Below are 71140 nucleotides of genomic sequence, written 5' to 3'. Positions count from 1 at the left end.
TTCTTTGTTCCCTATTTCCTTCTATATCATTGTCAGCGTCGACGATAATAATCCCGTCTTCATCGTCATCTTCATACTCTTCGTCATCATACTCCATATCATCCTCTTCTTCTTCATCAGAATCTGTACCTCCACCGAGGGTGTGAAACTCGGGAGGAGGAGGGCAGTCTTCTGTGATTGCCATCCCTCTTAATCACAAGATGCCGAATGACTCTTTGATCCTTGTCTAGCATGGTCTTACAGTCATTTATCCATTTGGCTTCCATCTCAACGTTCATCAAAACCTAGTAAGCGTTCTTCACTTTCTTTATTTGGTATGCTAGTCTTCGCATTCCCCAATTGCTCACTCTCCATATCCTGGCCTTCTTCTCCGCTAGAAACTCTGCAAGTAATTCATAGATAAACTTCAATATAACTTTGTTGATATATTTCAAATGCAGCTCAAAAGGGTAAAGGGAACTTCCTGCTACAAGAATTCCGATAAGTATACGCTTCATCAGTAGAATAGAACGTTAGCAAGTTGCTATTCAAATGTTCAATCTAAGCAATACTTATAGATAGATGAAATTCTATCAATTACAAGCTCACTTGCCATGTTAGGTGGAAAAAGAAATTATAATGTTAAAAATAAAAACAAAAAAGCTATCCAACCACGTTCATGAAAAAATTTCACCACTCCCCAAATGTGACACCCTCACAGATCAACATGTAGCAGGGAAACCTGTCTGCAGACTGCACACGTTGATTGTTGTTACTGTTGTTTCCGTTGCAAGGGGCACCCCCTCGCTGAGACAGAGAAGAACCACGATTGGACGGACCACCACCACGTCTTCTTGCAGCGACATATGCATTCACTGGAGCAGTTTCAACCAAGGGAACAGTCTGCTCCACCATTCTCCTCTCAGTAGTGAGAAGAAGAGCCTCCAAAGTAGGGTACGTGATAGGAGTATCACGTGCTTGCGCAGCATTCACAGTCATTTCAAAAGCCGGTCCCAGATTATTAAGAATAATCTGAACTAACTCATCATCATCAACAGGCTTGCCAGCTAGGGCAAGGTTATCAGAAATAGAATTCATTTTGTCAAGGAAATCAGCAACAGAGAGGTCACCTTTTTTGGTTTGTAGCAGCTCATTTCGTAAGAACAAGATTCTGTTTTGTGAAGATGACGCATAGCGTTGCTCCAGAGCCTCCCAGGTTGCACGCGAAGTGCGTTTGCTTGCCACGGTGGACAGTACAGAGGCGGTGAGCGAACCATTGATCCAACTAAGGATCATTTGGTCCTGTTGCACCCAGCTAGTGTACGCGGGATTGACTGCTGTATCTCCAGCGAGATGCTTTGGAGGACAAACACAGGAGCCATCCACGTATCCCATCAAATCTCGACTCTTCAGGATAGGAAGAATCTGTGCCAACCACAAAGGATAGTTGGTTCGATCCAGCTTAATGTTAACGATGGTGGTCATTGCGGAGGAAAAGGGATTGATTGTAGGTGGTGGGGTAGGGTTAAGGTTGTTGGGATTGGTGGTGGTGTTGCTGGAGTTGGTGGCATTGGTGTTAACTTCTGACGACATGGTAGAAGGTAGTGGACAATTGGAACAACAACAACAACAACAACAAAGCCTTTTCCCACTAAGTGGGGTCGGCTATATGAATCCTAGAACGCCATTGCGCTCGGTTTTGTGTCATGTCCTCCGTTAGATCCAAGTGCTCAAATCTTTTCTTAGGGTCTTTTCCAAAGTTTTCCTAGGTCTTCCTCTACCCCTTCGGCCCTGAACCTCTGTCCCGTAGTCACATTTTCGAACCGGAGCGTCAGTAGGCCTTCTTTGCACATGTCCAAACCACTGGAACCGATTTTCTCTCATATTTCCTTCAATTTTGGCTACTCCTACTTTACCTCGGATATCCTCATTCCCAATCTTATCCTTTCTCGTGTGCCCATACATCCCACGAAGCATCCTCATCTCCGCTACACCCATTTTGTGTACGTGTTGATGCTTCACCGCCCAACATTCTGTGCCATACAACATTGCTGGCCTTATTGCCGTTCTATAAAATTTTCCCTTGAGCTTCAGTGGCCTACGACGGTCACACAACACGCCGGATGCACTCTTACACTTCATCCATCCAGCTTGTATTCTATGGTTGAGATCTCCATCTAATTCTCCGTTCTCTTGCAAGATAGATCCTAGGTAGCGAAAACGGTCACTTTTTGTGATCTTCGCTATATTGCTCCGGTCATTAGTGTGGATAAGTATATAAATGGATAAAAATAGGAAAGCAAACACAAGATGTACGTGGTTCACCCAGATTGGCTACGTCCACGGAATAGAAGAGTTCTCATTAATTGTGAAGGGTTTACACAAGTACATAGGTTCAAGCTCTCCTTTAGTGAGTACAAGTGAATGATTTAGTACAAATGACATTAGGAAATATTGTGGGAGAATGATCTCGTAACCACGAAACTTCTAAGTACCGGAGTGTGGTATCGTCTTGACTTGCCTTATCTGTCTCATAGGTAGATGTGGCATCTTCTCTGGAAGTACTCTTTCTCCATCCAGGGGTGGTATCTGTAATTGGTGGAGATGCACAAGGTAATGTATCAATTTCACTTGAAGCTTACTTGTAGTTTCAGGCTTGGTCAAGCGCGATACAAACCATGTAGTAGGAGTCCCCCAAGTCGCCGGGCTAGGGGATCTGCTGAAAGAGGTGACAGACAAGGTAAGCAATCAGAGCTCCGGCTAATTGTTCACATTCTCCCTATCTTGTAGGCAGCATGAAGGATAAAGAGAAGAAAAATGAGAAGAGATGATATGGGATACTTTTGCTTTTGAAGAAGTAACTTTCCACAGGCTTATTCTTGAACCGGGCTGGAGGGTTTTCTGGTTTCCTCCAGAGTATAAGGTCGACTGAAGAATTTGAGGGTCAAAACAAGTCCATCAAATCTAGAGTACGTTCGACCCTGCTGATATGGGATACTTTTGCTTTTGACAGAGTAGTGGATGTATCGGCACGTGTGCTGTTACGCTTGTCTCCACATGCTTCCTTGTATCCTTCTCACTTGCCCTATCTGTTCCCCTCAGGCAGATGCGGTATCTTCCCTGGAAGCATAAGATGTTGAAGATGAGTACTCGAGAGTAATGCCAGGTAAGTAATCAGGTAAGGGGTTCCAGGCAGTCAGTTCCTGGCTGGAAGCTTGATTCCAAGTGCTGACTGATTGCTCTCTTTCTCCTTGTCTTGCAGGTAAGAACAAGGCCAAAGGAAAAGACAGGGAAAAAGCATGATATGGGATACTCTTGCTTTTAACCCTGATGATATGAGATATTCTTGCTCTAGTATAGCTTGTTTACAGAGGTATTATCGGGGGGAAAGAAAGCTGAATATTTCGAAAGGCTTCGTTGGGAGTGCCCTCTCAGATAAGAGAAAGGGTTGAGCATTTTTGCAGGTCTGCCTGTCCGTTAGGGATGGAGGTCGACATATATAGGAGTCTCCCTAACATCAAGTAATAATGCTATTCCTTTACCCTGCTTGGTCATAGCACGGTAGTGGGAGCTGCCAGCTTAACATGTTTTAACTCTGTCAGAGCACTTTGAAAAAGTGGTCTATGGTATCTCGAAAGCTGATGTTGCGTGTGAAGATTACAGACAAGCTTTATCCAAGGAGATCCAGCTCTTGAAGTTGGGAAAGTGGTGCCTCTTCGGTTTTCGAACAAGCAATCCTGTCGGGGATCTGGCTCTCGAGATTCGGAGAACGATGCCTCTTCGATTTTTTAGAAAGCAATCCTGCTGGGGGTCTGGCTCTCGAGATTCGGAGAGCGGTGTCTCTTCGATTTTTGAGAAAGTAATCATGTTGGGAGTCTGGCTCTCGAGATTCGGAGGGCGGTGCCTCTTCGATTTTGGAGCAAGCAATCTTGTTGGGAGTGTTTTCTCGAATGTGAGTAAAGGTTGGGCATGTTTGCTAGTCTACCTTGCCACGAAGCACAGAGGTTGACACACAGGGACTTTTCAATTATCCAGTAGTGGTACTATTCCTTTACCCTCTCTTCGATTTTTGAGAAAGTAATCATGTTGGGAGTCTGGCTCTCGAGATTCGGAGGGCGGTGCCTCTTCGATTTTGGAGCAAGCAATCTTGTTGGGAGTGTTTTCTCGAATGTGAGTAAAGGTTGGGCATGTTTGCTAGTCTACCTTGCCACGAAGCACAAAGGTTGACACACAGGGACTTTCCAATTATCCAGCAGTGGTACTGTTCCTTTACCCTCTCTTCGATTTTTGAGAAAGTAATCATGTTGGGAGTCTGGCTCTCGAGATTCGGAGGGCGGTGCCTCTTCGATTTTGGAGCAAGCAATCATGTTGGGAGTGTTTTCTCGAATGTGAGTAAAGGTTGGGCATGTTTGCTAGTCTACCTTGCCACGAAGCACAGAGGTTGACACACCGGGACTTTCCAATTATCCAGCAGTGGTACTGTTCCTTTACCCTTATGGGTAATAATATGGTAGCTAGACCTTCAAAATTTATGTGTCTAAACTTTGTTAGTGTTGTTTCTTTGCAATTCTTTTACCCTTCTTGGTCAGAGCGATGTAGCGGGAGCTGCAAGCTTCACGTGTCTCAACTTTGTCAGAGAACTTTGGCAAAGTTATCTGTGGTACCCATGAGTTACTGTTGCGTGTGGGAAGTGGGTGATTGAACAGTACGATTCATGTGCTTTCTACTTCGCCAGAAATCTTCGACATAATGCCCATAATTTCCGCAAAGCTGAGTGTGCGTGTGACAGGTGCTGACAAGGCTGGAAAAGTAGGTTCCTCTTCGATTTCTGAGATCGGCCCTCGTGGTCTCTGAGCAGCCCAGCTTTTGAGAAAGCAAGCATCTTCGATTTCTGAGATCGGCCTTCGTGGTCTTTGAGCAGCCCAGTTTTTGAGAAAGCAAACGCCTCTTCGATTTCTGAGATCGACCCTCGTGGTCTCTGAGCAGCCCAGCTTTTGAGAAAGCAAACGCCTCTTCGATTTCTGAGCAGGTGCCTCTTCGATTTCTGAAGCTTCGTCGAGTGCAGATTTTTATAGGGGCTGACATTAAGTTCCAAAGCACACTTGAATATCCACCAGTAGAAGCTCTCTTGCACTTCTAAGATCTTGATTTGTCCGACCTCTTCTCTCTTCAACACCTTTGAAAATGTCTGGCCCCTCCGACCGTCGTTTTGACTTGAACCTTGTTGAAGAGGCAGCCCCGCCTTCTCCAGACAACATATGGCGCCCATCCTTCGTTTCCCCTACTGGTCCTCTTACCGTTGGGGATTCCGTGATGAAGAATGATATGACCACTGCGGTAATGGCCAGGAACCTTCTTACTCCCAAAGATAACAGACTACTTTCCAAACGGTCTGATGAGTTGGCTATTAAGGATTCTCTGGCTCTCAGTGCTCAGTGTGCAGGTTCTGTGTCTAATATGGCCCAACGCCTATTTGCTCGAACCCACCAAGTTGAATCATTGGCGGCTGAAGTGATGAGTCTCAAACAGGAGATTAGAGGGCTCAAGCATGAGAATAAACAGTTGCACCGGCTCGCACATGACTATGCTACAAACATGAAGAGGAAGCTTGACCAGATGAAGGAATCTGATGGTCAGGTTTTACTTGATCATCAGAGATTTGTGGGTTTGTTCCAAAGGCATTTATTGCCTTCGTCTTCTGGGGCTGTACCGCGTAATGAAGCTCCAAATGATCAACCTCTGATGCCTCCTTCTTCTAGGGTTTTGTCCAGTACTGAGGCTCCGAATGATCCCCCTCCGGTGCCTTCTCTTTCTGGGGCTCTACCGACTGCTGAGACTTCTCCTAAGCAACCTTTGTGAAGGCTCCCTCTTGTTTGTTTATTTTGACTCAAGTATATGTACATATTTGTAACTTATCGGGGATATCAATAAATAAACTTTCCTTCATTTCAACGTATTGTGTTAAATACACCAAAGCCTTCTTCGCTAAGTTCTTTGAATTTTCTTTTGTTGAAGCTTGTATGTTGAAGCTTTGTGAGTGGAGCATGTAGGTTGAGGTAGTGTTCCCTTAATTTCCCGAGTGAGGAAAACTTCTCGGTTGGAGACTTGGAAAATCCAAGTCACTGAGTGGGATCGGCTATATGAATCTTAGAACGCCATTGTGTTCTGTCCTGTGTCATGTCCTCCGTTAGATCCAAGTACTCTAAGTCTTTTCTTAGGGTCTCTTCCAAAGTTTTCCTAGGTCTTCCTCTACCCCTTCGGCCCTGAACCTCTGTCCCATAGTCGCATCTTCTAATCGGAGCGTCAGTAGGCCTTCTTTGCACATGTCCAAACCACCGTAACCGATTTTCTCTCATCTTTCCTTCAATTTCGGCTACTCCTACTTTACCCCGGATATCCTCATTCCTAATCTTATCCTTTCTCGTGTGCCCACACATCCAACGAAGCATCCTCATCTCCGCTACACCCATTTTGTGTACGTGTTGATGCTTCACCGCCCAACATTTTGTGCCATACAGCATCGCTGGCCTTATTGTCGTCCTATAAAATTTTCCCTTGAGCTTCAGTGGCATACGGCGGTCACACAACACGCCGAATGCACTCTTCCACTTCATCCATCCAGCTTGTATTCTATGGTTGAGATCTCCATCTAATTCTCCGTTCTTTTGCAAGATAGATCCTAGGTAACGAAAACGGTCGCTCTTTGGTATTTCTTGATCTCTGATCCTCACCCCTAACTCGTTTTGGCCTCCATTTGCACTGAACTTGCACTCCATATATTCTGTCTTTGATCGGCTTAGGCGAAGACCTTTAGATTCCAACACTTCTCTCCAAAGGTTAAGCTTTGCATTTACCCTTTCCTGAGTTTCATCTATCAACACTATATCGTCTGCGAAAAGCATACACCAAGGAATATCATCTTGAATATGTCCTGTTAACTCATCCATTACCAACGCAAAAAGGTAAGGACTTAAGGATGAGCCTTGATGTAATCCTACAGTTATGGGAAAGCTTTCGGTTTGTCCTTCATGAGTTCTTACGGCAGTCTTTGCTCCTTCATACATATCCTGTATAGCTTGGATATATGCTACTCGTACTCCTTTCTTCTCTAAAATCCTCCAAAGAATGTCTCTTGGGACCCTATCATACGCTTTTTCCAAATCTATAAAGACCATGTGTAAATCCTTTTTCCCATCTCTATATCTTTCCATCAATCTTCGTAAGAGATAGATTGCCTCCATGGTTGAGCGCCCTGGCATGAACCCGAATTGGTTGTCCGAAACCCGTGTCTCTTGCCTCAATCTATGCTCAATGACTCTCTCCCAGAGCTTCATTGTATGACTCATTAGCTTAATACCCCTATAGTTCATGCAATTTTGTACATCGCCCTTATTCTTGTAGATAGGCACCAAAGTGCTCATTCGCCACTCATTTGGCATCTTCTTCGTTTTCAAAATCCTATTGAAAAGGTCAGTGAGCCATGTTATACCTGTCTCTCCCAAAACTTTCCACACTTCGATTGGTATATCGTCTGGGCCTACTGCTTTTCTATGCTTCATCTTCTTCAAAGCTACAACCACTTCTTCCTTCCGGATTATACGATAAAAAGAGTAGTTTCTACACTCTTCTGAGTTACTCAACTCCCCTAAAGAAGCACTCCTTTCATGTCCTTCATTGAAAAGATTATGAAAATAACCTTTCCATCTGTCTTTAACCGCGTTCTCTGTAGCAAGAACCTTTCCATCCTCATCCTTGATGCACCTCACTTGGTTTAGGTCCCTTGTCTTCTTTTCCCTTGCTCTAGCTAGTTTATAGATATCCAACTCTCTTTCTTTGGTATCTAGTCGCTTATACATATCGTCATAAGCCGCTAACTTAGCTTCTCTCACAGCTTTCTTCGCCTCTTGCTTCGCTTTTCTATACCTTTCACCATTTTCATCGGTCTTATCCTTGTATAAGGCTTTACAACATTCCTTCTTAGCCTTCACCTTTGTTTGTACCTCCTCATTCCACCACCAAGATTCCTTTTGGTGTGGGGCAAAGCCCTTGGACTCTCCTAATACCTCTTTTGCTTCTTTTCGGATACAACTAGCCATTGAATCCCACGTTGTCATTGGACTCAAAACGCTCTATGTACCGTATACAACCTTAAGAACTGCAGGTTTTGTATATTTGACAAGAGGGTTGTTTCACATCAACTTTGCATACCCAGAAAGACTTGGGTTGCGTATATTTATAGCCAATATACAGATTACATTCAGGGTTTGAAAACCCTATTTACATAAAGTCCTAAGCCTATCCAACTCCGAAGAGAGAAGTCTTGGAAACCAAATACAAGACTTCAAACAAACAGTCTTTGAAACCAAATACAAGACTTCAAACAAACTAACGACTCGGTCTAACAGGACCTATCATATTTGTTTCAGTAATAACAGATACATTACAAAGAGAGTTAGAAGAGAAAATTTTGCCTGCATCAAAGTTCATTGTGAATCTATCGAAGTTCACGGAGACATTACTAAGAGAGTTAGAAGTGAAAAACTAACCTTCAATTTTCTCTTTGACACTCCCAACCTCTTCGGCATGTTTCTCATGAATCAGATAAACCAGCTCATAGTGGCGCACTGTAACAAGGGAAACAATAAGTTATAACCAACCAACCATGGTTAAACACTAAATAATATTTTCCATTTGTTCTATGAACTATTAGAAGACAATTTCTTTCACCATTTCAATCACACAAGTCAAACCAAGAGGCAATCCGCTTAGCAAGAAAAATGAGCATGAACCGCACTTACATCGCTCCTCATTCAAATCGCTTTGCAGCTGAAGCTTCAAAAATTCATACACCTTCTCTGCATAGAAATGAAAACAAAATCAATAACTGCAAGGCCCCGAATCATTCTTCGGAAAAAAGGGCAATCGCCATTCCTTTCGAAAAGCAGCAGTCCGTTTGAATCATGATAGCTTACCTTCTTCGGCATCTGCAAACTCAGGGAGAAGGTTACCATCTTCCTGAACTTTCTTCTGCAATTCATAACAAAGTCTCATCTCAAAACCAACCACAAATAAACTTAAGCAACCCAAAAAATCTTATCTTATCCACCTTCATTTAAAATTTCAAGAAAAATAAAATCTTTCAGAACGCAAGGCTCATACGCGAATGGTGAAACACAATAATCCCAAGAAACAAAACAAAACAAAAGAAACCCCTCAGAAGCCCACACTTTGAATGTATCAGAAACAAGATTTTACTAACTTTAAATCCCAAATAACAAATTTTGAGCATTCTACAGCAGCCAAAAAGTAAAGGGTCGCACTCAAACGTCTTTGAATTTCAGAAGCCAAAGTTACAAAATAAAAAAATTCATAAATGAAAGGGAACCTGTTTAAGCAGCACAGACTCAGGGAAAGGCCCAGTGGCGTCATCCAATTTCGATGCAAAGCTGTGGTTGTCTTCCTTCTTCTTCTCCTTGTTGCTGTTCTTCTTCGCAAAAACAATCACCCACCTTCTTACTCCGACTGGGAGCTTCTGAGCTGGAAATGGCCGACGAGAAGAAAACGAAGAGAATCCATTTGAGAATTTCGAGCTTGAATTTTGGTTTTTGGAGGAGGATCCATTTGTGCAGACCAGTTTTAGAGCCGTTGGAGCGAGAGATGCTACAGAGAAGGATACGCGAGGATATGCGAGAGAGACACCCGGCGAGGATATGCGAATTGCGATACAAGGAAAAGGGGTGGTTTCGTAATTTCGGTAGTGTTATATCTTGATGGTTAAATCCTGTCCGTCTGTAGGTTGTCCTGGTCCACCGTTTGATTCATCTAGTTCTTTGGTAGATATCCAACGGTCCAGTTAATTGGTTTTCCTTCTTTATCGATTTTGTTTTAATTCTTTTACTTCTGACCTTTTAGGTTTTTTTCTTTATAAAACGGATGACTCATTATTTTAATTAACTGACATTTGTCGATAAATAAATAAGGCTATAACAATATAACAATATCGTATTAGCCAAACACTAATGACATAACTAACTTCGAGGCGGAACTTGAAATTTTCACTGAGGTGGAATATAACTTTTCCTTTTTTCTCCATTTAGGGGTGGGCATAAAAACCGTCATACCGGAAAACAAAATCGAACCGTGACAAAAAAAATAGTAAAAAACCGCGTTGACCAAAAAAGTCAAAACCAGAACAAAAATCGAACCGTAATCACCATCTTTTGCTTGATGAAAATCTTTGCAATCCTTTCAAAAGAGAAATTCCACAAAGAGGAGTACATCAGCACCAGGCGAAAAAATCTCTTAACAGCATCATCTTTAAAGATGCTAAACCCTATTTGATAGATGCAAACTAATAGAACATCATTAAACGCTTTAAAGGTAAACGAAAACCTGGCACCACCGTGCTTGAAATTTTGATTTCCTGGTGAGCACCCACACATGAAAGGATCCCCTTGGATTTTTGGGAACCGACTGACAGGCTTCACTGTCAAGCATCAACCCTTCTTACATTCCTCATGGATATGGAAGAGATTGGTCAAAAAATTTTGAACTCTAAAACCAATTACAAGAGAGCATAAAAATTAGATATATATTACCTTTTGTGAAGTAGTTTGAAATCTACGGAAAATGTTCAGCAGTTCCTCTCTCCTTAATTCGTCGTCATATGTTTTTCGCTTCAGGGAATCAAGCAAAATCCGAAAATAATTAAATTATTTAATTAATTATTTTCGGATTTAATTAATTATTTTCAATTAATTTCGAATTTAATTATTTTTTTTTTTTTATCAAAAGACTCATCCTTTCAGATGAAGTCTGAAGTGTGGTAAAAGAACGCAAAAAGCAAACACCCCTATGAGAAGATGTCTCCTAGCAGATGCATCCCTTCTCCATACCTGTTGCGAACAGGCATAATTATATTATATATACATTCATCTGCATGGCATTTAGAATACAGAAAAACATAATTCTTCTTCTACAATCCAAAGCATTCTTACTAAGAGACCACAAAGAAATTCACCAGAAATTAAGTTTTCCAGTGCTGAAATTTTAACTTGATCGTTGAATCCTGGTGAAGCAAACGTCCATGGAACTACAAGCACTGAGTAGAGTCAAAATATCTGTTTCAAGGACATTGCAGTATGCAAACCTCGATCTTTAGTTTTTTCTGTTTAATATTATTTCGTGTTCATTCTCTGTTAAGTTAGTTGTTCGCATTCATCATTTATTAGCATATATAAAATTATTATTGATTGTTGATATTATTCCAACAAATACTTGCTAATATTCTATCCAAACGATTTCGATCATTAAAAATATTACCTAAAAAAGTAAATTGTAGCAAAATTTTCAACATGAAATCGTTGTTCCCCATTCATCAGCCACGTACACCCAGCATGCATGCAAAGACAGATGTTCTCAATCTCATGAGATTTTTCTTTTTCATTTTTTTTTAAATGTGCATTAAACTCATGAGCTCATCAGAATGCTATATAAATGACCATGTCCATCCCACTGAGACACACTCAAAACCGTAACAAACATGGTTACATTTGCTTATGCCACCACAGCCACCGCCATTGCTGCCTTCCTCATCCCCCTCCCACTGTCTTGCTCATCCGAATCGATTTTGGACCACCACCACGACGATGGCTCCTCGTCTGTCACGCAATCGGACGTCGATCTTTTGGAGTTTCCTTTGAATTTAGAGTATCTGGAAGCTGAGTTCTTTTTGTACGGTGCCTTCGGGCATGGCTTGGATACAGTTGATCCGAGCTGAACCCTAGGAGGCCCAACTCCCGTCGGTGATAAAAGGGCACATTTCGACAAACCCGGCTTCTCTGCCCTCCCACTTCTCATACTCTCTCATCCAGGGGTGGAGCCATGAAGGGACTAGAATGGTCCCAGGCCTACCTTGACATCTTTTTCACACATAAACAATGAGAGATCCCTTTAATTTTCAAAGATTTTTCAAGGTATTAGAGCCCTAACAAAAATCTTTGTCTTATTCCTTTAATGGGTTCGATTTGAGGTTGGTGGCTCTTAATGCAATTAACCAGCATCACAAGCAATTATGAGGGACTCAGGTGATCAAAGGAGGTAGAGAGAGGAAGTAGGCAAGAGAGCTGATTTTTATTTTTATTTTTTATTTAATTCCTTGAAGTCTTTTAATATTGTTACTTTTGCTTCTTTTTTTTCTTCTTTTTTTTTTATCTATTCCCCTCATTCATTTCTTCTTCCACTAAGGGACTTTTATTTTGAATTTGAGTCATGATAATACAGGGTTGAGTTGAGGAAGAGGATGACAAGAACGAAATCATACTAAACCCAAATGATGGTGGTTTGTAGTTAGAACACTGCATATCCTTATTTTTCTTAAATTAGAAGAGCGTTTGAGTCAAAACTCTAGCTCCGCCCCTCCTATTTTGTACGATCACGGTTAAGCCACGTCAACATTTTATATTGATTTTTTTATAGAGATAATAAAACAAAAAGCAATAGTAATATAAAATGTTGACGTGGCTTAACCGTGACTGCACAAATAGAAGAGGATGGGAGTGTATGGGAAGTGGGAGGGCAGAGAAGCCACGTCCCATTTGGACCACTTCACTAGGGATGCCATCACGCAATTTGGATGGCAAGAAGTTGGACACTTGAGGTTAATCTTCTATTCACTTTTTTTTCTCTCTTTCTAATTTATTATTTTCGTGTAGCTTTTTCATTTCCCAACGGACTGTTCTGGCATTTAGATTGGATAAATTAAAAAGGAAAAATTAGTATCCGGTCCCTAATTTTTAATGTTCATTGATTAAGACCTTATTAGTTTTCAGATTTTGATCAAAGTCCTTATCATCATTAATATATTAATGAATTACATGTAAGTTACATAATTTTTATAATAAAAATTAGTAATTGATTTACAGTTTTAATACTCACACCCTTATTAAACTCCTAATTAATTTTCAATTCAAACATTTCTAAAATATAAATAATAAAATTAGACATAAGTGTGTGCCCATTAATTTTTTATAAAAAAATTAATATGTACCCATTCTTAAATATACCAATTTGTTATATGAAAAATGTACCTTTTTTTTAATATAAAATGTACCCATTTTTTATATAAAATTCACTCAATCTTTTCACTAATCCATTTTTAAACTTATATGATTACATTCTATTTCGTTGATTTGAGAGTATATCTATGTCAAGTTTAATAAAAGAAATTTAATAATGTTATTAAGCCTAATATCTTCTTTTTTTTGTGAAAAATGTACCCATGTTTTGGTACAATATTTTTTGGTTAGTTTTTTTATGAACGTACCCATGTGTGTGTATATACACACACAATATACTGGAGAGTATAATTTATCTCTAATTTTTTTTAATCCCATAAACTATGGGGTCTTATTTTAAATCTCATTAATATAAATAACTAAAAATTTCATTTTTAAGTTAAAAATATAATAACCTCCATAGAAATACATTATTACATTAATGTCAGAAACTTAAACTAAAAATCACAAAGATTTTAATCAAAGAACATTGGTATTTAGAGACCGCATCTAAAGTGTCCCAATTAAAAATAATCAAAGACAACAAACAGGGAGTGCATGGTCAAAAATTAAGGGGAAATTTAGAAATATAACCAAAAATTGTACTTCAAATAGAATTATAGCCATAATTTTAATTTTATGATAACTATAATCAAAAGTTAATATAAAAGTAGTACTATACCCTTAATCATTGAATACTTATATGCTATTTTTCTAAACCCACCTGTAACCAATATCCATCCAAGTCAGTTCCGACAGGGAGTTGCGATTGAAAAGCTGAGCCTTAGATCATTCACTTCACACGTGTTTTTGCCTCTCTATCTCACTCTGCCTTTTTTTCTTTCCATCTCTAGTCTTAAAAAGCTTCAACTTTTAGCTTCTAGTTATTCAAAGGAGAAGAAACATGGAGGAGGAAGAAGAAATCGATAGAATTAGAACATAGAATTATCAATTTAACTTCTCTAACTCGTATCTAAATTAAATGATCGTTGAGTTGTATTGGGTTTTCTTCTAAATTTTCAAAATTTTCCATCTGAGTTTTATCTCTGATTATCATATCTGGTATTGGATAGTTGCTGGACTTGATTCTTCATCATCATCATCTTCTTCTTCTCTCCAAACTTTTCCATTTTTTTAATTTAAAATTTTGGGTGAAAAATAATTCAAGAAAAAAGGTGTATGTAGCCACTTTTTTGGGATGGTTTTATGGGGCTTGTGGCCATTTGGAACCCATATGGTGGGGGTGGGGGGACGAAGCTATATTATGTGTTGGAGAAAAAATAGAGGAAGGTGGGGTGGGGCAGAACTACAGTGAGTGTCGAAGACAAAGAGGTCGAGCTGGCAGAACCTACATGGTGGTCATAGTAAGTAGGAAGCTCAACGTCGGTAAGGTATTAGGGAGAAGAACCGCGAGATTTAGGTAGACAAAGACTGGGCTCGACGTTGTGGTCATGGCAGCAGCCACCGTCTGTGTTCAATGACTTGTAGGTCGGCTTTGCCGACAAGTTTTTTCACAGTTAAGAGAGGAAGAGAAGTTTCTAGCTAGTAAGGATAGATTAGTAATTTTAGATCAACTTTTGGTCATAATTATCATAAACTTAGAAGTGAGGCTATAATACTATATGAGGTCCAAATTTTAGTTATTTTTTCAAATTTCCCAAAATTAAATATGCAGAAGTCATTTCTGCTTTACAAATGCTCTACATAATTAGAGCGTTTATCTAAAAAAATTACATGTTTTTATTTTTTATTTTTGTGCAGAGCTATTAAGAAATCTTTAATATGCTACCATCTACTTAAATTTAACTTATTGTTTTAAACGTTACACAAATTTATACAAAAATATTTCTCACTTCTCTGCCCCAAGTTTTCTTATTCTTCCTGTTTTTCCTACACTAGTTGTTCTACCCTACCTTCTTTCCAGTCTTCTATATCATCATTGTCATAAGCTGATTAATCCGATATATAGGAATATGTAGAAGGATGGGGATGGAGCCAAATGTGTATGCTTATAACATTCTGTTGAAGGCAATGTGTAAGAACGATGGGGTGGATGGTGCTCGCAAAGAGTGTATTTCAACGATGGGGTGTGCAAAGAGTGTAAGATTATAAGGAGGCTTTTGTTGGTTGAAATGGTGTGGATAAGGGAATAAGCGGTAACGTTATCATATACTCGAAAATTAATAATACGATCAATGATACGAGGAACGTTGAGTCTGCTCTTGCAGTTTTGGCTCAAATGTTCGTGAGAGGATGCAGCCCTAATGTTCACACTTATGCTTTCTTGATAAAGGGTTGTTTTGTGGAAGGGTGAGTGCACGAACCTCTTGACTTGTGGAAGCGGATGATTTGCGAGGGATTTAGGCCGAATATTGTTGCATATACTACTCGGATACATGATCTCTGCACTAACGGAAAAAAGGGGGATGCTGTATCTGCTTGCTATGAGATGGAGAGGAATGGCTCCCCTAGACCACATAAAGCTCTCTTATTGATGGCTTTGCAAAAGCAGGTACCCTTGTTGGCTGCCCTCCATCTGTACAACATGATGAACCATGGTTGCCGCCTTAATGAGTTTTTGGACGGTCTATTCAAGGCGAACAGATTTGAAGAAGCTTATGGAATTGTTAGGGAGATCGAGGAAATAAGGATGGGACTGAATTTGGAAACTTACAATACCACTTTGAATGGTTTTTCTTCAGGCTGGAATGCCAATTAGGCTATGCAGCTTCTTGGAAAGATGCTGGTAAGGAGAAGGAAGCCTGATACCATCACATATAATACGATTATATATGCCAATTGCAAGCAAGGTTCAATTAGCACTGCTAGAGTTTCGACATTGTTGGCGCAGAAGAGGAGTGGTAATCAGATGTAGTAGATTATACCAGTATTGTGTGGGAGATTTGTAATAGGGTAGGTTTAAATGAGGCCATGGTTTATCCACATAAGATGAAAAGTGAAGGGATCTGCCCCAACATCAGAACATGGAATGCGCTAGTGCGGTGTTTCTTTAGCAGTTTAGATCATTTGGGGCCAATCTGCATATTGGACAATATTGTTCGCAAAGCCTAGGAAATGTGAATTCGATGCTCTTATAGAGAATCATCTAATTTTATGATATGATTAGCCCAACTATTGTTAAAATGTGACAAATGCACCGGGCTAGCTTACAAAGATGCTTACAAAATAAAGCTCTCTTACCTGTGAATATCTAGAGAAGCTCTTACGCTCATTCCTTGCTTTCATAAGTCGAACACGCTGTTAATGCACTTGTACCCCCTTGGAGGCCCTGGGAGATTAGTGGCTCTGAAGGAAGCCTAGAATCCAATGCAACATGTTGTCCAGAAATTCTGCAACAGGACACTCATCTTTAACTCTTTTTCTTATGGCATACTGGCTTTGCACTCTTGTTGTAGTAGTGTGCAAGAATTTTTATCTATGTAACCCACATAGTTTCGTTCCTTTGTTTTTTCTGGTCAAAAATGTAATCCGTGTGATTTGCTCACTTATGTGTCATGTTCATGAATTCTGAATAGAAATTTTTGTCAACATATGCAAATTGCAACGTATTATAAGAGTTTTCTTACTGCATTTTCCCTGCTCTGTTAATATAATATTATGTGAACAAACTCGAAGGATCTATGCGAACAAATGAAGCGTGAAACGATTCCTTACATCAAATTAATTAAGAACATGCTTTATTCTGTCTAGAAAAGGAAAAAGAAAAAAGAAAAAAAAAACATTATGAAGAAGGTAAACTAGATGGCAACCAAACTAGTCCTATTTTTTATGTAAGTGGTGGGAAGTTTTATTTTTAAAGTTATTAACTTTTTAACACACATATCCTACCATTTATATAATAACATGTGGTGTACCACCTTGTGTGCCGGTCACACTAAAAATCTCTCCTATTCCTTTTTCAAATAAGATTTAGCAATCCGGCCGTCAGCTCCTTTGGGGTAGATACCGCCAGGTACACGTTCATTACCGCTACCATATACGATCCTTAGTATCTCCTCTGGAGTCCTGCCATATGCAAGTGAGTACTCGTCTCCAGCGAGAATGTTGCCGCTGACTTTTCCCTCAGCACCCAAGTGTTTGGGAACCACAAGGCCTTCATCTTTCAAACCTTCGTGTCCTAGTTTATTCCTTAGTTCCGAAATGCGATTTGTGAACTCAGCCACTGTAATGCCATATGGTTCCACTTTCAACTCTGCGCGCTGGTATAGCAATGCTCGAATCACTGCATCTTGGCCTGATTCCACACCCAAAAGACCTGCAACTAACTGAACATGATCCACATAATCAATGATGTTAGAGCTGTTAAATTCACAGACACTAATTGACGGATTTTTAGTTTAGTTGAAATTATGGTGAAAGTTCATGGATGATTTCCAAATTTTACTCTTCAAAATAATTGTGTTTGAAGCATAGACCAATATAAACATAAACAACTTGATTTTAGTTACAGGTTAATGTTTTCTTGTCAGACTAGTTTACCAAACAAATACAATAGAGCCATGTTTATTCTTATCATAAAATGCGATCAAGATTCACTGTTTGCAAAACATAAAAAGAATCTAATAGAATACTTTAAAATACTTACCCTTTTGGAAGTAGCACCTTGGAGCTTAGGGCTTGCACCAACATAGCCAGTGAGACCAACATAAGGAATGATATAGGATGCAAGGAGATAGTTGATTGAATTGGCATAAGGGTCAAATGGTGGATTTAAGGGACTCCCAAATGCAGAATCAAACACATGAGCAAATGATGCTGCACTTATATTCAACAATGGCCTTGGGAAACCCTTCACAGTTTTCTTAATAGCTCTGCACAAAAATTAGAAGAAAAAATAAATAATTTTGTAAGCTTTCTATGTACCATTTGTAAATCAGACATGAATTCCGCAAATCTATTTGCTGATCGAATTCATTCAATCTAAATACTAGAAACAGTCTGTACAGAAATGAAAAAGTTAGACGAAAATCATAAATTAGAAAGGAAAAAAAGATTGAACCTCAAGTGTCCAACTTCTTGCCATCCAAATTGCTCGATGACATCCCTAGTGAAGTCGTCCAAATGTGCCTTTTTGGCACCAATGGGAGAGGGACCTCCTTGGGCTAAGCTTGGATAAACTTTATCCAAACCATACCCCAAAGAGCCATACAAAAAGAACTCAGCTTCCAAATACTCTAAATTCAAAGGAAACTCCAAAAGATCGACGTCCGATTTCTGGACGGAGAAGGAGCCGCCGTGGTGATGTTGGTGCAAAAATGATTCGGAAGAGCAAGACAGCGGGAGGAGGATGAGGAAGACAATGGCGGTGGTGGTGGCATAAGCAAATGTGGCCATGGTTACAGACTTGCAGTTTTGAGAGTATGTCTGAGTAGTGGTGGACTTGTTCATATATGTAGTATGGCTGATGAGCTCCCGAGTTTAATGCACATTAAATATAAAAATTTGAAAAAAAAATCAAAAAAAAAAAAATCCCTCATGGGTTTAGTGACACGTGGCAGAAGCATACTCGGTCAAAGTTTGAATAGCCAGCTGAGTCTTTTGATCTCAATCCCTTACAATTATTTATTATTTTTTCAGGATTTTAATTTGGATTATTGAGGCAGTTACTTAGGATCCTGAATAACGTTTGTCTTTGATGCATGGTTCGGGTAGGTAGCCGATGATCGGGGGATGATTCATGATTTATAATTGTCAACAAACCATACGTTTGCACGTAGACATAGCAATTTCTTACACGATCTGTTAATACGATACGAAAATAACTGATTTTGGGTTAACATGATAATTAATCGGTTGTTATCGGGTCACACGATAATAACCCGTTAATAACAGGTCCTTAACAGGTTTACATGATAATTAACCTGTTTCGACACAATAAGAAAAAAATTATTTTGATGATTTTAATTTTTTTAACTACTAAAAAAAAACTTACTATAAAATACAATAGATATAATAAATATGTATATATTGTTTATTAATTATTGTTCTATATAAATTTTAAAATTTAAGTTTTAATTATTTATTTATTTTTATAGTATTTTATAGGCAAATATTGGGATTAAAAATCATAAAACACATTAAAAATAAAAATATCAAGTAATTTAAAAATACTAAACACATTAAAAAAATTATAATAATTAATTTACACGTGCGAAAAATATGAAAAAATATGCAAACGCTCGTAGTCACATCCTCTACGCTTTGAGGATGGGTAAATGATCGTTTGAATTTTTAAAACCATACAAACTCTCATGAATAGTATGTTTAAGGGAGTTCAAAATAAACAAAATTCATAATCATTAATGTATAAGTCTGAAAGATGTAAAAGCATAATAAATGTTCATAATTGCATCATCAACGCTTAGATGATGGTTACATGATCGTTTAGATTTTTAAAACCCTCCAAATCTCATGAACAATGTTTTTTATTTGAGTGCAAAATTAATAAAATTAATAATAATTATTGTAGAAGTGTGAAAAATGTAATCACTCATAATGAAAAGCATTCCAACTTTCATGAAGGGGTCAACTCCAAAATTTAATATGTATATGTCACGCCCCAGACCCGGGTTCGATAGTAAAAACTTGAACCCGAATCCGAAACCCGAACTAAAAACTAACTAATTAAAGTAAAACTGAAATAACGGAGTGAAAGATAAAATTCTTCTTATTTAAAATAACTCAATAATTCTTTACAAGGCTAAAATAAAGAAATACAAAATTCTATCCTCACACTTAATCCGATCTCATCCCATCTACCCTTTTTGATTGTTTAGTTCGTAAACCTACATAACAATAGAGGGGTGAGCTTCAACAGCTCAATATGAACATAACCTTATCACAGTAAATTGACAATATTAAATTAAGTGTCATAAAATCATGTAATTAAGTACCAAATCATTATCATCAACAATGCATGAGTGCGATACAATACTCTTCATCTCTACCCGTTAATTCATATAATAAAACACACGGACCTGCACGTCCCATACCGTGCATTTTACCTTTGCAGTGGTGGTTCGAATGTTCTATTATACAAATTAACCCCCTGTAACTCAATCATCCCAATTTCCCCTTTTGTTAGTCATCTTGCCTAAACTCTTCGTCGCCAATCCCGAATTACTCTTAAAAGAATCTGTGCACTGTGGGCTCACCTGAGACCTGGTACCTGCTAAGAGTTTGGCTCAACTACACAAAAGATCATTTCCATTACCCTCTTTCCAAATTCCTTTCTCACCAACAAAGTTCCAACCACTTCTAACACATGAGTGATGCACAAGTAACATTATTACATCATTCACATGTCACAATATATCTCAACGAATAACATTCTAGTAGTACTAACAAATAAACAACCAACTGAAGCAATAATCCAAACAACATCCAACCACAATAATCAACCAACACAAATATAGTACTTCACGAAATTTAATAGAATCAATATCTGTAAAGGTCTGCCGTATTTCCCCTACCTGGATTCCAAGGCATTGCTCCGAAATATTAACACAAGAAACAACAACTGTGGTAAACTCCTATTCACAAGTATAAGAAAATTACCAGATGTATGATATGAACTTTAATACGAATCAACACACTTAAGCTCATTAGTTCCACGCTACTCAATTCAAAAGTCATTTGGTTGAACTATATTAGTGTACAAAATAGTTTTGTATATAGCAAACATGTATAGTGCTTATTCAAAAGTCATTTGCCTTCAAAACCATTCAAGTAATATGTATAAATTAAACTGTACAGAAAACCATTTACCAACATGCTTCTTCATTTAATATAACTAAAACGATATATATATATATATATATATATATATATATATATATATATATATATATATACACGTATATAGTGCAAACAAGCTGAAGACTAAGTATGCTTTTGTTACAGTATGTACAAATGCAGAAAAAAGATAACTATATAAAGTTGGATAGTGCGAAACCAGCGGCAGATAGATATGTAGATATAAACTTTATCTATTCTCAATTAAATTAGCATAATACATAAGTAATAAGTAGTTTAGAAAAGGAAATTGAATTGGATTGTTAAACTAGGGTATTATCCATAGCCCTTTCATATTTTATAATTAAAACATCCAACTCAAAGAAATATACATACTTAAAGCCGAATACAATATATTTGATCGAAGTAAGCATATGCATAAACTAGCTTTGAATAACCACTCCATGGCAGATACAAAGAAGGTATAAAACAGCAATGAAAAAGGATAAACAGAGTATGGAAATTGTTACCCATAAATAGCGAGATACAGGTTGAGTAGGTTGGAGGACTAGTTTCTAGTTTCTGGTCATATTCATTGATAATATTAACGGGTTGATTTCGGGTCAGGTCATATTACCCACAGGTATTACACGACACGACCCGTTAAGCTATCCGGTATAACACAAAAATGACACGAACACGAGAAACACGACACGAATATCAGGTTTATTTGCACGTTGAAAGTTTTGTTGTAGTTGACCTTTTTGGGTAATATTTTATAATAAGAAAAATGTTAAGAAGACTCTTTTAGAGTAAAACCTCACAATTTAACATTAATTTTGGTGCGAATATTATGTTGTGTAAAAAATATGAGATGATAGAGAGTCTATGAAGAGTCCTGTTTTTAAGATCTCCTTAGTATTTCTCTTTACAATAATGCTATTGTTATCATGTATTTGTAATACAATTTTATGTCCCCCTTTAGGTGGCATCTCATGTGACGATAGATTTTTCAGTGAGCTTGGATAACAAGATAGTACATCACACGTCACTATATAAATAGTGAAATACTTATGTTAAAAAAAATAACAAGTTAAAAAATAAAACTTTCATTCTACTTATATAATGACACGTAATGTACCACTTGTGTTCCGAGCACAATGAAAGATTTTTCCAACCACATTAGTTTCAATTAAAAATAATTTAAAAACCATTTAATTAAACAATTTATGATGATTATTGGAGTTTAGGACCTTCCTTCCCATTCATTTCTGCTCCTTCCGTCCTCTTTCTTTTTCACGCCAGTTCGTCTCGACCATATAATCTAAACTGATTCTCATACGGCATGTTGAATCCTCAATCGGTCCCCTACTTGGATTGTTGGTAAGCATTTATCATTAGTTTTCATTGAATTCCTTTTTTTTAATCTTTTTTTTTTAAATGAAAAATAAAGACAGATGCTTAACAACAATCCAAGTAGGGGATCGCCGATGAATCATGCTGTATGAGAATTGATTTAGATTGTGGTGGCCCGTGGAAGGAAGGAGCAAACTCCTCGTAAACGCCTCGTAAACTTTTATTTGATCCCATCTTTAATCTGATCATGCCATATGAGAATAAAGTATGAGAATGACAGAATTGATTATATTACTGATTCTCAACTAAAAGTTAAGATGACTAGTAAATGACATGGCAATGGCTTCAAATAAAGTATTTTGATAAAGGAGTTTTGTAAAGTTAAGATGGATCCGGCCTTCATCTTCCTCCTCTGCCGTTTAGGTCTGCAACTCTCCAACAACAACAAAAAGTTCTGCAATATGCCATTAATGAAATTCATCTTTGTCTTTGATGCAGTGAATCAGTTGTCCGCCATTAAAAAAAAAAAAAACAATGCTAATAGGAAATCCAAACAAAAATATATCCCAATATTCCAAAAACTTACTTTATCTGCCATGACCTTCCTCCTTTAATTACAACTAGCCTTCATACACGCGCTTATGCACAACTACACATTTTTTGAATCACATTATTTCTAGTCCATTATGAGGTTAAGCCCACCCCTCCCCCTTAGTGTAGATAATATTGTTTGTTAAAAGAAAAATTATTTGACAACTAATTGAATCACATTATTATGCGCGTGCAAAATACCTTTTTTTTAACCGGCACTACGCGCCTCTTAAGATGTTTTGAACATGTTTAAAAATAGAAAAAATAATATTTAATAATCAACCGATTGAATCCAATTATTGGTAATCCATTGTGGGGTACGAAAAAAAGTTGCACAAAAAAAATTAATTATAAAAAACATTGTTTATATGACATAAATACCCTTGCATTATTTTGTGCTGCTTTTGAACTTTTTTTTTGTGGGGGTATTTCTGTCAAAAACTTTTAGGTGAATCCTGTGACCCCAAATGGGGGCTACACGCTTTATATAGTGGTTCGGTATGGGATCCCAAACCGAAAATGGGATCCGAATCCCAAACAGAAAATTATTAGGACAGGAATTTGAAGACCAATCTTAAACTAAAATTTCGGTATTCCCAATTTTCGAGATTCTATAAATGTTTTCGGTATTTTAAGATGGATAGGGATTGGATTTTCGGTTTTGGACTTTTGGGTTGAAATTTGAAAATTTTGGGCTATGGTCTAAAATATGGGTTTTTTGCCTAAAATTTTGTACTCCAATTTCATATCAATTAAAATTTAGACTTTTTACGTCATACCAATTTGAAATTTTATACCAATTGAAATACAAATTTATTCATACCAACTCAAATTGATGTTCCAAAATTTCAAACTACTTAATTTCATGCTTCTATTTCTAATATAGTTTACTATCAAAGTACTTAAATTCAATATTTAACATGCATGCAACCAAAATAAATAAGTATATATATATATATATATATATATTATCAGTTTGGGAATTTTTTTTGTTTGGTTTGGGATTCAAGAAAAAATTACAGCCCTAGTATATCCTATTAAAAAAAAACTGTACAAAAAATTAATTATAAAAAATACTGTTTATATGACGTAAATACCCTTGCATTATTAGCTGCTTTTGAACTTTTCTTGTTAAGGGGTATTTCTGTCCAAATATTTTTAGTGAAGCCCGTGACTCCAAATGGGACCTGCGCGCTTTACATATAATATAATAGTATAGATTTTCCTCGTGAAATGTTAATATTCAACCATCACATGATTATTTTTTATGTAGGTTTGTTGTAAAAAAATCCATGTGATAAACATTTACATGCATGCATGCATATATGTTCTTTGTTTTGATGTAAAAAAAATCCATGTGATAAACATTTTACATGCATATGTGGTTAGTTTTGTCAGAAAAATCCATGTTATAAACATGTTACATGCATATTGTGATGACTTAGTTCACCAATGCAATCACTGGCGGATCCACCAAGGGCGGGATGGGTCAACTGACCCTCCCAACTTTGGCAAACCTCCGTGGAATATCCAAGTGATGCCCTTTGAAGCTTAGAATTGTCTTTAGGATATGCCCTCTAACTGCTCGATGAAATGCCGCAATGAACATTGGGCATGGCAAGGCATTATGTGCAGCGCGCAGCTTCTTTGCTGCTGATATGCAGCAAAACTAGATCAATTTATATGTTCTCTTAACAATAAGACCTGACCACTTAAAAAAAATAAAAAATTACTTAACCTTCTAGTCTAGGCATATATAAACCCTAGTCTTTTATCATAATTTCCATTAATAATGAAGTTATAATACATTTTCAAAATATGAAATCACGTTGTGGATAAACAATTGAAGTTTTTAATGTTATTTTATGGATTTTAGATTTATGATTTAATTTCTAAGGCTATTTATTTGTTGAAGAAATATTTGTGAATTTTATATGTGACCACCCAAATAATTTTTTCCAGATCCACCACTGAATGCAATGGAGGGCTTCCTCCCTCCTTGTTCACGTTTGCAGATAGTTCAACATCTATCTATATATAAAGCTAATGGAAAAGGTGAATAGTGATTTTGGTGTCACCAAGCTTCAACAAAAAGATTTGGACAAAAATGTTCCCAAAATTATTTGATGCATTTTAATACTATTTTTTTAAATAATTAAAAAAAATTATGTCACCAAGCTTCAAAGGCATCCCAAAATAATGCATCAAACAAGGTAGGGGTATTTTCGTCATTTTAATAGTATTTTTTTAATAATTAGTTTTTTGGTACAGTTTTTTTTTTTTATAAATAATTAGTACCTCACAATAGGCTACCGCATGTACGAAAAATTCACACACCACCATACAAACTGTCACAGAATGATAGATATAACAGATTTGTATCAGCAACTGCAAATGGTCACCACCAAATAGCAAGGTCACATAAAATCATCGTAGAAGTGAGACCATATAGAATCAACTTAGGTAGACGAGATCAAATAGCACATCGCTCAATACAAAAATCATAACCAGCCATATCATTGAAGCGGGGCCACAACACTAGCTGGATATGACAACATAACTAAACTAAACTAAATTAAACTATGAGCTAAACCAAACTAAACCAAACTACTCCGGAACCACAAGTCAAAATAACTTTATATTACTTTCAATATTAGGTGGTATCTTATGATGCACGGCATACACGATTTTATGAATCGAATTTAATATGGCATCATATGAAGAGTGGGGTTAGTAGAATTTATCTTCGTTCCTCGGCCTTGTAACAAGGCAGTACATCTAGTGGCTTTGTTTGTAATAAGGGAATGGGGTTTTCATAGTCAGTAGAATTTATCTTCGCTCATTGGACTTGTAACAAGGCAACACATCTAGTGATTTCGTTTGTGGTAAGGGAAGGAGGCTTTCATAGTTGGAATGGTCTTGAGCCTGAATGGTTGTTTAATACATTGTCTTCTGATGTAAACATCTCTATTCAAATTTAATAAAATTCTTTACCTTTGAAAAAAAACAATCGAATTTAATATTTATGATATTTTTATATACCAGTCTCTTAAATGGGAATCAAATCAACAGTTTTAGTATATTTAAATTTAAATAAAATAAGATACATAAATGATCAATCCAAACAAATCTTTTATACGCTACTTAAATTTAAATCAAATAAGATACACAAATCCAAACAAATCTTTTATATGCTATTTAAATTTAAATCAAATAAGATACATAAATCAAAACAAATCTTTCATATGCTACCATCTACTTAAATATAATCTATCGTTTGAAACGTTACACAAATTTATACAAAAATATTTCTCACTTTCCCTGCCCTCGGTTTTCTTATCAATCCTGGTTTTCCTACACTAGTTGTTCTACCCTTCTTTGTTCCCTATCTTCTTCTATATCATCATTGTCAGCGTCGACGATAATAATCCCGTCCTCATCGTCATCTTCATACTCTTCGTCATCATACTCCATATCATCTTCTTCTTCTTCATCAGAATCTGTACCTCCACCGAGGGTGTGAAACTCGGGAGGAGGAGGGCAGTCTTCTGTGATTGCCTCATCCCTCTTAATCACAAGATGCCGAATGACTCTTTCATCCTTGTCTAGCAAGGTCTTAAAGTCATTTATCCATTTGGCTTCCATCTCAAAGTTCATCAAAACGTAGTAAGCGTTCTTCGCTTTCTTTATTTGGTATGCTAGTCTTCGCATTCCCCAATTGCTCACTCTCCATATCCTGGCCTTCTTCTCCGCTAGAAACTCTGCAAGTAATTCATAGATAAACTTCAATATAACTTTGTCGATATATTTCAAATGCAGCTCAAAAGGGTAAGGGAACTTCATGCTACAAGAATTCCGATAAGTATATGCCGCATCAGTAGAATAGAACGTTAGCAAGTTGCTATACAAATGTTCAATCTAAGTAATATTTACAGATGGATGAAATTCTATCAATTACAAGCTCACTTGCCATGTTAGGTGGAAAAAGAAATTATAACGTTAAAAACAAAAACAAAAAAGCTATCCATCCACGGTCATGAAAACATTTCACCACTCCCCAAAATTCTTCAAATATGCTAAAGTAAAACTGCTAAAGATTATTTCATGGGCAACCTAAATGTGACACACTCACAGATCAACATGTAGCAGGGAAACCGTTAACACTACAAAACATCCACACATCATCACAGCATTTTAACTTCTTTCGATCTCAACTTCTGTCTCGTCTCTTTACCGTACACAGTAGTAAGAGAGTTAGAAGACAAAAGTTTGAATACACCAAAATTCATGGTGAACCTATCATATTTGTTTCAGTGATAACAGATACATTACAAAGAGAGTTAGAAGAGAAAATTTTGCCTGCCTCAAAGTTCATTGTGAATCTATCGAAGTTCACGGAGACATTACTAAGAGAGTTAGAAGTGAAAAACTAACCTTCAATTTTCTCTTTGACACTCCCAACCTCTTCGGCATGTTTCTCATGAATCAGATAAACCAGCTCATAGTGGCGCACTGTAACAAGGGAAACAATAAGTTATAACCAACCAACCATGGTTAAACACTAAATAATATTTTCCATTTGTTCCATGAACTATTAGAAGACAATTTCTTTCACCATTTCAATCTAACAAGTCAAGCCAAGAGGCAATCCTACAAGCAAGAAAAATGAGCATGAACCGCACTTACTTCGTTCCTCATTCAAATCGCTTTGCAGCTGAAGCTTCAAAAATTCATACACCTTCTCTGCATAGAAATGAAAATAAAATCAATAACTGCAAGGCCTCAAATCATTCTTCGGAAAAAAAGGGCAATCGCCAGCAGTCCATTTGAATCATGATAGCTTACCTTCTTCGGCATCTGCAAACTCAGGGAGAAGGTTACCATCTTCCTGAACTTTCTTCTGCAATTCATAACAAAGTCTCATCTCAAAATTAACCACAAATAAACTTAAGCAGCCCAAAAAATCTTATCTTATCCACCTTCATTTAAATTTTCAAGAAAAATAAAATCTTTCAGAACGCAAGGCTCATACGTGAAGGGTGAAACACAATAATCCCAAGAAACAAAACAAAACAAAACAAAAGAAACCCCTCAGAAACCCACAATTTAAATGAATCAGAAACACGAATTTACTAACTTCAAATCCCAAATAACAAATTTTGAGTATTCTACAGCAGCCAAAAAATAAAGGGTCGCACTCAAAAGTCTTTGAATTTCGGAAGCCAAAGTTACAAAATAAAAAAATCCATAAACCCAAAATAAAGAAGTGAAAAGGAGTAAAAGAAATATGGAGTTTGTGTATAAATATAAACGAAAGGGAACCTGTTTAAGCAGCACAGATTCAGGGAAAGGCCCAGTGGCCTCATCCGGTTTCGATGCAAAGCTGTGGTTGTCTTCCTTCTTCTTCTCCTTGTTGCTGTTCTTCTTTGCAAAAACAATCACCGACCTTCTGACTCTGACTGGGACCTTCTGAGCTGGAAATGGCCGACGAGAAGAAAACGAAGAGAACCCATTTGAGAATTGAAAGCTTGAATTTTGGTTTTTGGAGGAGGGCCCATTTTTGCAGACCAGTTCTAGAGCCGTTGGAGTGAGAGAAGCTACAGAGAAGGAGTGTATGAGTGCCCCCATTGAAGCTGCTTTGGAGCGGAGAGAGACCCGGCGAGGATATGCGATTTGCGATACAAGTGAAGGAAAAGGGGTGGTTTCGTAATTTCGATAGAGTTATATCTTGATGGTTAAATCCTGTCCGTCTGTAAGGTTATCCTGGTCCACCGTTTGATTCATCTAGTTCTTCGTGGTAGATATCCAACGGTCTAGTTAATTGGTTTTCCTTCTTTATCGATTTTGTTTTAATTCTTTTTCTTCTGACTTTTTAGGTTTTTTTTTCTTTATAAAATGGATGACTCATTATTTTAATCGACTGACCTTAGTCGAAAAATAAATAGGACTATAAGAATAGAACAATATCGTATTAGCCACCTAATGACATAACTAACTCCAGGACAGAACTTGAAATAACTTTTCTTTTTCTCCATCTACGATCAATTAGGGTGAAATGAACCACTAGGAATAGCCTAGTGGTGAGGGTGTGGGTAAGGCATGGGGCAGATTAGGCCCCAGGTTCAAGGCCTGGTGGGGTCGAGTGGGATAGAGAAAACAAAAAAAATTAGGGTGAAATGAACCAATTTTGCTTGGTGAGATGGGCTAATTTTTTTAAAAGCATAGTTAAATTTTGAAGCGTTAATAATAATTCTCTTTATTTGTTCAAAAAATTTGTCCCAGACGGTAGCTCAACCTAGTCTAAGCATGGTTTCGCCCTTGCGAACCCAATGTACAAAACGGGTCGTTTTTCAAGTCCAAAATTTAACTAGCAACAAGGGCGGATTAGCATCAATACATTTCAATCTCCATTGCCACCCTAATTAGGTGCCCTGTCAAGAATCAAATTCACATCGGAGATCGAAAAACCAATTCCGACACCACAATTTCAAAGCTGAACCACCAAAGTGATCATATCGGGAGCATAACAAGGAGTACATCGACTCCGTCCCGGTTTATCATATTCGTTAGGGTTCATCCCATGAGGTAAATAGCTAACCATCAGATTACATGGTTTCATAAACTCCATATACATAGTAATGCACTGCCCAACATCACTTGCTTTTTCATCACTCCTTGCGTCCAACCAGTTTCTCTCCCTACACAAACCCAAGTGCAAAATGTAGGCAGTGCAACAACATTATTGCCTTGACCCGCCACGAAAATGTAAACTACCCTAATTTTTGGCAGCTCGAATTTTCTTATAGCGGTCCACGTTCTTGTGAAAATGGGGAAATAATGGAAGAAATGAAGACGATTAAGAATGATGAGACGGTAATACAAGCTCTCCGGTGTTGCAGACTAATGGTGATTGGATTCTATACTTATGATTAATGATGTCAAACTTCCTCAGGCATCTCTTCTGACAAAAAAAAAAAAAAAAAAACAACAGGCCAACATTGAACATATGAACTTTCTTATCAGGAATCAGTATCACTAATGCTTAGATAGTGCGAAACAAACGGAGCAACTTGGATACTCACCATTTCTTTCCCTTTTTCTTTCTCTTGTTAGCACTGCCACTGGTGCTGCCACCGCTCTTGGTACCAGGTGCAGATTTGGCAGATGGGCTCTCAGTGGAGGTGCCGGTACCAAAATTTTCAAACGTGCCAGTTTGCACTGCATTCTGTAACCACTCAAAGAATTCTTCCTCTGTCATGTTTTCTTCCAAGTTCGATGTTGGCATCCGACCTCCTGTTTGCCCCGAACTTGTTCCCTTTCCAGTATTATGCTTAGAGGTCACACTAGTGTTAACATGAAAACTTGGCTTGTGAGTGTTGGCTGGACATCTCATACCCTACAACAAAATTGAGCTTCATGCACATCTGCTTTCAATGTGACAAAAACTGTGTGTGGGTGCAGAAGGCGGCATGAGTGTTATTCTAAAGGAAAAAGAATATCCATGATAAACTTGGTAAAATAGTTCAAATTGAATTAATTACCTGGCAAATATACCACTCAGTAGCATTGTATATCTTGCTATCAGCACAAACAAATGCGGATGGAGCATCTATCTGCACATACAACATTGTTTAAAAAAGGATGATCTTGCATTATGTAAATTTCAGCAACTATAATTGTACTGGTGATAATTCTTTTTTATTCTCTTTTAACGCAGAATTCTAAAGCAACCTTTCTCCAGCATATATAAATGCACATACCTTCTGCAACATTCCAAAGAAGAAGGGTTGGGAATATTGTTCAACCCACCCATCACCATCTTTTGCTTGATGAAAATCTTTGCAATCCTGTCAAAAGAGAAATTCCACAAAGAGGAGGACATCAGCACCAGGCGAAAAAAATCTCTAACAGCATCATCTTTAAAGATGCTAAACCCTCTTTGATAGATGCAAACTAATAGAACATCATTAAACGCTTTAAAGGTAAACGAAAACCTGGCACCACCGTGCTTGAGATTTTGATTTCCTGGTGAGCACCCAGACATGAAAATTGCCGCACTTATTGCAGGAGATTCTCCTTGAATCCCCAAATGGGTCTTCACCATCGGCTTCCGGGTGTGCAAATCCAGGGGGAAAGACACCATGCCCTCCATTCTAGGAAACACATTGCAATATTAGGTAAGGCGGAAAAATTTAGAACACGTAATACTTGACATCCCTCAGAACTATATTCAGTAAATGAACAACTAATTCCTAGCAGAAGCCATAGCAAAGGGATGTATCCAAAACAACATAAGCTTCTGCTAACAATTCAAAAGTTAATCACAAAGTTGAATGAAAGGATCCCGGGAACCGACTGACAGGCTTCACTGTCAATTATCAACCCCTTCTTACATTCCTCATGGATATGGAAGAGATTGGTAAAAAAAAATTGAATTCTAAAACCAATTACAAGAAAGCATAAAAATTAGATATATATTACCTTTTGTGAAGTACTTTGAAATCTACAGAAAATGTTCAGCAGTTCCTCTCTCCTTAATTCGTCGTCATATGTTTTTCGCTTCAAGGAATCAAGCAAAATCTAGAAAATATGGGAGCAAAAAGGGCCAGTGGTACAATCAGAATCATAATCAAATCAATCATAGAAAAAATCTCCATGGACATCGAATGATCACCTCATATGCATTCTGAAGTTTCTTGAAAGCTTCAGCAGCTTTTTCATTTCCCATATTTTTATCAGGATGGACCAACATTGCCTGATAAGAAATATAACAAACTTGTTAAAGCAAAAGAAATATATTAACAGAACAGTACAGCATGTTATCCAGAAGCAGTACTTCTATATATGTAAACGACTCTTTGGAAAGATAAAGGTCATCATTCACCAAACAAAGTTAGATCTCAGACTCAATGCTTGGCCATACAAATCTTGAAGCTTCCAAGAGAATAACATAACAAGAAACAACAAAGAAGTCAGGAAAAGATCCCTTTTCATGCTTATTAGAGCAAAGAAAGAATGGCACTTACCTTTTTCTTGTACTCCCGCTTCAGTAAAGAAACATCTACATTTTCGTATCGAGAAAATCCTAATGCGGAATAGTGATCAGTACAGTTTAACAGCCGAACAACTTCATCTTCAGAGGTTATCTCAGAATCAGTGCTACTGGTTGAGGGTACTCCTTGGCTACGATCGGCAGAAAACAATGGAACATTTTCGGAGGATGAAGCATGTGCCTGCTCACTGTTAAAGAAGTCTGGTTGACCTGGAATTCCAGATGTTTGTTCAGGGGATCCGTTGGGTCTTCTCTGCTGATTTACGTTGTTCTTTAGGAAATATATCAGACAATCACTTGAGATAAAAGACAAATTCAACCCCAAAAGCAAACCCAGCCATCCAACATATGTCCAAGCACAATAAACTGAATACACAGTGGCAATGGACAGGGCAATACGCTCATGGCTCAGTGTGAATGCCAAACCTGAATGTTGAAGAATGTCAAAGCTCAGCAAGCTGTGATGAAGAAATATGCATACTTGAAAATTGAAATAGATGATCTGCACTTGAAAGGAGGTAAAAGAATCACCTCCTAAGAAGATTGCAAATCCTGTTGTCCAAAAGCTTCCATAGAACCACAACAAAAGAGCTCCACAAAAAGCAACCACCAAAATCGAGAGCATTAACCCAACGAAAAGTCCAATTAAAGCAGCAAAGACCTGGGAGTTTATTCAATATGTATGAGAGCATACTAATGCAAACTTTAACAGATACTCTTAAACTCACCCATCCGCCTCACCCATTGCAAAAAACAGATAACTATTAATAAGGACACATACATAAAAGTTTGGATGTTCAACAAGTGAGAAATAAACATTAGGAACCAGGGAGGTTTAAAAGGACGAAGGGACTCAAAACAGGTACATTTTGTTGGGAAAAAACAAGTAGAAAAAATAAAGCCAACTATAATTATAAACATCCCAGCCAAAGAGACTGTAAGTTATAATGAGGTGAGTGGTCCGTAGCAACGTAGCAATACTAGGGCTTACCAATACAATCAGAAACTTGAACATCCCGGCCATAGCAACTACTGAGAGAATGCTGCACCATATAACTGAAAAGAAGGATGTTGTTCCCATCCGAGCTAAGCTATCAATGCCCCTTACGGTACAATCCAACCAGGCCATTGATAAAAGAAACAATATACCCCCAAACTGCATAAGCCACTTCAAAACAATTGGATATGCCTGCTCAAACTTTGTTTTGACATAATCACGGGCATATAGTGCCGTACTTTTTACAGTAAGAAACATTGGCTCGTGCCTCTGCAACCATTCACTAGCCATCTTCAAGAATGGCAATGCTGATGCCTTCAAGTTTCTAAACAATCGGGTATCTGAAAACTCTAACCAAGCCATCAAAGTTCTCATATGCCATCTATTCAGAGAGGAACCAGATTTTCTTTTTGTATGTTTTCGGCGTAAGTGGCTCGGAGGTAATGTTCCATTTTCTTCTCTCATGCTTGGAGCTTCATTGTTTACGTTGCAATCTCCTAAATCACTCCGTAAAGAACTTGACTCCTCTGGACCCTGCATTGCATCCATACCTTGCTTCTCTTTCCTCAAAGACTTTCCAGATTTTTGTTTGCTTTTATTCTCCTCCACAGGATGATTGGTTTTACTCGAACTGGCTGAAAGAGGACTGCTTGGCTGGTCACCATTTGGCAGTTCTTCTCCAGGGAAAACTTTCACCTCACTTGCTTTCCCATGCCCTTTCGTTTCTCCTAGTGTACACCCTGAATCTGGACCCTTCTTTTTGTGCTTTGATGTCTGGTGATCTACAGCATTCTTCTGTTGGTTACCCTTCCGAGCCATAGGGTAAAAGACCTTGACGTACTGTAAGCTAAGTCAAAGCTAGACGACTTACAATCAATTCAAAGCAACCGTTCCAGAAATACAATCTGAAAATAAAAAACTAACAGAGTCACAAGGATGCATGTATACATAAAATCAAAACTTTTTGTAAAGTACTTCCGCGAATATACGACTCTTCATAAATCATCACATATCAGACAAGAATTTGTTTTGATAAATTGATTACCAAACTGAAAAATGGCAATGCAGATATCAGTAAAAATCTAAACTTCCCAACTTTACTGATAACAGTACCTTTACTTAGAAAACTATTAAAGAGTAGAATTAGCATTTAGCAATGGAAAGGGGGTCGTGGATGGTGGACCCCATATATCAATATTGGGTAATCTGCATAACTTGTGAGGTGTGAATTAAAACAAAAACCCAAGAATTTCAATCTAACAAATAACCAAACTTACATTGTTCATTTCGCAAGAAACAAAATTCTCAGGAAGAAACACATAATACACAGTATTGTATCAAATTATCAACCACGAATCGATATAAATTTCAATTTAAAAGTAAAAATCGAATAACCCCAACTGAGGTTTAAATCCCCAAATGTCAGAAAAATGATCAAACCCCATTTCCAACAATTCAGTAATCCCAACACACCGAACAAAAATTCGATGAAAGCAATAAAATTGAGCAGAACCCATATCATAAAACCACTGGAAATTAAGTATTTCAACGTTGAGAGATTGATACGGACATACCTGGAGCTCTGAGGCACACAAAGGGATCACTGAGAGAAGAAACTCATACCATAAAGCATCAAAGCGGGATGTTTGGCGAATTGGGTTCTTCTGGACATGGAAGACCTGAGCATCCAGTAATCAATCATCAATGAGCAATCAGCAATCAGCAAGCAATCCAAATGTCACAGTTTTTTTGGGTCTGCGAAAAAAGGACAGAGAAGCACTCATGAAGAAGCTCTAAGGCCGAAGGAGGTTTTCTCTGTGTGCGTCTCTCTCTCTCATCCGAGAAGTTGAATTGGGGTCTGTTTGGCTGACTGGATTTCTTTGTTCCGAAACAGTTGTCGTGCCGCAGGACTACGCAGACCTCGGGGTCCCACGTGTCCCTTATTTATTCGATTTCCTTTTTTGTCTAAAGCCCATTAAAAAGAAAAAAGCCCATAAAGTTTTCTTTCGGTGTGGTGTGACCGTATGACCGTGTGGGCCTTGAAACCAAACTTCCACTTGATGATCGCTCTACAAGTGCTTTTTGATTATGTATGGAGAAAATTTTTAAGATGCGTTTTGAGTCATGGAAGTGTTTCTTGTGATATGCCTCTTGAAAACTTCAACATGGTTATAATGAAAGCCCTTCTAGTAGATTCTCTTATGAGTAAAAGTTCTTTCTGAAAAAGCAATTTCAAGCAAGTTCGAAAATAAATCATTTTTGTTTTGTGCATTATGCTTAGGCACTTTCACAAGAATATTTCCGATTGTATGCAAGTTTCTCCCATAAAAAGGAGACATACAATTGTGTATCCTTAAATTTGTAAATCTGATAGATTGTTCTGGAACAATTGTAGTAGTGGATACACGTTAAAACATGTTTAATTTGATATCACCATAATATAGATGTGAGACTGATAGCTATGATAATAGTGTAAGGTGATACCAAACTAAATAGTTCTTAATAGCTACCCATTAACATTCAATAGGTTGATTGGCCACCTCTAGCCGCACTCTTGTACGAAAGTGTCACACAATCACATTTTGGTAACTGTAACGTGGAAAAAGCAAAGGTAAGTGATTTTGAGATACTCATTTCCTCCCCTTCACACCGCTGTTTATTTCTAGCCTTCGAATTAAATAAATCGTACAAGAACCAATGCATAGAAATAAACAAGAACAAGAGTGCAGAATGAGCAAAGGGTCCCATACTCAAATTGATGAAAACAAAGTAGAAGATAATATGCCACAGCCAAAAGCATAGGATTATAATTTAAACTGCATAAGTCAAATGTTGATCACTGTTGACAACCCCCAATCGGCCAAACATATACAGATAATTAACATAGGAAATCTATGTACAGAACAAGTTCATGACATGCAGTTTCACATCTTACTGACAAGACAAAATCGTGCTCCGAAATGCATGCGCCGAGTACCACAACGGGAGTGTAGAGCTGTTCTTCACAGAGTACATCTCTTTCCACACACGAGTCTTGCGATAAAACACCAGTATCTGCTTGTGGGTTGCCAAGAAAACGCATTCACCAGTCTGACATATGGGGAAGATGCCCGTAACAAGTCCTTTGATACATCGAAGACTCACCGTATCCACCAAATGCCACTCCTCTCTCCCGTAATATTTCAACACCCAAATTTTCATCCAAGCATCTGAAATCTGGATCACCGACAGGCAACCATCTGACTCCAACAAGTAAAACCTATTTCCAGACACACAAGTCACTTGTTCCGGCAATGACATCTTCCTCCAAACATCAAACTCCAAATCGAGCGCGAGAATACAGGAACTACCAGTCAACCAATGAAGTGCACCATTAACAAACACGACTTGGCTCTTATTCATATGGGTGAACTGATCATCCTGAAACGAAACAAACTTCCTCCATTTGCTCGACTCAGAATCAAATATCATACATACAAAAGTTCCATTCGGCCTATGACCAAAAGTCCGATGGTAGCCCGCTAAAACAACATTAAACTTCTGGGTGGACAAATTGCAAGCCAATCCCACCAGGGTTGCCTCATCATCAGGGTAAAATCGGGTCACATGGCGCTCCCTACTCTTCGGAAGCAACCTGAACTCCCGAGTCATGGGATTACAAACATAGTAAACACCCTTATCAGGAATGCTAGAGCAACACAACAAGCCATTACAGGATGCTCTGACCTTAACCCTATCCCTCAAGAAATCCAATGAAAATTCGGAAACACCCCTCCGATTATCCACAACAATCAAATCTAATTTCGATCCCAACGAATCCGAAACCTCAACCAATAACGTAGGGTTCTTAGCAGACGTTTCATTGTACAATTGAATGAAATACTTATCGGAAACCAATCTGTACCAAAGTTTACAAACAGTTTTGCTCCTGAACAGCGACTTAATGGGTAGTTTTGAGAGGATTTGGAGGACGACTTCGTCCGGGAAAAAACCACATCTTTGGGGCTTCATGATCAAATTCCAATAAATATGAACAGAAATCAAATTACCCAGATGACTAAATTAGGAAAAGGGTATGGAAATCGCTTACCAGGTGAAAAATTCGAGATGGGTGTTTGATCGAACGCAGTCTGATGCATGGAGATGAAGTGGGATTTCACTTCTGAGTTTCAGAGTTCGCCATTTTTTACTTTCACAGAGGAATTATGAGCAAACGAAATGTAAACGTTGATAAAAGGTTGGATCTTTGATCCATAATTTGGTGGGACAAAAATGGGATTGGAATTAAATTAGGGATTTTGAGAATCGAGAAATGGAGAGTTTCGAAGAAAATTGAAGGTGGTTGGTAGAATTTGATCAGATTGATGGGCTTTGTGGGCTCTAATCAAGTTGGCCAATCGCAATGGGCCACAGATGGTGAGGAGGTTATCCAAGAAAATGTTTCGCGCCAATGGGCTGAACCCAAGTGGTCCGCATATACCTTTTTTACCTTCCACCAGCATTTCTCAAATTTCAACCGACGAATTGGATAAGTTGAAAAGAATCAAAGGACATAATTAGTAATGGGTGTGTGAGAGATAAAAAGAAGTGTGTAGATATTACTACCCTTATTGCATTATTATTATTTTTTAAAATTCTAAAATACGATGAGAGAGATTCACGATGGAGATAGTGAGCGTCAAAACCCAAATCTTATTTTCTTCAATCATGAGACATGATGAGAATTGTTCCTCATGTTTGCTGGTACCTATTGCGAAACGAAGAAATGGCCAAGATTGCTTAACCACTTGATAACCATTTCGTTTTTAGTTTTTAGTTTGTATTCACTTTTTTGAAATATGAAAAATTGGAATCTTGTTTGACAACAAAAGGTTGAAAACAAAATGGTTATCAAACAATCCTTAATAAACCACATGTTGATCTCATACAGATATTAGGAAAACATTCACAAACAGAACAAGTGCCAATTTTTTAACTAAAAATAGGTCTAGAGACATTAAAAGGACAATAACCCGTACACAACCACAGTTTAGTGCGTCCTTATTGTCTGTTTAGTGACCCTCTAGTTCAATTTTTGTTTTATAACGTGTTCTATTTGCGCATATCGTCCCTGACATTGTACTAGCAGAAAAGAACTTTGGTACTATCGTGGGATTACAAGCAATCAGACATTCCTAACAATCCTTGTATGTGTTGCAGAGGAATGACAAGGTCATATGATCGAAGAAGACTCTATCTATTATCTGAGTTTCCGAAAATCTTGTCATTAGCTATAAATCCAATCCAAAGACGTCTTAAGTGTCAAAGAACCCTCAAATGGTAAATTTCATCACTATTTACTTGTACCTTTGTTACCCTGCTGAACATTGGCATGGTTTTCTGCATCTTCAGCTCTGCATCCCAAGCCACCTGAATTATCCTGCATTTTATCATTCAAGACACTCAGTGCATGTTCCGGCAACCAAACAATGACATTCGTGAGCAAGATCGAGGACCGTTAAATATGATAAATTGTTTATGGATTAAGGCACTCTCCAGAACATTTTAATACAACAGTTGTTAGTAGACGAACTAATTCTATTTTTATACATTAAGCGCTACGAAGTACATAGTCGATATGCCTCCTTTGCTTCTTTCTTTTTCCTATTTCCTTATGTCAGCGAACTCATCGTGATCATGTCCGTTTTAGGTCACCTGTACAACAAAAATATGGAATCTAATCAGAGATCCTCAATTGTAGAGTTTCTTTAATGGTGCAAGGGCAACTGATGTCAAAATTTAAAACTATTGTTCGGTGAGAACAAGCTTCCAATAAGTAATGCTTTCTCATTTCTTGCCATCCAAGCAAACAGAGAAAGCAAAAGTGCAAAGACATTGCAAAAGGTTTTGATATGTACGGTAAATAAAAGCTTTTGGAAGTCATACCATTTAAGCAGGGATCCATTGTCCGTTAATCCAGTCCTGTCGAGGCCTCAAATTGGAATGTTCAAACATTAATTCTTCATTGGTGGAGCTGAAATAGACAACATACATTAAGCCGCCAAGAACTTTGGAAACGGTGCCCTCCCACCATCCCTCATTGTACCAAGCATCGACTTTCTGGAGCACTTTGAAATGAGCAACCGATGGAAGTGCAGGAGGACAAGGTCTAATATAACTTGCACATGTTTCTTCTCTCAAGGGATCCTTTGTTCCGTCATCCGTTACCAGGTACAGGTATTCCACCAGATACTTGTTATTTCCTACATGATCAATTATTTTAGCAGTGTACCAAGCATCCTTGTAGCCTTCCTCGTCGCTGCTGACCTCCACCACAGTCCCATTTTCAAAGCTTGCTCCCAGTGGTTTCTTGCCGCACTTAAATTTCAATATTAATTTTCTAGATTTCACCACCATCCCAGATGAACTATTCTGCAATTCCAGTTTTCAAAACCTGAGCACACATTCAAAACCCAGAAAGCTGTACATTGTACAAGAACAATTACCCAGAAACGCATAACTAGAAAATGTATACATGGAAGACATTAGCAACCACTGAATCAACAGAACATCAATACCATACAGCAAACACCATAAATCACTTACACAAAGCTGCACCAAACCAAAGATTAATATATAATTATATACACATAATCACTTTTTACAAAGCAAACCATAAAATAATGACTTATGATTGAAAATTAATATTCTAATTTGATGTCAACCACTTGCACCAAGAATCTACCTTGAACAATTATATATTATAATATAGTACGGAATTTGGTTTAAGTCAATAAATAATTTCGTATTTTGGCATAAGTCAATGGATACATCCTCTTCAACTAAGATTAAAACCACTTGGCTGATGCATCGACCTCTCACTAAAAGCACAAAATGTTGATTTGACTTAATCGGAGTATTGAAAACATGTTTTGACCTTGAACGAAACACCACTCTTGTCATAAATTTCACAGGTGATCCTTTTTCCTATTGAAACCATGGAGAAATAATAATCTTACCATAGCACATATGTTTGGTGATTGTCATAACATTTCTACCTACTATACCCAAAAAATGTCACAATCATATCAAACAAAATTAAACCCATTGCAAATAAATTCATACGGAAATTAATCAAAAAATAATACCCATTAATAAAACAAATTATAAAAACAAAAAACAAAAAAAATCAAAGAAAATACCTCTTCTTGAATAGGAGGGACCCAAGAGCCATCATCCCAGTCTCTGTGAATCCTCATATCACACTGCTCGCACTCAAATTCCTCACCCCGCAGCGCAACTAAGTACTTGGAGTTCTCCAGAATGTCCGTCACAGTCCCGCGAGACCACCCATTTTCTCTGTAGGCGTCGACGTCGTCGCCCACCTTGAAGAACTGGTAGAGCTCCCTCGGCGGTGCGGGCCTCACATTGCCTAATTCGACTATCTCCTGGAGGAGTCTGGGGCTGACGGCGTTGGGGGTCGTCAGGGTTTGGTACTGGACTAAAATGTGGGCCTTGTCCTTGACCACGGGGCGGCGCACCGTCGCGGGGTAGTACGGCCCGGTGGAACTGCGGGAGGGCTTCGTGACGACCTCGACCTCGTCGCCCTTGCTGAAATGGGTCTGCGACATGTGGGAATCGGAAACCCTAGCAGCCAGAAGAAGGGAGTGGAGCGGTGGAGTGGTGGAGCGGCGGAGTGGCGATCATAAATACATGGCGGGAGGGTGCTGGTGGTGGTAAATGCGGTGCAGAGTTGAACCAATAGGATCGTCGAATTCGAGGGAAGGTGGATTGTTATCGGTCGCCAAAACGTTGTCGTTTCGTAATAGTGACAGCATTTCTTCGTTATTTTCCAAATAGAAGTGATTTTCACTCATTTATCTTACTAACTGTGACGAAGCTAAAATTTACAACGACGATCATAAAATAGCTCTAAGAAATTGATAGTAATTTTATTTATAATTGTCCATGATATGTTCTAATATTTTAGAAACGCCTATCAAAACATCTTTTTCAATGCATATAACTAAACTATCTTTCAATTATGTCTTTTATTTTATTACGAAGTGGATTCTTCACAATATTAATCACTAAAAAAACTATTTCAACTGAAGCAGTCGCAACATGTAAAATCAGTACTAATTTGAGGAGCAAGTACACCAAGGAATAGTGTCCATCCCATTTTGTCTCCACCAACTTTTGTGCAATACTAATTTATTTCAATTAAAAAAAAATCATTTTTCAGACGCAAGTTAGAAATATCATTCATTGTGCTTTTGCAAATGATGTATATGAAATTTGATGGCTTTGAGGTTGAAACAATTATATATGTAAATAAACTCTTCGAACTTGATCTCTAATATTTGGATCATATTCTGATATTCAAAGTCGAAGTCTAGGATCTCGAGGAAGATTTGCTAGTATACTTTCTATTTTACCTTCAGTTAAACTTTGAATATTTGTCATAGAAGGTGAAAAAGTATCTTACGTTGATTTTCTCTTAAAATACCTTTCCATAATTGTTTCAAATAATACAAAGAAAAAAGAGTAAGATAACACAAGTTCGATCAAATTAGACCATTGATTCAACCAAAACTAAAAGCAATTAAAAAAGAACCTAAATCGACACTTCAATCTTCAGCTCGTTATCATATTTATATAAAGCCAAATATTCAAGCCATCTAGATCGAACGATCAGAAACCATATAAAGCTAACTTCCGGTTACTACATATAAATTCAATTGAAAAAAAGTTCCAGTAAAAAGGCAAACTAAATTAACTAGTAGAATTGAGTGAAACCCTAAAAACCGTATATTGTTTTTGTTATTTTCAGGGTTTTGGGAAATGTTTTAATTATAGGGGAGGTTATACTAAATTTTTTGTAGGATTTGTTATTAGTTTTGGGTTAATGATTTTTTTTTCATCTCTTTGCAGCGAAGAAAAACACCAGGAGACCTTGTCGGCAATTGAAGACGGCCAAGGTCATCTGGGTGACCAACAGTCGTATCCCAATCGGATACAATGAGCGACATCGGGCAACACCAACGGCAAAGTAGCATAGTGCATTGGCCCATGACATTGGGCATTTCGTGCGGACGTTTTGCCATATGCGGTGGAAGTCTTGGAAGGCGATGCCGAAGGAGACGAAAAACACGGTGTGCAACCAATTGTCCGTAAGTAGCGTCGCCTTTTTAATTTTTTTCATGTAAAATTTATATATTTATATTTATTACTGTCTTTTATTACTAATACTTTCAAAATATTTGTTACATTGCAGACAAACTACAATTTTGATGATCCGCATGTCTTTCTTGAGGAGGGTTGTCCGAATGAGTTGGAGGACCGACAAGATAGTTGGGTTTGGCTTTGCGGTTATTTTCAGGAGCCGAGCTATGTGATGTGTTTTTAATTACGAATTCTTTCATTTCACTTTTTTTAATTTTTACTAATGTTTATTATTATTTTTTTAATTTTCTTTAAGTATTACAACTAATATGTTTATTTTTTTGTATAATAGAAGAAGAAGAAGGCAAAGGCGAACAAGATCGATCAGGAGAAGAAGACTCTGCTACACCATTTGCGCGAGACCTTTCTCCTATAGGATGGAGGCGCGACGGAAGATATATATTACATCTTTCATTTCCACTTTTAAATTTTTTTTTCTTACTAACATTTTCCTTATCTTTTTCAATTTCAGGAGGGTTCAAAATTTTCGGAGATCAACGTCTTTGCTGATGTTTATGTTCGGCCTGAGGATGAGTTGACCGAGTCCTTTCATGTAAGTAATTTCTTATGCATTCAACATTTATACTAATTATTTCAAATTGTTTTCTATTAATAATCCATGTTTTTTTTCATAGGCGACTATGGTGGAGAAGAGTCAGTCGGTGCTTCAAGAGTCTGCCTCCCAGCTTCCCTCGGACACGCCAATTGAGTATGTGGATCCCCTGAGGATGCAAGGTTTCACATCGTGACAGAGACGTTGGACCAGACTTTCGGTCGGAGGCCAGAGACTTATTGTCAGGGGATGGGAAATGCCAGGCGATGGGAGAGTAGAGCATCGTTATCCTCGCAGTCAAAGGGCCATGTTACGACTTTGACGCAAGAAGTCGCTAGCCTAAGGAGTGAGCTGGCATTGTACAAGTCTCAAATGTTGATGCTTGTACAAGCCCTTAGTTCCTCCGGAATACATCTCCCCAGTTTTTCTGCACCATCGCTCTCACAGCCTTTCCACACTGAGCAAGCACAGTAATCAGGCCCGTCAACCTCCGAACCCGTCCCCAACCAACAGCAAGATCCTTTGAACGACATTCCTATAGATTTTTCAGCTTTTTTTTCATAGTTGTGTTCTTACTTTCTTTTAAAACTTTATATTTGTACGTACATTTTTATTTATATTATAAATAAAAATTGTTTTTTTATTCATTAATTTGCTTTTTTTTTTTGTCATTAGTATGAAATCTTTTTTTTTTAATTTTCCTTTTATTCTATTTGTTTTTTTTAATAAAAATTACACTAGCACGACGCCGACCAGTCGTTGCGCAAAATTAAGCGCGTCTTATAACTTCGTTGCGCATTACCACGCGCCTCTTACATTTTTCGTCACACAAACTTTTCGAGCCGAACTAGTCACAAAGCGCACTTGTACCCTTTTATATCGTACGACGAAAACCTTCATCCGTTTAACTTTAGCGCAACGAGTAGTAAAGGGTTGCACAATTTTTTTTTGCGTGACGAGTTTGAAATTGTTCGTCGCGCAATGTATTTTTCACAACCTTTGCGCAACAAAATATGCGCGACGATCTTCTTGTCGCCATAGTTTTTGTGCGAACTAATAATGATTTGCACGACAAAATCTTCCTCGTTGCACAAACTGTTTAATTTAGTAGTGTACCAATGCCTCCACTGCTCACTAAACAATTTTTTTTTTAAATGATGGAGAAGCCCTAGAACGGCTAAAACTAACAAAATTCCAAATTTACATCACTCTTGCCTCACTAGCCAAGGCAAGAGCGATCTCAAACGGGCAAAAATATCATAAAAGTGACCCACATAAGCCAAAACATCAACTACAAAGTTTGCTAGTGAACTGAGATAAACTGAAGGTTATATGCCAACTTTTGCACATTATGGATAACAGTAAGAAGGTGTCAAGGGGACGAAGATCCACTGTTAATAGCATCCACCAGAATGTTAGAGTCCCCTTCCATCTCCACATGCCAAAATCCCTGGGATAATGCCGATTGAGGTCCATCCACAAGAGCTTGACCCTCCGCAGCCAATATATAAGACACTAGCAACCAATGGATCACTCCATTAGAGTCCCCAACTACAAACGTACAAGCAGCACCACCTGAGCTAATGACCTCTGTGCACTTCTATTTATTATAAATTAAAGGGATTTGTAGAAGAAAAACACAGAAGAAAGAAACTAGCAATGGGCTTGTAGTTCTGTTGGTTAAGAGTATTGTCCATAATTTGAACTTGAGATCCTGAGTTTAATTCCGACTCTATGTTATTACTTGTATCGAAAAAACATATATAATGCAGAAGAAAACAAAATAGAAGTGTGAAAATCATTATGTTGGTAAGGAATGTTAATTAGAAACTTTCTTGTCAACTATCCGTGGGCTGGTTAATTGGAAAGTTTTATTGTGATTTTCATATGGTCGATTACTTTACCTGTGTGTAATTATTGTTTAGAGCTCATAGTTTAAAGTTTAGCTTTCTACGTACATCTCGGTCCAGTTGAGATGTATGTAGAAAACTAAACTCTAAACATAAATTCTTGAACGAGCATATCAATATTTGGTTGGAAACAAAAATAGTCATTCTGTTGATGAATCTGTTTACAAAAAATTAACTAGGAATAAAATTTAATTACAAACGCTATAACCTACTGTACAATATCTTTTTTTTTTTTTAACGATGTACAATATCTTAATTATTGACCATTTTTCTTGTTCACATAAGACCTCTCATTCTTCCTTAACTGACAAATCACAAAATAAGTATCATAATTAGAACTACTAGCATTATAGTAATTCTCGGAGGCATTTTGTTCATGACCATCACCACCACCAACAAGACTATATTAATCTAAATGCCACCCTCCACGTTCCTCCGACTGTTGATTCTCGTACCGAAATTTTCTCTTTCGGCCAATAGGGTAATCGTTACCATTTCCATCCTTATAGTAAACAAGTTTTGAGGCTCGCCTTGGCTCCAAGAACCTCCAACGCCAATCTTCCGATGGATATACGAGCCCTTCGAGTTTAACCTCTTGAGCTCGCAAAAGGAATATAAGCCTTCGTGGTCTTCCCATATTTCCCGTGGTTCTTTGTTGCTAGAGGTTTTCCACATGCACAAAGTTGTTGTATAGCAGTATTAGAGGCTCTCTCTTGACCACCATTGTGTAGAGAAAGAAATGGTTGAGTTCTTGGTCGAGGGCGGAAGCCGAAACCCACCAGCGCATGTGGATTAGCCATGAATAACTCAAGATTAGTAAAGCAGTCGATCTTGTTAATCTCTATAGGTTTTCTTAAGCTTTTGAGGAATAAGAGGGTGTGACATGAATGATATTTATAAGGAGTGAGTTCTTATAGGAATCTGATGGAGATTTCAAAACTACTTGAGACTAGAAAATAGCTTTTGAAGACTAAAATTAGAAGGCTTTTTAGCCAAAGTAATCCTTGAGATTAGCATAACACATCACTTTGTTCCTTGAGATTGAAAATCAACAGCAATGGTCCCTGAGATTATCCACCATCCATTATTTTGGTCATTCCGTTAAAAACTCAGTTAAGTATTTTGAAGCTCTTGGCCAGAAGTTTTGGCAATTTTCAAAGCTACGTAACTCAATCGTTTCTTAACCAAATTCGACCCATAATATATCAAAATGAAGATAGAAAAGTGTAGAACAAGATTATATCTATTTGGAAGCCCAATGGTTGCTAGAGATGACCGAAAAATAGCCTGAAAGGTGACTGGTCCGAGGGAAAACTGGAAAACTCGCTGGAAATTGAGTAAACTTTAACCATTCATAACTTCTTCAATACTCAACGAAATCGAGTGATTTAAAAACAAAAATCATACTTCTCGATGAGAAAAAGAGAATGGTATCTTTCTCGATGGCTAACACATCGTGCTTTTGTCGGAAAACGGCTCAAAAGTGGTTGTCTTGGTCTTGAGTTAGCAACTTTCAAGCCGTTTTCCGGCCAAACCATGACGAGTTAGCCGTCGAAAAAGATACCATTCAAAACTATATTTTTGTTTTTGAATCACTCAATTTCATTAATTATTAAAGAAGTTATGAACATTTAAAGTTTACCCAGTTTCCGGCAAGTTATCCAGTTTTCCCACGGACCAGTCATCTTTCAGGCTATTTTCAGGTCATCTTCGGAAATCATTGGGCTTCCAAATATGTATAATCTTATTCTAAATTTTCCCATCTTCATTTTGATATATTATGGGTCGAATTTGGTTAAGAAACGATTGAGTTACGTAGCTTTGAAAATTGCCAAAACTTCTGGCCAAGAGCTTCGGAATACTTAACGGAGTTTTTAACGGAATGACCAAAATAATGGATGGTGGACAATCTCAGGGACCATTTCTATTGATTTTCAATCTCAGAGACCAAGGTGATGTGTTATGCAAATCTTATGAACCATTTTGGCTAAAAAGCCAAATTAGAATTCATATTGAATTTGAAACTAACAAGGGATATGTTTTCCATTTCAAATGAGGAAATTAATATTTCTGACCTAGGTTTTTTTTCCCTACAATACTATATACCATTATGAATGTCTTAATTTACGAAGAGAAAGATTCGACTCACACGAATGTAAAGAGGCGGGTATACTGTCTTTGCATCGAAACTTTCATTGTCTGTGGAAGAGGGCACTTATATATTACGAAGGATATAATACTTTGTGTTCCTCCCTTGGGAGGATGAACTCATTCCACCACTTGCAAAAAAACGTTTTTTTACGATAGAAAATTCATAATCGAAACTGTTCAATTTCTTAATCCTAATTTGAAGATCATCCCCACGAAATAAACATTAGAAATGATGTTCATTTAGTAATCCAAATGTATTAAATAAATAGACAGTACATCGTACATATGTTACTTTGTACCTACATTGTTGACTTATCTAACACATTAAACTAAAGTGACTAAACGAACAATTATTCGAATGATTTTCTGTGTGGACGAACTTCAAAGAAAGATTAAGAAACCGAATGACTTCAATTATAAAATTTCTACAATAAAAGTTTGTTATTTACAAGGACTGGAATAAGCTTATTCTACGACTTGAAATTAACGAAGTCGGTATAAAAGGAAATGAAAATCCTCCGGCTGCATTGGAAGCCCAAGTCTCTTATTTAGGTTTAGCTGGAATGACTTGGGGCTTTTTCTCTAAGCCTAAAATTTAAAAAGGCCCCAAGTCTTAAGACAACCAACCAAATACCACAAGCCTTTGACAGTTCTCAATAACCATGGTTAAAAAAAAAAAAAATCCAATAACTTTTTTTTCGGTAAAAATAATAAACAGTGCTATTCACACATTTATTTTTATTTTCTATACATTCTTATTAATTATTTATCATTAATTTTCTCATATTATTCAATCCAATGATTAAAAATTTTTAAAAAAAAAGTGTGTAGAAAAAAATAAGTGTATGGATAACATTATCCAAAATTAAATAACAATAAAATACTTCCCCCTTAGAAAGTCAGGGCCTTAATTGACCACACGCTTTTTATGAAATTGTAAAGCAGACCTGAAATTTGCTTCTATGCATTATTGAAATGTCATTTCCCTACTTTTTGCAAGTGGTTTTTATTTATTTTTTCTATTTTACACAAAAGTACTTTTACTAAAAAATATTTGGATTATACTATAAAATCAATTGGTAATATTGAGAATAGTCTAACTAACTGCAAGTGACCCTCTACCGTAGTGGTGGAAATGAGTGTTGCCCTTTCACTATGACGTGGGTTCGAATCTGGTCGGCTCCGTAATCTAACATTTAATCTAACAAATCGATTGTTTGACAAAAAAAAAAAAAAGTAGTCTAACTTACATATAAACCCTTGCAAGGTGATGTGTGACTCTTTTAACCTTCACATCCTCACACGCAGTGTGACAAATTTTCAAGCTAAGCACGTAGACAACACAAATTGGGTGAAGCAGTGCACATATGACCTTTGAGCAACACACGTGGGTCAACCTACTCTAGTACCATGAAGAATGTTAAGATTTTATCATAAAACCGATTAACAATAAGAAAAGTAGTCCAACTTATTTGCCAAGTTGACATGTAATACTTTTCACCAGTCTTCGAAGATATGATTTGAGAGGAAGTAGGAAAAAAATTAAACCACGGAGGAAGAGCCATGCATGTTAGCATGTCACCAAAAGGAGGGAAAAAGCTTGAAAGAAATGGACCCCATGCTGGTAAAACCCAACGGAAAGAGTCTCAAGTGGGATATGAAGGAAATAATGAGATTTTGCCTCTGTCGAGTTTTCTTTCGACTCAGTCACACTCAGCCCTAATAAGTCATGGAGAAGGTTAAAAGGAATTTAGCTTTTCAATTCCCACTTGTGGACATCATCATTTTGTACAAGAAGTCACCACCACCCCTCTGACCCTCCTCTTAGCATGTAAAAAACTATGCCAACCAACAATTACTACCAAATTTTGCTTCGATCTTAGAATTACTTTTGACTGTTAAATGCAACACTAATTTGGCGAAATTCAATTTCATTATCGTTTTATTTAGGAGTTTTAACGAAACATTTTCGGTACTATTCATTTTTAACGAAAAACCACATTTTTACATTTCTTGGTATTATTCACTTACACTTTTTTTTGTCATTTTTATTAAAATCAAAGTTTTTTTAGAATTTTTGTTAGTTTTTCTTTTTATTTATGTATCCAACTACTTTTCATTTATTTTTAAGATTTTTTCGTTCTTTTATTTGCTTGAATTTCATTTAAAGAAGCGTAAACTCAAGAGTGTGTTGACGTGTTTAGAGTTGGAGTGAAAAAGAGCTAGAGCGATCGAGTAGAAGTTGGAATTGAGAAAGAATCATGATTAGAACGTCCCTCACACTTTCCAATTAATGATTCTTGCTTGTGCAAGATTGCAAATTAACCACGGAGGTGGATTGTCTGCCCTCCCATTTCCATACTCTTTACATCCCCTCTTATTTGTGTGGTCACAGTTAAGCTACGTTAATATTTTATATTCCTATTACTTTTTATTTTATTATTTCTATAAAAAATAAATATAAAATATTAACGTGGCTTAACCGTGACCACACATGACAAGAAGACATAAAAAAAGTATGGAAATGGAAGGGTAGACAATCCCCCTCCATTATCCACAAAATGAATTGCGAGAATTAAGAAGTGCTGCACATTGAGAATTCAAACTTGTAAATTATTTCAATATTAGAAATACAATTAAATTCATCATGACGTAATTGGCGAGAGGAGTAGAAAGAGATTCGAATTTGAGAAATTATTTTAATATTAGAAAGAGAAAATCCTACCCACCTTAACTAGTTCCTTGGTCATATCACCTGATTTGAACTCATCTGGATTCACAGATAATTCAAATTTTTATGCATTGGAGTCAATGTCATCATAGTTTAGTTGGCCATTTTCTCCTAATAGATAATTGCATAACCTAATTTGTTTGAGAAAATACAATTTGGAAAACTAACAACTAAAATTCGACAGAAACTACAGAAACATCATTTTCGTGACACATCAAAAATTGACATATATACGCACAAAGAGCATAGCACTTTGCCCATGAATTATTGCTTATGAGGTCTGGCAAAACCTAAGCCATGATGTGGTGGACAAGGCATACAAAGTTTTTCTCAATACGATGCTGACATATATTAATATATATTCCCGATCTGGTAGGGGAATCTCGATCAATAATATCCAATGTTTGGTTCAGATGAAAAACAATTTGTCTAAAACTATATACGGTTCATCATTTTCTACCCAGGTATAATGTTAGGTAAAGACTTTTCTTACCACGTGGTGGAGGTTTGGCCATTGTCGAGGTGAAACTGACATTTCTTACCGTGCTACGAACATTATGAACCAATAGAGGAGATTTGAACGCTATATTACGGGTGCATAGATAAATAAAATGAATAATTTGAGTTACAAACTCTTTTACTCACAAGACATGTTCGTATTTGTGTTGTAATATGTCATTACTCGTTAAATTTTTTTGATATTCTTCAACGCTTATTTAGCCGTAAATTCAGCTGCAATTAGTACATTCAACCCTAGATTTGAGTTATCAACTAGTGCATGCAAACCCTAGATTTGAGTCAAATGCGGCCAAGTTGTCCATTTATGACCAAGACTGAGACATTTATGAGTGGATGAATTCACTGATTAAAAATTAGCAAAATATAAATAAATATCACCCCATTTTTGAGCTTCTCAGACTCTCAGGTCAGCACATTTATGAGGGATAAAATGAACCAAAAAATCAACAAAAAAGAAAAAAGGGACATCAGCTTTTGGATGAAGAACTTGTAGAAAAAAGGAAAAAGAGGGTCTCCTCCAATAATACAGTTGATTTTATTTTAATTTGTACATAAAGATAGGAGCATCAGAAAAGTTAAAGTTGCGGATTCGAGTCGTGGAAACAACTTCTTTATAAGTAAGAATAAGGCCTACTATGATATGATCCCTCCCGACCTTCGTAAAGTAGTGAACCTTGTTGACTTAGGGTCGGAAAGGAGAGCAGCAGTCACGAGTGGGAAGTCTTGCACAGATCTGAGAGAATATTTATTCTCTTACTTTCTCAGCCAACAACATATAAAACAACGAAACTGATGACTGCCAACAGCATATTTCAGTATTTCTGCACTCACAACAATAATACATTTCCAATTGATTGCCTTCACAGAATAAGTAACAGCTGCAGGCAATAATAACAAAACTAAATAAATAAAATTTTATTTTTATTTATTTCCCACTGAATAAAAACAACATATATGTATGTCACTACTCATTAATATTTCTGAATTTCTACATTTTTTACAACCCTACTTGGAGGACCACCGGCAAAAGAGTCCTTGCTTTGATTGAGGATTTGCTATGGTGGGCTTCTAGTTTGAGGTAATTGTGGAACAGCTCAGGAGGGATAGACAAGGAAGGAGAAGAAGAGTTGGTCGGTAACGATGAGGAACGGAGGCCAAACTCTATATCAGTGAATTCCGACACAAAGCTTGAACCAAAACACAAAACAAAGACAACAGACCCGGCGTGACGTCTTACAAGGTCAAGAAAAGGTCTTACAAGGTCAAGAAGAAGGGAAGGGATCGATAAGTAGTAGAAGATGAAAGAATACGGTAGGAACGAATATAGAAATACGAAGAAAAAGCTCAGGTAGGATAGCACCAAATTCCCATCAACCACCACCTCCCTTCAACACCACCACAAAACTCGTCCCAAATTCAAAGCTTCCGTTTTGGTCTTCGCTTTTGTGAAAGTCTGCGAAAACACATATGCAACGGATCTCATCAGAATTTTAAAGTTAATGCGTGACGTGTTGTATATTAGCACAAGGTATACATACATGAAAATGGTTTAGATTTTGCATACCTCGGAGTGGAAATTTGTGTCTAGATTTCATGTTTGAAGAGAGCTTTTGAGAATTCCCCATCGACAGAATGAAAGAAGAGAGAAACAACGGAAATTTTTATGTGGAAAAAAGTGAAGGGGCAGTGGCGAGGTTTATAATGGGAGGAGGGAAGACTAGCAGTGGGCTGCCCTGATGGACCTGACAGCGACAGGTGCAAGGCCCAGAAAGAATGTAAACGGACTGGTGACTGACGTCAGCACAGAGTTTGCTCTCGCGGTGGCGAGATTTTTCAATGTGACTGAAATACGAAATGATACATCACGTATTACTATACAAATTGTAGGATATGTGTGTTAAAAAATTAATAACTTAAAAAATACAATTTTCCATCATTTATATAAAAACATATAATGTATTATCTGTGTTCCGATTATAATGAATAATTTCTCCTTGCAGTGGCTGTACGGCTGCCCGTGCCGCCCCCCGTTGAAAAGGTAATGATAAAAGGGCAAGTAAATAACGTTCGGTCAATGTGCCCCCCCTACTTATTCCGGTAGGTCATTCAAATGTTATAAAATTAAGTGAAAAGACATGAAGAAATATATATATTTTTTGTAACAAAAAATTTAGGAGGAGCGGAAGTTTATCTATCTCAAGGTCATAATATATCAAAAACCTCTTTGAAAATTTATAAAAGTTTAGGAGGGGTGTAGCCTTTTTTTTAAGTTTTTACAAATTGCCAGAAATTACCAACAACGAGAGATCGAACAACCATAGTTGACAATATAATATTTCTTTCACTTATATTATAACATTTAAAATACCGTTTGCCGTTTAAATATCATTCACTTAAAAAATCTCTTACTGACCTCCCACTGTTCCAATGTTTGCATGGGGTCGTGTCCCGTACCCAGAGGGACCAAGAGCTCTCCGCGTGGCAGGAGTTGGTCCGTTTGGTCCACAGGTGGAGGGAGTGGACCGAGTGGTCGTGTGGTTCTCCGGAATTTTACACCACGTACGGCAGACTCCATTGTAACTTAGTCAAAAAAAACAATAGTTCCCATTGCCAGTAGTTCTCGTTACTTCGCGATCTATAAATTTCTACGTAAATTCTTACTAATCACAGCTGGTAATTAGGTGCCAAGTGTAAGTCATTTCGGCTCGAGATTATAGGTATATCCTGATGCTAGTGGTGAGAATAACCAATCTCCCACAAAACTTTTTTTTACCAAATAAAAAATAAAAAATAAAATAATAGCTCCCCTTGTTTTATTTAAAGAAGAACAGCCTGAAAATTGAGTATTAATTAGCAAAAGCCAGCTTGGTTGGCTATGAAATCACCAAAACTAATTTTAATTTACAATTTACAATGATCCTTGTGCAGTTTGTTGTGCAGTTTACAATGTCTAAACTGTGCACTCGTTTGGAAGTGCATTTCAAATGATTGAAAGCGATTTTAATGAAATTAATTTTGGATTCCGAAAACACTTTAAATGTTTTTTTAATGGAGCATCAAATATGTGTTTTTTGCATAAAACATTTCAAAAGCTTTTTCATGATCAATTAAAATTTTTACTAAAAGATTAATATAAATAACATTTTCACAAAAAACACTTTCAATTATTTTGAACACTTCCAAATAAGCCATGTACATCAAATCATCAAATTATATATATACTAACCAGCTATAGGTCTACTAAAACTTCTCTAGTTAATAGTAAAAGATGTTATGCCTCCCACCAATCTTATTTCCTCACTTTCTTCTTAATAGAAAATTTAATGACCAAGATTGAAAATTTTATACAAAATCTAGTAAAAAGATTTTCAAAATCCTGTTTATAAATTGGGTCTTTGAATTTAGGCCTAGTCAACCAATACAAAATTTGATTAGAACCCATTCATCTACATTAGCGTATCTAAGACATACGGAAGTATCAAAGCTTAACAAATTTTGTCTTCTCCCTTTATATATATAGATTATGAAATAATTGCAGTTTTTAGGGCAATGACATTACCTCATCTCCAAGAGACTAATATATTTCGATGCTCTGGACCTGATATATGTGCTCATTCTTTTGAGGTGATCATATAGTCAATGGGTTGATATTGAAGAAATTCTTTTTAGGGTTTTCACTAATATACATTATTAAAAAGTCGCACATGGAAAAGTTATGGGACCTTGTATGTTCTTGTAAATAATTAATCTACTTTCTTTATTGACAATTGAGTTTGTTGTGAAATTTCAAAACTTTTTATGATATCCGAGCAAGTTGTTCACGGTTGATACTTATTGGCTAAATGTGCTCTATGCCACCCAATTGTGTGTTGTCTATTTGTTTAGTTTGAGTATTATCGCATGCAAGAGGGTGATTGAGGACATGGAATGTTGTTTCACATCCATTAGTCTTAGTGGTGAACTAATAGGCTTAACTTAAGTGGCATCACTGTTTTGAAAATTCCCGCCTAAGCGCTAGGCGGTTGGCTACGACTTCAGTTAATCCCTAAGTGTTTGAAAATTAAGAAAGGGCGTCTAAGTAGCCCAAACCGCCTAGACCACCTTGGCACCCACCTAACCCGCCCATACTCGCCTAGCACCTACCTAGGTTGTGACTCTCACTTCAACAAAAAATATATAACTTTTATTTTGCATTTGATTTTTCCCAATAAATTGAAAGATAATTGAAAGAGACTTGTTGAATACTTAGATGGACACACATTATATGCTTGTTTCCATGTATTCATTATGTTCTAATACTTTATAATTTATAGGCTTTTTAGCCAAAATGGTCATTGAGATTTGCATAACACATCACTTTGGTTCCTGAGATTGAAAATCAATAGAAATGGTCACTGAGATTGTCCACCATCTATTATTTTGGTCCTTCCATCAAAAACCCTGTTAAGTGTACCGGAGCTCTTGGACGGAAGTTTGAGCAATTTTCAAAGCTTCATAACTCAATCGTTTCTTAACCAAATTCGACCCATAATATATCAAAATGAAGATATGAAAGTGTAGAACAAGATTATACATATTTGGAAGCCCAATGGTTGCCAGAGATGGCCGGAAAATATCCTGAAAGGTGACTCGTCCGCTGGAAAACTGGAAAACTCGTCGAAAACTGGGTAAACTTTAAACGTTCATAACTTCTTTAATACTCAACGAAATCGAGTGATTCAAAAACAAAAATCATACTTCTCAACGAGACGAAGAGAATGGTACCTTTCTCAATGGGTAATTCACCATGTTTTGGTCAGAAAACGGCTCGAAATTGGCTAACTCGAGACCAAGACAGCCACTTTCAAGCCATTTTCCAGCCAAACCATGACAATCGAGAAATGTACCATTCTCTTTTTCTCGTCGAGAAGTATGATTTACATTTTTGAATCACTCGATTTCGTTGAGCATTGAAGAAGTTATGAACGTTTAAAGTTTACTCAGTTTCCGACGAGTTTTCCAGTTTTCGGGCAGACCAATCAACTTTCAGGCTATTTTCCGGCCATCTCCGGCAACCATTGGGCTTCCAAATTGGTATAATCTTATTCTACACTTTCTTATCTTGATATATTATGGGTCGAATTTGGTTAAGAAACGATTGAATTACGAAGCTTTGAAAATTGCCCAAACTTTCGGCCAAGAGCTCCGGGATACTTAACGAAGTTTTTAGTAGAATGACCAAAACAATGGATGGTGGACAATCGCATGGACCATTTTTATTGATTTTCAATCTCAGGGACCAAAGTGATGTGTTATGCAAATCTCAGATACCATTTTGGCTAAAAAACCTAATTTATATGTCATTCTATTATGCAATTTTTTGTATCACAATACAATTATGTATTTTTTAAGTATAAGCAGACACCTATTTATAAGGAAAACTAACTAAAAGTAAAAAAAAAAACTTCCCTTTTAATGAAAAGCCATTTTTAAAGGTATAGTGAATAGTACTAGGGAAATGTATAAATGTGATTTTTCGTTAAAGTGAACAGTACCGGGAGTGTTTTGTTAAAACTCCCTTATTTATATGATATATAATAAATTTATTTAAATCCATCTAGACCCCCGCTAGGCGCTAAGTTCCATCCTGCCGACTGACTAGCGCCTAGCATTTTAGAACCTTGCTGTGTGGCATGAGATGCATTAGTTGATGATAGTATTTAGGTTCAAATTAATCTTCACGCTAGTAAACAGAGTAGAAAATGCTTGGCTAATATTAGGACGTAGGGTATATTCTATATGCAGCATAGTTACATACACATAAGTTTAGCTTCTTGCATAAAAACAGCACAAGAGATGGGGAACAGGGAATCTGGGTAACTGCAAGAAACTTTAAATCGACAGTTTTCTATTGGACTGCAAAAATATGTATTTGTTCTAACATTATATAAATTTGAGATTTGTCGGTAATGGAACCTCAAGGGCGTGCGGGGAAGGGGGAGCATTACAATCACAGTCTCCCAAGATATGGTCAAAGTAAAGGGAAGTGATCACCTTCCCTAGTATTCCCTGGCCTGCGTTCTTCAATATTTTATTAGAAAAATTAACGAAAAATTTAAAAAAATTTAAGTTTTAATGAAAAATAATAAATAAATATGTAGTGAATAGTACTAGGGAAATATAAAAATGTAGTTTTTCGATCCTTAAAAGTGAACAATACCGGAAGTGTTTCGTTAAAACTCCTTATTTTATTTTGTTAATATTAGTTAATTAATATTAATTAATTAACATTTGATCACAAGGTTTGACTCGTCAGAGCCTGCGTTCTTCAATATTTTATTTTGTTAATATTAGTTAATTAATATTCCTCAGAGCCTTGAGAAATCTCTTTCTTTTAACCGGCTTGTTTGCTTCTAGAGCTGGCGGCAACTATGAGTATATGTGCCAAATTAGGAGATTGCTCCACTGTAAAAAGCATAGCAGGCACTGAATCTGAATTGGTTCATCCGTGTAGAACAAAAAAGAAAGTTTACAACTTATTTAAAGTCTCAAATCTTTGATTTGATTTGCTCACAAGTGCCACATATCAAAATTTGAGGTCACAAGTTACGTGCATACCTGCCTGTGCCATAAAATTCTGAGCTCAATATTTTTCTGCTTGGCTTTACTTCATCTCAATCTCATATGTGATGCCATTTACTCTAATTGGATGTTTTAATTAATCTTATATAGTCAGTCAATATCCTCAGTAACTCAGTCTGCATATTTTAATTTAAGCATTAGCGTTGAATGAGATTACATGCACGTTTAAATTCTCGCTTATGTAGAAAATGTTCATAAGCGCTTTTGTTAAAAGCACTTTTATTTGAAGCATATAGAAACTTTGATAAAAAAGATTTAAATTCTGAAGAAAAAACAATTATAATTCAGAAACACCTTTAGTGCCATACGACCTAGGAAGAAGCACATGTTTGAAAATGCTCGTTGTTTATGTAGAAAACACTCATGTTTGTAAACATTTTTGTTTAAAAGAATTTTGTTTGAAGCACAGTACTAAAACTTTTATAAAAAAAATTCAAGTTTTTGAAGAACAAAAAGGCACACGATCTCCAAAAAACACCGAAATACTCAATTACAATCTAGAAACAACATTAATACCAAACAATCTAAGAAGCACAACGCTATTTTAAATTTCATGGAAGCACTTTTCACAGTTCTAAAATAAGTCCCAAACATGCCCTACGCTAAATTGGGCACATTGAATTAATTAGTACATCAGTGGATGTACCTAACATGCATGTGGCGTAACATATTACTGAACTGAGGACCATGAACATCTCCTTATTTAGATTGGCATCCTTCATTTTTTTTCACCGCAGTAGGTTTTTATAACTTAACATACAGTACGTAAAAAATGACTGAAAACAATCAATGGAGCAGCTGCAAAACGTAATATATAATTTTCAGTCGAGAACTGAAGGATGAGGCACCAACAGCTTGGTTTGCCTTGTACAAATGGGGAAGGTTGACGTGACCTATGCATGGATGGATAGGGTTTTTCATGTACGACGTACTATACATGCAGACAAAGGAATCACAGTAAATACTAGGAAACAGACATACATGCACATATATGAAGTGGAAACCCTAGCTAGCATTAAAGGTGCATGAGTAGGCTTTTGTTGCCGTGAGGTAACTTGATCGATATATATGCAGTACCAAAACCAATCATGTTGAATTTTGGGATAAAGGGAGAGAGCTTCAGGACATGTCCAGCGTAGAGGAGCTGTTTGGGTATATATACTTGCTTTATTTTTCTGTTTTTTCTTTCTTTCTTTCCGTTTGGTTTTTGTTTGGGGAAGAAGAAGGAAGGGAACAAAACAGACCTGCAAAGATTCTGCAGAGACACGGAGAGAGTGAGTGTTTGCGCATCAGTGCATGTGTGCGAATTATTTGAATTTGGTGCTCGTCGGCAGGACCACCTATGATTTCTAGGCAAAAGGGTAACATCCATTTCGTTGATGCTAGTGCAAACTCCAATGCAAAGCTCCCACTCATGAAATTATACTGTTAAAAATGAGCATTACTTAGCTTTATATGACACGTTTACAGCTGATCCATAATTCAAATCAAAATAAGAAAACAGATTCTGATCATGGATTATTGTGTATTTACTAACTAATGAGTAATTACGGAGCCGCACAAAATAACGAAATCAACTCTTAATTATAGAGAAATCGACTCTTTAAGGAGTAATATTCTGATTCCTAGTATTTCTCTCAAACAAAAAAAAAATTCTGATTCCTAGAAAACAAGTATATATAATCAGGAATTCATCTTTTTTACATATTATGTCCCCACATTATTTCTAAAATTTCAAGTTTGTCCATTCATTCTATTAACCCAACAACTTGTACAAAATTTTAAAAATCAAATTCATTTCCTTCTTGATTTATGTGAATTAATAAATAGTTTATATAAAATCGATATCATTTCTACTCTGATTTTAGATTGTTCAGTAACAATTTTTATAAACATCTGTATTCTAACTCCTCGTCAATTTAGTTCCTTCCCAATTCTCAATTCTAAATCCATCCAATTTTGATTACAAATTAGTAATATGTCATAATATATTAAGAAGTCATTTGCTCTTTGTTTGGGCCGAGTTTAGATTTGTTCTCAGCCCAGAGGCCGTGCTTAGGAGTCGCTGGTGGTTGTGATTCGAGTGGAAGTAGGTTGACTATTATAAATAGAGGGAGGAGAACATCATTAAGACCTCTCCAATTCAACACATAAACTATCCTGCGCAAACCCTCGCTTTCGCGAAACCTCCAACAACCTTGAGTTTTTATTTTCCTTTTCCGCGGACACATCTTTAGTTTGGATAAATAGCATTGTGAAGGCAACCGGCGACATCTTTAGTTTGGATAAACAACACTGAAGTCGTAGAATCAGGCGACCGTAGAGCACCTTCAGTTTGGATAAACAGCACTGCGTCGAGGCCGACTAGTTATCTATCCAAGTCTCGGTCGAGAAGGATTTTTGAATCCTTATTGACAGAGGTCATCTCATTAGCCTTCTCGGGGAAGTGAGGTATCGCGAGTCACTGGGCTCGGCACATTGAACGTCGAGTTGTTTATGATTGGTTATTCACAAATAGGTTTTAGAGTTCGGCATTCTGACGGTCGAACTACCTTCACAATCAAGCCGTACATTTGTTTTAAGTATTTGTGTCCATATACTCTGGTGTCGATTCGGCGTGCTTATACTCTTATGAATATAATCATTGTGACCGAATCTGGGACCGACAATTTGTGAACTTCGTAGAACTAGTAGCCTTGTCTTCAGGCTATAGAACCCGAAGGCCGAGATGTGTTCTTTCCTCGGCCGCAGTCGCAGGATTCAGAAGTCAACAACGCACCCAACGCAACATCAAGAAATTTTACTCCTCAGCCGAGCTCGACCGACGAGTTGGCACGCCCCGCATACAATCGAATGACGTAGTTAGTTCATTAGTTACTCGGCCTGCGCTCCACGTAGGCTTGGTAGTTTTTAGGGTCAACATTTTGGCACGCCCAGTGGGACCCATTGCTACGAAGCTCATGACCATCGAGACACGATCAGTAAAAAAGAAAACAACCATGGGAAAATCAGCAACCGATTTGCCGGTTCAGAGTCCTGGACAAGAAGTGTCACATGCGCGAAATCCTATCGTTGCTGTGACCCCTGAGGCTGCAAGTGTGACACATCGAGAAAATGAAGTGTGCCTCGGTACCCAGCCTCGAAACACAGAAGTACCCAACCGAACCGCATGTGTTTTCATTAAAGGAATAATGGAGGACTGCGACGAAGACTGTGGTGAAGGCTCTGACCCTCAAACTAGGTCGTTTCTTCGAAGACGACTTAATGAGCAATCTCGACAAGTTGAACAAACAGTCGTTTAAAAAATGAACAATTTGCTCGAGGTGATATGAAGCAATGGTGAAACCCACACCAAATTGCTCAAACTATTAGTAAGTAAGTCTTCGAAGAATGACCTGTTGATCAGGCTCGGCAGCTTCCACTTAAAAGTCATCCGCTACAGGCCGAAGTAGTGTCTACTCGGCCCAAAACGATTGACTTAGGAAAAAATGGAGGATCAAGTAGTAGGTTAGATGGATCTGACCATAAAATGGAAGCAACATCCGTCGATATGATCGAGGTCCAACGAATGATCGATTCGGCCATGAAAAACGGGCCGAAATTCTCGAAATTCATCCACCCATATCCAACTTATGTGGAAAAGTTTGAATATCATAAAGGTTTCAAGATTCCAGATTTTAGCCTTTTTGTTGGAGAATCGTCTTTATCCTCGTTAGAACATGTAGCCCATTTCACTGCGCAATGCAGAGATGTCAATAGTGATTTCCATAAATTACGGCTATTCAACTTTTCGTTGACAGGCTCAGCATTCGCATTGTATATCAACCTCCTACCTAATTCTATCCAAAGTTGGGAGGAGTTGGTCGAGAAGTTTCACGAGCAGTTCTATCGCCCGGGGATGGAAATGTCTGTTTCTTCATTGGCTAGGATGGCTCAAGCATCTGATGAGTCACCGATGGACTATCTTACAAGGTTTAAATTAGCCAAGAATTGGTGCCGAGTACCTCTCCCCGAAGTCGAATTTGTTAGGCTTGCTCTGAATGGGCTCGACGTGGAGTATAAAAAGAAATTCTTGGGGGCAAACTTTCAGGATATGTATGAATTAGCCCAACATGTTGAGCAATATGATTATTTGCTCCGAGAAGAAAAGATCTCGAAATCCTTATCCCAAGGAACGATCTACAAAAATCCCACGACCAAGATAGTAATAGATAAACCATATGTTTGCAAGGTATTGACTCAAATTAATTCCAAGGATACCAAAACCCGCTCAACCACTGAAGAGACGGCGAAAACATCGAAAGTTTACACTTTTGATATCACAAAGGCCGAGGCAATTTTTGACCAATTGTTGCTAGCAAAAATTATCAAACTTCGGCCAGGACATAACATTCCCAAGGCCGAAGAGCTTAAAGGGAAGACGTATCACAAGTATCATAACTCGATTAAGCATGCCATGAACAACTGTGTCGTATTCCGTGATGATATCCAGAGCTGGATTGACAAAGGCAAGCTAAAGTTTCCCGAAAAAACAATGACGGTCGACGCTGACCCATTCCTTTCAGCAACAGTTGGCATGGTAGACGCCCGTTTGCCCAAGAACAAAGGGAAAGGGAAGGCCGAGTTTGTCCTAGTACAACACGTCCTAAAGAAAAATTCCCAACCACGACTCAAGATCAACTTATTTTCCAATGAACCACCCACTGAGTTTTCCAGACCGGCTGTAGTCGAATCCATGATAGATTCCAGTACAAGAGAAAGTGACGGGCCGATAGTTTTGTGCAACAATTATAGGGCACGCGTCGTATTAACTGAACCCAAAGAGAAACCGCCTCAGACTCAGACTCTGACATCACGGCAATCATCTACGGCCGTGGCGACACCTCCAAAGGAACTTAGTGAAAGCCAGCGCCAAAAAGTGTTCGATAGGCTCGGCCCCTAGAAATGGACGGACGACCCTACCTCGGTCAGACGACGTCTTGATTTCGATGCATCATTTTATAACGAGGATTATTATGCGCGTAATTCCAGCGGTTCAAGCTTATCAGTGAATCCAAAAACCTCCAGGCTGCCTAAACCACACGACCAACGTTGGTACAGTTACAATTCTCCCACCGGCATGTATACTGTGTTATCCAAATCTCAGAAACGTCGACGTCAGCGTATAGACTGCATGGCTTGATGGCAGGCGGCCTAGACTGTTTCGGCCACTAAATGGCAGCCGAAAGAGGCGGTAGGGAGCGGAGATGACCAGCCAACCTTAACAATCATGGCTAAATTACAAGGGCAGAAGGAAACCAATCGCGACTTCGAAACTACCATTGAAGAGTCTGAGAAGCGCATCAAACTCCTCATTCGGCCCCAGGGAGATGAAAGCTCGCTTCGAGCAGTTTAAGAAAGAGGCCGAAAGCCAACTTCCCTCGTTACCCCTGAAAGAGCCGTTAATAAGAGTTCGGTGGAATCTACACCCCTAATTCATCAATGAATCCTTGGAATACATGAAAGAGTTTCACAAGAAATATTCTGCCAACGATTTGTATGGATTACCCAAGGCGTGTCAAGAAGCTCTCGACCTGGCACTAACTTGCCCAGATGCTGAACACATCATCCAAAAAACCACTGATCAGCAAAAAACCACCCGACCTTATTCGGTCCAACGGCTGATGAGAAAGATCGGGTGGCACGTTTGGACACCTACCTAGACATAAGGGACGCGCGGATCACCTATGAAGAATGAACTCGTAAGGCACTGCAGGGGCAAAATCAGACACCAAACGCGAGTGGGCCCAACGACAACAGTCAGAAGGAAACAAGGTCGGGTTACATGACACAAGAGCAAGAACGTGTTGAGACACACGATAATCAGGCCGAGAATGTTCTAACGAACGATGTTGCAGTCCTCTATAACCCGGAAGACGAAGACCAAGATCCAATGGGCCCTTCAATCCTTGAGAACATGGAAATCAACATGGTCCATATTCTACCTGTTGAATTTCAACCAACTGCACATTAGCCAAATTTCTTGGATGGAGATGTGGTGGCTGAGGAAGCAACGCAAGTTGATTTCATCATCAACATTGAAGATGAGCAAGCAAATAACGACGACAAATTTAAAACAGCACTGGCCATATTGTTTCCTCACTTATCCTCGACTAATCTTCAGCATTTAAAGCTGTTTTATGTTATGGTCCACATTGAAGGTTACCTAATCTATAAAATTTTCATCGATTGCGGGGCGACGGTCAATATCATGCCCGTATCCGTCATGAAAACATTACGACGATCCAACGATGAACTTATCCCATCAGGGATAACCATGAGCAGCTTCGTCGGTGATAAGTCTCAAACACAAGGAGTGCTCCCTTTAGAGGTAAACATTGCAGGTCGCAATCACATGACCACATTTTTTATCGTCAACTCCAAGACCGAGTATAATGTTTTGCTCGGTCGAGATTGGATTCATCAAACAAATTGCATTCCCTTTTCCTTATACCAAGTTCTTATTTTTTGGGATGGTAAATCGGTTGTGGTCCACCCATCCGATAATCAGCCATTCGAAACCAACATGATTCAGGCCCGCTGTTATAACGATCACGTTGACCACATTACCCTACAAGGTTTTAATGAAGATGGACAACCGACTCGAATCTTAGTCTAGAAGGCCATCGAGGTAGGCGCTGAGACTGTCTACCAGGATTCGGCAAGAATCAGCTTGGCCGATTTAATTACCAACACTGATGACTGACGCCACAAGAGAAAATCGTTGGGCCGCTGTTTCATCCACGATGGAACGTCTACTGGCTCATTGGTATACTATTTCCCAGCATCCACGATCAGGCATTAACTTAATCGAATTTTTGGCCGATGACTATAACGGCCCATTACTATCGTTGGATAAAGTTCAGGCCACACCGGCCGAACTCGAAGACAGTCGACCTCAAGTTAAGGACCCCTTAGAAGAAATAAATGTTGGAACAACCGATGACCCTCAGTCGTTATTTATCAGTGCATTGTTACTCAATCCCTTGAAAATCGAACTCTGTAAATTACTCAACGAGTTTAAAGATTATTTTGCTTGGAGTTATTATGAGATGCCAGGCTTTGATCGGACCTTTGTTGAACACGAATTACGCATCAAAGCTAGACGTAAGCTTTTCCGCTAGCCCTTTCACAGATTCTTGATCGAAGTGCAGCTTGGCATAAAAGATGAACTAGTTCGACTTTTAAAAGTCGGGTTTATTCGGAACGCTCGATACGTCAAGTGGCTGGCCAATATTGTCACGGTGCTAAAGAAAAATAGCGCCCTCTGCATCTGTATCGATTTTGGTAATCTGAACTTGGCAACAGCCAAAGATGAATACCCAATGTCGATCTTCGACTTGTTAATTGACGCCGCAGCACATCACGAGATCTTATCCTTTATGGATGGGCATGCCGGTTATAACCAGATTTTCATCGCCTATTATAACGAGATCTTATCCTTTATGGATGGGTATGCCGGTTATAACGAGATCTTATCCTTAACAGCCAACTCATCAGACCGTTTGGCAAGTAGTTTGTTATCTTTGGGAATGAGAATGTTCCTGGCCACCATCGCAGCGGTCATATCATTCTTCATCACAGAGTCCCCAATCGTAAGAGGACTAGTAGGGGATAAGAAGGATGAACATTATATGTTGTCTTAAGAAGGCATGGTTGCCTCTTCACCAAAGTTTAAGTCAAAATGACGGTCCGATGGGCCAGACATTATTAGAAATGATGAAGGAGAAATGAGGTGCAATAAATCTCTGAAGTAAGGGGAAAATTCCTACAAGCAATAACTCTCTGAATGTACTCCTTGCACACAATTGGTGCCCTTATAAAAGAAATGGCAATAGGGTCGTTGATTCAAAAATCGAAGAGGCACCACTCTCCAGATTCCGAAGAGGCACCATTTTCCACACGTAACATCAGCTCCTCGAGTACCACAGATAACTTTGCCAAAGATCTCTGAAAAAATTTAGACACATAACTTTTGAAGGTCCAGCTACCCTACTATTACCCACAAGGGTAAAGGAACAGCACCACTACTTGATAACTAGAAAGTCCCAATGTGTGTCAACCTCCGTGCTCCGTGGCAAGGCAGACTGGCAAAAATGCCCAACCATTACTCACATTCAAGAAAACACTCCCAACAAGATTGCTTGCTCAAAAATCGAAGAGGAACCACTCTTCGAATCTCGAGAGCCAGACTTCTAATAGGATTACTTTCTCAAAAATCGAAGAGACACTGCTCTCCGAATCTCAAGAGTCAGACTCCTAATAGGATTGCTTTCACAAAAATCGAAGAGGCACCATTCTCTGAATCTCGAGAGCCAGATCATCGACATGATTGCTTGTTCGAAAACCGAACTTCGAACTTCGAGAGCCAGATTTCCTTGGATAAAGCTTGTCTGCAATCTTCACATATAATATTAGCTTTCCAGATACCACAAACCACTTTTTCAAAGCGCTCTGACAAAGTTAAAACATGTGAAGCTTGTAGCTCCCACTACATTGCTATGACCAAAAAGGGTAAAGAAATAGCATTATTACTTGCTCAAAAATCGAAGAGGCACCGCCCTCCGAATATCGAGAGCCAGACTCCCAACAAAATTACTTTCTCAAAAATTGAAAAGGCACCGCTCTCCAAATCTCAAGAGCCAGACTCCCAACAGGATTACTTTCTCAAAAATCGAAGAGGCACCGTTCTCCGAATCTCGAGAGCTAGATCTCCGACAGGATTAATTGTTCGAAAACCGAAGAGGCATTGATCTCCGAACTTCGTGAGCCAGATTTCCTGGGATAAAGCTTGTCTGCAATCTTCACACGCAACATCAGCTTTCCAGATACCACATACCACTTTTTCAAAGTGCTCTGACAAAGTTAAAACACGTGAAGCTTGCAGCTCCCATTACATTGCTACGACCAAGAAGGGTAAAAGAATAGCATTACTACTTGTTGTTAGGGAGACTCCTATATATGTCGACCTCCATCCTCTACGGATAGGCAGACCTGCAAAAATGCTCAACCCTTCCTCATATCTGAGAGGGCACTCCCAACGAAGTCTCTCGAAATACTCAGCTTTCTTCCCCCCAATAATACCTATGCAAACCAGCCACACCAGAGCAAGAGTACCTCATATCATAAGGGTCAAAAGCAAGAGTATCCCATATCATGCTTTTTTCCTGTCTTTTCCTTTGCCCTTGTTCTTACCTGCAAGACAAGGAGAAAGAGAGCAATCAATCAGCACTTGGAATCAAGTTTCCAGTTAGGAATTGACTGCCTGGAACCCCTTGCCTGATTACTTACCTGGCATTGCTCTCGAGTACTCATCTTCAACATCTTATGCTTCTAGAAAAGATACCACATCTGCTTGAGGAACAAATAGGGCAAATGAGAAGGATACAAGGAGGCATGTGGAGACAAGCACAACTGAACACATGCCGATTCATCTATTACTCCATCAACAGCAAAAGTATCCCATATCATTAAGGTCGAACGCACTCTTGATTTGATGGACTTGTTTTGACCCTCAAATTCTTGAGTCGGCCTTATACTCTGGAAGAAACCAGAAAACCTTCCATCCCAGTTCAAGATTAAGCATGTGGAAAGTTACTTCTTCAAAAGCAAAAGTATCTCATATCATCTCTTCTCCATTTGCTTCTCATTATCCTTATTGCTGCTTACGACACAAGGAGAAGGAGAACAATCAATCGGAAGCCAAAGTCGAACCTCCGATCCAGGTTGCTTGCTTGGAAGTCTGATTGCTTACCTTGTCTGTTACCTCTTTCGGCAAATCTCCTAGCTCGGCGACTTAGGGGACTCCTACTATAGGGTTTTGTATCACACTTGACCAAGCCCGAAACTACAAGTAAGCTTCAAGTGAAATTGATACATTACCTTGTGCATCTTCATCGGTTAAAGATACCACCCCTGGATGGAGGAAAAGTACTTCCAGAGAAGATGCTACATCTACGTATGAGACAGATAAGGCAAGTGAAAATGATACCACATTTTGGTACTTAGAAGTTTCGTGATTACTCAATGGCTTGGATCTTGCAAGTCCCCAACCGAGAAGCTTCCATCACTCGAGAACTTAGGGGAGCACTGTTTGTACCATACTTGACCAATCCCGAAACTACTGAGCACCGGTCAACGTTATACCGTCAAGGACCCAGAAGAGTTTCCTTCCAACCAAGAGGCCAATCACAGCGTGACACGTGTCGACATCAGAAGCCAATCATAGCGCGACACGTGTCAACATCAGAAGCCAATCACAACACGACACATGTCAATGTCAGAATGAAACTAGAAACTCTCTTCTATAAATAGAGATCATTCTCTCACAATATTTCCTAATGTCATTTGTACTAAATTATTTGCTGGAAACTTGAACCTATGTACTTGTGTAAACCCTTCACAATTACTGAGAACTCCTCTACTCCGTGGACGTAGCCAATCTGGGTGAACCATGTACATCTTGTGTTTGCTTCCCTATCTTTATCCATTTACATACTTATTCACACTAGTGACCAAAGCAATCTAGCGAAGGTCACAAAATTAACACTTTCTGTTGTACAAAAGTCCTCACTGATTTTGTGCATCAACAGGCGTATCAACCGAAATTTTTTTAGGCTTCATTGTACATCACCGTGGTAATGAGATAGACAACAACAAGGCTCGCGCAATCATTAATGATCCACCCCGACGACTAAGAAACAGTTGCAATCGTTGCTCGGCAAGATCAACTTTCTTCGACGATTTATTACTAATTCGGTCAGGAAAATGAAAGCCTTCTCCATGCTTTTGAAAATTAAGGATTCTGACGTCTTCGAATGACGTGCCGGGCACCAAGAGGCATTTACGCAGATCAATGTCTTTTTAACGACTCCACCAATCTTCGTCCCACCATGACGGGGCCGATCTCTTATGCTATACATCTCGGCGGCCGAAGAATCCATCAGATGCCTTCTTGCACAAGACAGTGACGCTGGGCACCAGCAAGCCATTTTTTACCTTAGCCGAAACCTCAACCCGCTAAAGATTAATTACTCTGCTGTTGAGAAGCTTTGTCTCGCCCTATTTTTCACCGCGTCAAAACTTAGATATTACATGCTCTCATCAGTCACTCAGGTTATCCCCCAGACCGATGTTATTCATTACATGCTTACTCGACCGATCGTAAAGGGCCAAATTGGCAAGTGAACGATTGCCATTTCTAAGTTTAGCTTGCAATACTTGCCCTAGAAAGTCGTCAAAGGCCAAGCTTTGGCCGATTTTTTGGCCCAACACCATTTCCCGTATGAGTTCGGGGGCAACGACGTTGACATTGGCCTGGTACAAACACGTGATAATTACTGGATGACGTACTTTGATGGATCAAATACTTCAATCTCGGCTGGCGTTGGGATCGTTATTCAATCCCCCACTCGTAATCGTTGGTATTTTTCCCTCAAGCTCGATTTCAATTGTATGAATAATCAGGCCGAATACGAAGCCCTTGTTATCGGCCTCGGCATGCTACATAATTTGCGGGCAACTTGTGTTCTTGTTCTTGGTGACTTCGAACTTGTCATTAATCAACTCAACGGGACTTTTCATTACATGAGTTATACTCTGGCTCCTTACTACATGGTTGCTAACTATTTGGTCGAATCTTTCGACGGTGTTACTTTCAAACACATTTCACGAGTTCATAACACTGATGTCGACGAATTATCTCAAATAGCCTCCGGAGCCCAACTCATGGGGGGCAAATTAGGCCGAGAAATACCTGTGTCACGACAAGCACATTCGACTTTGATTAATCAGCAAGTTCTCCAACGTGATAGCGTGATCCGTACATGGGTCATGTCTTTGCCTTCGTTGTTAGAACGAAAGAACACTATTAAGGTTTGTGCCGTCAAGGCATTACCAGACGATTGGAGAATGACAATTATGCGATATACTGATAACCCCAACGAAAAACACGACCGACGGACAATGGTTCATGCCACAAACTACGTATTATACTAGAATCAGCTTTATCGAAGAGGCGAGGATGGGTTACTGTTGATGTGCCTAGGCCTGCATGAAGCTGCTCAAGCAATAGCAGAAGTACATGAAGGAATTTGCGTAACCCACCAGTCTAGACGAAAAATACGTTGGCTACTTCGGCGTGCCAGAAACAATCATAAAAGACAACGATACGATCTTTACATCCGACAGATTTAAGGAATATACAAAAAATCTAAAGATTTGACTCGAGCAATCTACGTCGTATTACCCGTAGCCGAATGGACAGACCGAAGTAAGTAATAAGGTTCCAATCGGTATTCTTGAAAAGATTGTAAAAGAAAAGCCGAGTATGTGGTATTTAAAGATAAGCGAAGCGTTATGGGCTTATCAAACTTCTTTACGGACAGCTACTAGAACAACTCCTTACGCGTTGACTTACGGACACGACGCAATGTTGTCAGTCGAGCTAAGTATAAACTCGTTGCATATAATCGAACAAAGTAGTTTGTTCAACGCCGAGTATGGTTGGGCCATGAGGTAAGAGTTAGAAGATTTAGAAGAAGCTCGGCTCGATGCTTATAATCTATTAGTGGAACAAAAGAAGATCACCGAGCAAGCTTATAATCAATGAGTCGAACCGAAAACATTCAGCGAAGGAAAGTTGGTTTGGTAAACTGTACTACCCGTATGAATCAAAGACCCCAGGTTCAGCAAGTGGTCGCCGAATCAGGAAGGGTCATTCGTTATTCATAAAGTTCTTGGCATGGGAGTATACCGTCTTAGGGATCAAACTGGTGTAGTTTACAAGTTGCCAATCAACGATAGGTTTTTAAAGAAATACTATCCAGTCACAAGGGAAATACGGGAATAAAAGTTCATTTCATTAAAATTGTAAAAGGTGTACAAATGGAGTGGATCGATCGGTTACAATCAGATAATTCTAGGGTGATGAAGGTATGAGAGATTTAAAAACGGCCTTTAACTCTAACCACTGCACCTCGCCCATCGTGACCTCAGCTTGCCAAATCCTCTTGTCCATCTTTAGCTGCTTGACCCGCCTCACGCAAGCCATGTATTTGGTTAAACAAGATTTACCGCTCGATTTAAAATCCTTTGCATGCTCGGAAGTAATTACCGACCTTCAATGTTGGAGTTCGGAAATTTGACGGTTAAGGTCGGCTAGGGCATCCTTTTTCTCCTTTAGGACTTTGACGTTTACATGAAGAGTGTCTCAAACGACTATTGCAGTTTACATGAAGAGTTTTCTCGAAAATACCGAAATATTCTCGGGTCCGTTCCAAGGTAGAAGATGCTTGAGTGATAGCCTCGGTGCTCAAGAAACCATCAACCGCGAGATCGTTCAGACACGCACCCACTAAATCAAGGCCATAGCATTTGAGAATTTGAGAAGCTGAGAGTGACAAGAGCTCCTGCAACCTAACAATAACAGTTGATTCGGCCGACTCGATTGTAGCTGCCGAAGGGCCAACCACTCCCGAAGTATTCGATAGGATAGCATCAAACTCAACTTCCCATGAAGACTGCACACAAAAAAAAACTTTAGGCAAAAGGAAAATCACAATAGAACATAACAAAGAGAATTTATGTTAGACCTGCCGAGAAGAGATTTCGGCCATGTCTCCTGTTTCATTGCTCGAACCAAGAGAACTTAATGGCCAAGCCCAATGTTTTAGACTGCTTCTTAATTCACGCGGCTAATAGCGGCTATCTATGTTCGACGGCCACTGAGGTGGCCAAGAAATATAGATAACACCCCTCGGTGCGTAGAATTTTCGGTGAAATGAAGGACTGGGTACCTGACATTTAATATTTTTTCATTTTAGACTCATTATAGCAAAATTAACAAGACAAGGTAATCGAGCCTTACAAAAACTGAAGTCGCTTCTTGGAAGAGAATGCCGAGATCTTGATCCTGCGGGTGAACTGGGGTTTCTGGCGTCACTTCAGGCTTGACAAGAGGTCGTTTTCCACGATTGGATTGATCAACCACCTCAACCATAGGGGGAGGGTCGATGGAAGAAGGTTCATTTGGTTGAGGACGACTCGGTGGCGGAATCTCATCACTCTCGTCGTCCTGGAACAAAAGAGTTGATTAATACTTTTGAATTTAATAAGAAAATGAAGTTATCAACAACATAATTATACCTCTTCCAAGATGATTGCAGATGATTTTGGATTCTTGGGGAGATTTATCCCGACGGAAGGGGTTGCCTCCCTCATGACGGACGCTACGGTTAGTCCCGAGGTGGCAGGCGTCTCGACCAGTGGTATAACAACTGGTTCGACCGTGACCTCGGGAACCTCAGGGGCCGGGTGAACTTGAGGTGTCGGGCTAATGGGAGTTGGCAATTTCTCCGGTAAGGCCTGGACAGCAGGAGCAGCAGGAAAGACACTCGAAGCAGTTGTTCCAGTGGTGTGGCTGGAGATAACATGAATCTCCCGTGCTCCTTTCTTCGTAAATTTCTTGACGCGCTTTGTGGGACGAGGGGCTTCACCCGCCGCCTCAGTGTTAGGGCGAGGCCTTTTGCTCGACGTGTTTTGTGCGGTGATTTTGGATTTCTTATAAGAATGAGCCAATTTTTTTACTGCAGCCGGGGCGATCACATCTGCATGTTTCAATACCCGAC

General features: G+C 38.2%; 6 protein-coding genes, 2 long non-coding RNA genes and 1 other non-coding gene across 12 annotated transcripts in view; 1 reads left to right on the top strand and 8 right to left on the bottom strand.

The window, feature by feature from the left end:
* LOC103403508 (protein REGULATOR OF FATTY ACID COMPOSITION 3, chloroplastic) overlaps nt 1-9703 on the bottom strand; it is a gene marked incomplete at its 5' end in the record, with an annotated part of 9857 nt that extends 154 nt beyond the window's left edge. The window contains 6 exon segments of the mRNA XM_070815947.1: nt 1-182; nt 184-382; nt 8526-8603; nt 8778-8834; nt 8952-9006; nt 9365-9703. The exon segment at nt 1-182 is cut by the window's left edge and continues 154 nt beyond it. Of these exon segments, the coding sequence (XP_070672048.1) occupies nt 1-182; nt 184-382; nt 8526-8603; nt 8778-8834; nt 8952-9006; nt 9365-9703 (910 nt within the window).
* A 6983-nt stretch (nt 9704-16686) lies between these two features.
* On the bottom strand, nt 16687-18452 carry LOC139193216 (desiccation-related protein PCC13-62-like). The gene is made up of 3 exons (XM_070816235.1): nt 18055-18452; nt 17641-17866; nt 16687-17320 (listed from the first exon to the last, which is right to left on the bottom strand). The coding sequence occupies exons 1-3, from the start codon at nt 18441-18443 to the stop codon at nt 16943-16945; spliced, it is 993 nt and encodes a 330-aa protein (XP_070672336.1). The 5' UTR covers nt 18444-18452; the 3' UTR covers nt 16687-16942.
* A 7457-nt stretch (nt 18453-25909) lies between these two features.
* LOC139193217 (protein REGULATOR OF FATTY ACID COMPOSITION 3, chloroplastic-like) lies at nt 25910-29070 on the bottom strand. The gene is made up of 5 exons (XM_070816236.1): nt 28059-29070; nt 27582-27636; nt 27423-27479; nt 27171-27248; nt 25910-26497 (listed from the first exon to the last, which is right to left on the bottom strand). The coding sequence occupies exons 1-5, from the start codon at nt 28362-28364 to the stop codon at nt 26091-26093; spliced, it is 903 nt and encodes a 300-aa protein (XP_070672337.1). The 5' UTR covers nt 28365-29070; the 3' UTR covers nt 25910-26090.
* Nucleotides 29071-29221: 151 nt separating this feature from the next.
* Nucleotides 29222-34686, bottom strand: LOC103403509 (uncharacterized). 3 transcript variants are annotated; one of them, XR_011577631.1, is made up of 11 exons: nt 34360-34686; nt 32780-33690; nt 32320-32449; nt 31763-32214; nt 31411-31491; nt 31218-31316; nt 30731-30889; nt 30497-30583; nt 30278-30349; nt 29819-30181; nt 29222-29697 (listed from the first exon to the last, which is right to left on the bottom strand). XR_011577631.1 is itself a non-coding variant. In XM_008342352.4 (11 exons), coding segments are annotated over exons 2-11 (2220 nt in total). In that variant the 5' UTR covers nt 33605-33690; nt 34360-34686; the 3' UTR covers nt 29222-29696. The 3 variants fall into 3 exon arrangements, 2 of the variants coding, with proteins under 2 accessions (XP_008340574.3, XP_070672335.1); XM_008342352.4 differs by having other exon boundaries at nt 29819-30132; XM_070816234.1 differs by having other exon boundaries at nt 29572-30132.
* Nucleotides 34687-35567: 881 nt separating this feature from the next.
* Nucleotides 35568-36938, bottom strand: LOC103403511 (F-box protein At5g49610). The gene has a single exon (XM_008342354.4). The coding sequence runs from the start codon at nt 36794-36796 to the stop codon at nt 35717-35719; it is 1080 nt and encodes a 359-aa protein (XP_008340576.1). The 5' UTR covers nt 36797-36938; the 3' UTR covers nt 35568-35716.
* A 1349-nt stretch (nt 36939-38287) lies between these two features.
* Nucleotides 38288-40642, bottom strand: LOC103403512 (protein AGENET DOMAIN (AGD)-CONTAINING P1). Of its 2 annotated transcripts, none has more exons than XR_011577487.1 (3): nt 39967-40642; nt 38711-39218; nt 38288-38479 (listed from the first exon to the last, which is right to left on the bottom strand). XR_011577487.1 is itself a non-coding variant. In XM_008342355.4 (3 exons), exons 1-2 carry the CDS (start codon nt 40393-40395, stop codon nt 38714-38716), a joined length of 912 nt encoding a protein of 303 aa, XP_008340577.1. In that variant the 5' UTR covers nt 40396-40642; the 3' UTR covers nt 38288-38479; nt 38711-38713. The 2 variants fall into 2 exon arrangements, 1 of the variants encoding a protein (XP_008340577.1); XM_008342355.4 differs by having other exon boundaries at nt 38711-39196.
* A 1393-nt stretch (nt 40643-42035) lies between these two features.
* LOC139192873 (uncharacterized) lies at nt 42036-43185 on the top strand. Its single transcript, XR_011577383.1, has 2 exons — nt 42036-42542; nt 42625-43185. It is a non-coding gene; the product is annotated as an uncharacterized lncRNA (long non-coding RNA).
* Nucleotides 43186-50757: 7572 nt separating this feature from the next.
* Nucleotides 50758-51545, bottom strand: LOC139192759 (uncharacterized). Its single transcript, XR_011577108.1, has 2 exons — nt 51418-51545; nt 50758-51306 (listed from the first exon to the last, which is right to left on the bottom strand). It is a non-coding gene; the product is annotated as an uncharacterized lncRNA (long non-coding RNA).
* On the bottom strand, nt 51124-51272 carry MIR11004 (microRNA MIR11004). Its single transcript, NR_161626.1, has one exon. It is a non-coding gene; the product is annotated as a microRNA MIR11004 (primary transcript).
* Nucleotides 51546-71140: the final 19595 nt, after the last annotated feature.

This window comes from Malus domestica, chromosome 16 (assembly GCF_042453785.1).
Source record: "Malus domestica chromosome 16, GDT2T_hap1".
NCBI classification, from domain to species: Eukaryota; Viridiplantae; Streptophyta; class Magnoliopsida; order Rosales; family Rosaceae; genus Malus; species Malus domestica.
Note: the sequence above shows the minus strand (reverse complement) of the source record. Positions and strands in the feature narration are given on the sequence as shown.

Coding starts and splice junctions, on each gene's coding strand:
- LOC139193216 (XM_070816235.1), bottom strand. CDS start 18,443: ATGAACAAGTCCACCACTACTCAGACATACTCTCAAAACTGCAAGTCT. Junction 17,867..18,054: donor CAAGAAGTTGGACACTTGAG/GTTCAATCTTTT, acceptor ATTTTTGTGCAG/AGCTATTAAGAAAACTGTGA. Junction 17,321..17,640: donor AAGGTGCTACTTCCAAAAGG/GTAAGTATTTTA, acceptor GATCATGTTCAG/TTAGTTGCAGGTCTTTTGGG.
- LOC139193217 (XM_070816236.1), bottom strand. CDS start 28,364: ATGGGGGCACTCATACACTCCTTCTCTGTAGCTTCTCTCACTCCAACG. Junction 27,480..27,581: donor GTTTGCAGATGCCGAAGAAG/GTAAGCTATCAT, acceptor ATTTCTATGCAG/AGAAGGTGTATGAATTTTTG. Junction 27,249..27,422: donor CGATTTGAATGAGGAACGAA/GTAAGTGCGGTT, acceptor CCCTTGTTACAG/TGCGCCACTATGAGCTGGTT.
- LOC103403509 (XM_070816234.1), bottom strand. CDS start 33,604: ATGGCTCGGAAGGGTAACCAACAGAAGAATGCTGTAGATCACCAGACA. Junction 32,215..32,319: donor ATTTGCAATCTTCTTAGGAG/GTGATTCTTTTA, acceptor TTCAACATTCAG/GTTTGGCATTCACACTGAGC. Junction 30,350..30,496: donor TCTTTGGAATGTTGCAGAAG/GTATGTGCATTT, acceptor TTGTATGTGCAG/ATAGATGCTCCATCCGCATT.
- LOC103403511 (XM_008342354.4), bottom strand. CDS start 36,796: ATGAAGCCCCAAAGATGTGGTTTTTTCCCGGACGAAGTCGTCCTCCAA.
- LOC103403512 (XM_008342355.4), bottom strand. CDS start 40,395: ATGTCGCAGACCCATTTCAGCAAGGGCGACGAGGTCGAGGTCGTCACG. Junction 39,197..39,966: donor TCCCTCCTATTCAAGAAGAG/GTATTTTCTTTG, acceptor CTGGAATTGCAG/AATAGTTCATCTGGGATGGT.